General features: G+C 45.9%; 1 protein-coding gene across 1 annotated transcript; it reads left to right on the top strand.

Annotated features, from left to right (window-relative positions):
• The first annotated feature begins 518 nt into the window (after positions 1-518).
• LOC148509250 (peptidyl-prolyl cis-trans isomerase-like) lies at positions 519-15,017 on the top strand. Its single transcript, XM_088443204.1, has 5 exons — positions 519-697; positions 11,429-11,459; positions 11,846-11,934; positions 13,474-13,646; positions 14,041-15,017. The coding sequence occupies exons 1-5, from the start codon at positions 629-631 to the stop codon at positions 14,189-14,191; spliced, it is 513 nt and encodes a 170-aa protein (XP_088299330.1). The 5' UTR covers positions 519-628; the 3' UTR covers positions 14,192-15,017.
• The last annotated feature ends 45,931 nt before the right edge of the window (positions 15,018-60,948 follow it).

Genomic DNA, 60,948 nt, shown 5'->3' with positions numbered 1-60,948 from the left:
GAAGTAGACCAGTGGAGAAGTTGCCCATAGCAACCAATCAGCTCCTACATATTATTTCATAGACTATACTTGATAAATGCTACTTCAAAGCTGATTGGTTGCTATACACTCACCCATCATGTATACAGTCCTATTGTCTGTCAATATAGGGGCAAGACAAACACTTTTGGAAGTAAAAACAAAAAAGTTTTCATAGAAAATATAAACATAGGGACAATAAAATAAATAAGAGAATAAAATAGGTCCAGGTAATTTTGTTGAAATCACGGACTGTCCCTGCAGAATATGGGCACTTGTCAGTTACGTGCCTTAACATTATAAGTTCAGTTGTCAGATGTTACTGAGGTGACGGAAATAGCTTTGTGTTCATTGAACCCACTCCCCCACCCTAATCACACAGCATTTGGTGCTACCCACAATATATCCAATGGGATTAGAAAGGGAATATACTGAGCTGGTATCAAATATTCTTGGGTTCAGTGCTACGGGGGAAGGGGAGGGAGGTATTACAGTATGTGTTGTTGTGTGTGATTGACACAGCAGGCAGTGGTATGTCTACATATATAAGAGTGGACACGGGGACATCTATTCAGCATCCCTGAGACCTCACAAGGTGGCTGGATTCATCATGGAAAACAAACGGGTATTCTTTGACATAAGCGCGGATGGGATTCCCCTTGGCCGTGTAGTGATGGAGGTACAGTGTGATTGTTTCATTTGTACACTTTGTTTTATATGAGAGCTGCAGTGGTTTTTAACTGGGAAAAGTGAGTCAGGGGAAGGGTCTAGTTCTTCCTGGGCTCTAGGGTGCGGCCAGGGTGAGTCACAGATTTAGGATGACCAGAGACTTACAATTTGTTGAGATTGCCCTGGTCAATATTGCCTGTAACAGCTACACTACTGTCACTTATTCTGTATGCCAGGATGTGTGAACACTCTATAGTTATAGGAATAATTTCTGTCTATACTTTAATGCTAACCCATGAAAATGCTTTGTTGTACTGTCAATACCATCCTAGGGGGTATTTACTGAAGTGAGAGTTTTTAGAAATGGAGATGCCAATAGCAACAAATCAGATTCTACTTAACATACAACTAGCGCCTTCTAAAAGATAATAGCTAGAATCTGATTGGTTGCAATTGGCAACATCTCCATTTCTAAAAACTCTCACTTTAGTAAATACACCCCATACCACCATATTTAGTATACCCACAAATGGCTGTTTGTACGACTTTCCCCCAACAAGCTTTGTACACTCACCTTTGTGACCCGTAGAGGCCTGATGTTTCCTTGTAGGATTACACCTCCAGGTGCTTACAGAGAGTCACAAATTGTATTGTAGCTGTTAGAACATTTCTCCCTAGGGCCTCTTAGCTGATATAATAATTCAGTATACAATACAATATAATGTAACCAGTCGCTTGCAATAACGTTGAGGGCTGTTTTCATGCAAAACTAGGATCCTGTTTCTAACTGGATTTGATGAATTTGTTAAATATGGAGTAGCTGGCCCCCTAGGGTAAAGGCTACACACATATCAGTCCTGCAATTGTCTGATGTAATTGCAGCATCTTTAGGTCATCTCATGGGCGCCAGCTGTTTCATTTTCAACTTTTTAGCCCTATATAGCATAATATAAAAACTTTTGCAGTTTTTAACTAAACAGATTTTCCCTATGTATGCTGTATGAATGTATGGTAAACTCAGTGGCACTCTCCTGAGAACTGAGTGTGATCCACTACCATTCCTAATTACAACCTAGTAAGCATAATAATGTCCGCATGCAATGGCGGCCCTTGGTGCAGATATGAAAACCAGGAGACACAGTAGTCATCAACCAACGTTTCAATGCAACTTGTATAGCACCCTGATGAAAATGTACAAGTTGCATTGAAACGTTGGTGGACAACTGCTGTGCCTCATGGCTTTCATTTGTGCACCGAGTGCCGCCACTGCATATGCAGATAGATAGATAGATAGATAGATAAGTAAGTAATGTCCTGCTATTACTTGGGCCCTGTGCACATCAGTATTACAGGACCTAAGTTGACAGTGAATGTCACAGGACAACACAAGGGTCTGAAAGCTAATTGATTTGCTGCCTGGCCACAGTTTGTGACATTGCTATGGCAATAAGTGAGAACCTAGAGCTGCCTGGGATCGGATGTCCTCTGCACCTGAGCACTGTTATGTGCAGTATTATCTGGGTCTAATAACAGCTGACATGTCCTTGTTGATATCCCACAATTCAGTTAGACTGTAATAGAGCCGGCATCAATGGAGACCCATGATCATCTGTTATACCATAGCTTTCTAAACTCCTGAAAGAGTACCCTAGGCTCCTGGATCTGCCTACTTCACAGGTGAAATTGGCGATCCAGGGGTTTGAAGCTGCTTAGCGGTGAAACGCGTCATCATGGCCACACCTATAGCCTGATTCCACTCATTGTGGCATTGAGCTGCGATAACATGACTCCCCACACTCCTGCAGCTCCCACCTGCACCTGCTCTCTGGGATCTCTCATGGAGCTTTAGTAAAATGTTGATAATTATGACTACACCTGTGGTTCCCAAACTGTCTCGGTTCATGGCGCTGCTAGCTTGCCCACCCAGATTAGGGATGGCCGTCAGTAACCTCAATGCTATCAGCCCGATTGTGATGGTTTTGGCATAGGATTGAGATGGTTGCCACCAGTGGCAGCTCTAGAGGTGGGGCTGCAGCACAGTTCAAAATTGAAATAGGGGAGTCACACCAACTGCCATTGCAAACAAAGCCAAACATACTGGCTGGGACTCACTGGCAGTTGGTGTGACTCCCCTATTTCAATTTTGAACTGTGCTGCAGCCCCACCTATAGAGCCTCCACTGGTTGCCAGCATCACTTGCCTTCTACCGATGTGTGTTTTTCCTATATATGGTCAGTGGCAAATGCAGGATTTCTAGAGGGGGGTTCCCAAATGTGGCCAGTCCATGAAGAGGACATAATTAGCACTTAATCCAGATTTAATATGCGTCATACAAAGTGTATTGTGTGTCCAGCATATACAGGACCAGCGATCACAGTAAGTGATTAAATGCGGCAGTAGAGCCATCCTGCCTGAGCTGAATGTTTTTATTTAACATGTGGGCACCATTACAGAGCATGGGAGCAAGACCGGGAATCTGTCTTGCACTGCCCTGGACATATATGAACATATTGGTCTCCTTATGCACTGGATATTGTATTATTATACAGTATTAATAATTCGCAGTATTGGTGGTCTATAGGACTGGACCTCTAACAGTGCATGTATTCCATATCTCTTAGTTGGTGCACAGGTGTATTTATTACTGATTGACACATGTTAAAAGATGCACAGGTGGTGCTGATTATTTCATTTGTCATACTGAGAAGAACATGCAGCACTAGTAAGATTCTATATTACTATATCTATTGTGGTTGTGGTGTGGGCTGGGAAGGGGGGTTTCCAGGCAACCGTAAAGCCCCCCCTGCGTTGCCTATGATGGTGATGTAATCACCATATATGATACAATATGTGGTGTATTACATCACCATATATGGTAATGTAATACGCCACAGGGTGAAACACTTATTCAGAGGCAGTTCTCCTTTGCTCATACGCACGTACCATCGAATGATTTAGAAAAGATTATTACTTGCCATCATTAGGCATGTAACAATGGTGGCAAAAACTGAACCGTTTCAGGTGACCACCCCTACCCTGGTTACAAGTCCTCTGTGGGTACTGTGACTGCATTTGAAACTATGATTATATAGCTTGTAGCACATGTTTTGCAATGTTTGGTACTGTAAGTGTTTTGCATTTGTTTTCCTCCTGTTTTGTCTGCACTGTTTACGCTTACGTACTTTGTTAGGTGATGCGGAACCCTTGTGGCACCATATAAATAAAGAATAATAATAATGTGTAAGCCTCACAACTATCCTGCCAGCCAATAAAATTCCAATACAATCTGATCAGAATCAATCCACGATAGAACAAAAGGTGTGTGTTCATCTGCCAACAGCTGACATTGGCCGAAGATCTAAAACACAAAACACATATGCATGTATAGTAGCTTTACTATATAGTTTAATTTTTATTATCAATAAAACACAGACATCTCCCGCTCAGCTGTACTCTACGATGGAACAACGCAATGTAACGTTGCATCACATGCACCATACACACTACACGCTCCAGTGTACGACGGCACAATATATCGTTCCATGCTACATATAGCAGCATGGCGTCGTTCACTGCCGTTCCCAGATGGGACGATGCAATGAACGACAACCGTGCATGGGCGGATCGATCCACGTCAGAATTAAATATAATATGATATATGTTATAGTGTGTACCCAGCTTTAGAAGGGTGTACTGTACGGTACATTATAACAAACATATAGGGCTCTATTCATCATCACTTAATTTCTGCAAAAGCAGGTGAAAAGGAACGTTTTCACCTGCAATTGTAGAAATTAAGTTGTCATTCATCAAAAAGGTAAAGCAGGATATAGCGCAGATATTCCCCACTTACCTTTCTCTCCCAGAATGGCCCGAAAGGAGCAGTGAAAAGTTCCTGGGGAGACAGACGATTTTCGCTCCGGTGCTCGCGGCGAGTAGGAATATTAATTATCGTCTGGACTCCAAAACTGAACATGATGAAAAGAGGCCATAATGGTATACATATAATATTACAAATTACAGTATAGCTGTTACACAAGTAAACACAGACAAAAAGGATACAAAGCTTACAATCTAAGTGAAAAAGAGACATTGAAGTGTTTTGTTTTTTTTGCTGGGAGATATCTAACAATAGCTGCTGTGACTGGTGCAATGATCCATAGCATTAGGACTCAGTATGAAGTCAAAGCCAGAATCTGCACATGGAGAAGACGCCAGCACGCAGATTCCTTTAACGCTTGGAAAAGAATAGATTTCATCCTTTCGGCTCAGCTAACCTTCATCAGGGATGCCCCCATGGCTGGTTAAGCCTTTAAACAATGGAAGTACATTCTACTCAAGGATCAAAGGGATGACAGTGGGCTACTATGATACCTCCACCTCTTGTATCAGTTACACATTGCTAATAAATTGTAAGCTCCTGGGGGCAGGCTTCTGATCCTCTAGTGTTTCATCTAGATTTACCATCTCTGGATCTGTACCTTCCCAATATATAGCATGGCGGAGTATGTGACAGTCCATGCTGCTGTATGTGTCAGACAAATTAAATGCTGACTGTTGACAGAAGCTTAAGAAGCGGATTGTGATGTGCCGAGGTAATGTATTGGGGCTGTATATAGCTGACAATGAGACGGTGCATACTGAATACAAGTATGAGATGGTCCATTCAATGATAAAGGAGCAGATGTCCACTGATTAAAAGAGGGACGCCGGAATTACTTCTCCAATCTGACTAATCCGCAACCAGCCGCCCTGGAGCCACAGTTTAAACCCCCTCCACCCTCAGCATGCCTATCATGAACTGGTTACTATCCCTGGATTAACATGCCAGCAGATAAGGGGTTAAATGGTAGCACCTCCAACCACAGCTGCATGCATTTTATACGCGCATCCAGCTCAAAGTAGCTTAGCAGAGTCTATATACCAGCAGTAGGGAGAATGGGAGACTGCGTGACACCATGGATCTGCAGTGTCTCAGTCGCTCTCACTAGTTTTCTGCAGGAATTAGGCTGAGCACACTGCAGTGTCTGTCGCCCCAGGGTGCTGCTGCCAGTGGGCGGGTCTATGATGTTACATTGTGTCAGGGTGGAACCCAGGACTGGAAGGCATAAGACATCCTGGGAATACTGCCAGCCTTTCCTCGAACAGATGTACATGCAGAACTATAGTAATATAGGGATTCATATGTAAAAGGAACAAATATACACTTTGCCTAAAAAAAACAGCTAGGAGATGACTGCCAGCCATTAATGGGTTACTTCTTGTTAGAACATTAGCGAAGGCTACAGTTTTACCAGTAATATATAATTCACACAAAAAAGAAACACTAGTAATAAATGTGCAGTTCAAAGCTTATAAACAAAACAATATAAATAAAAAAAGAGAGAGAACCAGCTCCCACCAAATCCTCATCCAGCCCAACTTTACACATCTGTGCTGGGTTAAGCCGGGTACTACACACACTTGCACAATCATATTTTCCATACGTTCGGAAGCCCCAATCATAGTACTGATTCGTGCGTACACACCTTTACAATCTAACTTCTGATCCGGCATGCTCATCTCTCAAAGTGGCTCATTTATTATTAACGATTTTCTGTGTATTCCCCCCAAACACCAGTTTTCATCAGAAACCTGCAAATATTAATTATCCCCTAGATGTATTATGGAAAGATAGCAGCAGATAACTTCCATACCTGCTGCGATTCCTACATTTCCGCCAGCACCGCAGCCCCCATAGGTTTCTATGGGGGATATGATGCTGTCAGATTTACCAAGTTTCGCAATGGGAAGTATTCTGGAACTTGGTCCCCACAGCTTACGCCATCTGAAGATGGCGTAAGCTGCTCTATCCTATGGGCTACACATCACATAACTAGCTGGGAGAGGGTTCCCTAGGAGCCTCCCCCGGCAATGGCCGCCGCGCATGTGTAATATGTAGACCACACATGTGCAGGATCCCCAGCAGAGGAATGACACGGTCACTTCACTCCCAGCACATCGTAGGGACCGGCTCCTTTCAGTAATACATTCGGCTGATGTAATCACATCTTGCAATGCTATCATGGGCCCTAATATTGCGCCCAGATTGCATTACACATGCAATCATTAATAAATGTGCCCCAAAACCATCTGCTACCAATTTTGTGACTGCTGGAGTAGCATTGGCGGAAACTTTGTAAAGATCATTCAGAAGTGCGTACACAGGGCCAAATTCATAGATGGACCATGTCAGCATCGCTGCTGCGTCTAAAGACGCCTTCTGACAGCATTGCAGATCCACGTGCTGCATGAGTAACCCTAAGGTTACTCAGATGCCTGTTGGTGGGGCCTAGGTCCTGCAGGCAAAAACGTACGCCGCCGGTACTTCAGGCAGGGAAAGAGAGGACTGACTGCTGCTGCCTAACTCCCCAGCCCAGCACATACAGTGCTGTCATGCTGTGTGCTGGGCTAGGGAGGGAGGCAGCTGCAGCAGCAGTCAGTCCTCTCTCTCCCTGCATTATGTGCCGGGGGAGGGGAGCGATTGCGTCCCCAACCCCCTGGACACCAGCCCGTGGCCACAAACTTGTTCAGTATTTTTTTGCTAGAATGGGGTCTGGCCTGTACCTGGGCCCAGCAGAGCTGTCTGCAGCCCTGCTCGCAGCTCCATAATTAAGGCCAAAAAATTAGCGTTGGAAGGCGCAGATCTTGGCCATGGCACTAATGGAGGCAGGCGCCGCATCTACCCTGCCCTTAAATGACTGCTGCTGTTCATGGGGGGCGCTCTGTGTGATGGTGCAGTACCCATTCTGAACATGCGCAGGCTCGCCACCATCGAAAATGTTCTCAAACCATCAAGTTTGCATACGACTGGGACACCCTCCTAAATGACTAATTAGGCAAAAAAAAAGTTTTTAATTAGCTTAATTTGGCCAATACAGACATGTCATTTTTGGGGTAAAAATGTGCAAAGTGCAGGAAAATGGGTTAACTGATGTGAGAGCAGTATATGGGGGTGCTGTATGAATGGGATAGCTGTTTATAAGATTGCAGGTGGGTGTTAGAGGTGTATTTGGATTTTTTTTAAGTGTCTTAATGAGACAAACCTATACTTATAGGCATTTTTATGCACCTCCATTTTAAAAAGAATATATATTTTGCCAAAAAAAAACACATGCTTTCTAGCATTATTTGTCTGATTTAAAAAAACGTAATAAAACAGCCATTTGACACAAGTTAAGAACCCCAAATACTTTTATTAGGGATACTAATACACTTCTATATTGTTTTCCTATAGCGCTGTACCTTTTTATGAGGTACAGTCAGATTTCCCAATTTTCACCTATACTTTTCGTGGGTAAAACAGGTAAGAATTTTCGTGTTTATGCCGCATCGCTACTTTTGGAATTGTATTGCGTGAAAAATGGGAGCACGCAAAGACGCGATAAGCAAAATTCGCACTTGAAGGGTGCGAAAACTTAGCTCGCAATAAATTATCGCATTATCGCGGCTGATTAAATTCCCCCCATGGTCTTTTCTGCTATAGTGACAAGCAGCCCCAGGCTGGGCAGGCCAGGGAGGGGCTGTCGACTGGTGGATGATTTTGGGAGGGGAACATGTTGCCTTGCATTTTTACATTTTACACTGCACAAACAGGGCTGGTTATTGCTGGAGCAGGGCTCAATTGCCTCCCCTGCCCCAGGATATGTGACATCAAGCAAGGGGGCGGTGCCATCGGCAGAAGAAAGTGGAAAACTGCCCGGGCGCTCCGGGTGGTGTTACACCATACTTGCCAACTCTCCGTGATTGTCAGGGAGACTCCCTGAAATAGAAGCAACCTCCCTGACTCCCTGAAGAGTCTAGCAATCTCCCTGATTGCACCTTACCCCCATTATGTAACTGCTATATAATTAAAAAAAAACAGAGATTTAGACATTCAAATGGCATCATTATTATAATTTCCTTGCATTGGTTATAAGGCACAACAGGCCTGATTCAGCAAGGATCGCAATATTGCATACGCACGCAGTTCAAATGCGATAGCAAGCCAATCCATTGCGATCGCAGATTAGCGAAACCATTGGTACAATCGAATACCATCGCAGCCTCACACACACTTGCACAAGCCCTGAACTTACTCAGAAATTGCAAACAGCCATGCACGCTATGAGACCTCACACTACATAGGCAGTCGCAGTGGATAATTTATGTATGCCCCTGAAATGGCCCTGGGGCTGATGCTGCTATTAGACTAACTTAGGCGGTTGCCTAGGCTACCAATGGTTATGGGTCACTTTTGCAGTGTTTTAATAGTTCCCACAGTGCCCCCACATGGATATTAATTTTCAAACATGCAACAGAAATTTACAAGCAGCTTCTCAGATGTAAAGCTGCAGTATTGGTATTAGGCACTCGTGTAGCAAAATTGGACTGGCTATATTTGTTATTTTTCATAAGAGGGTGTGGCCACGCCTACCGCGATTAGGCCACGCCGCCTTCCCCCGGGCCAGCTCTCTACGGTCCTGCTGGTAAGTGCATAATGTGGGACGCCACCACAACACAGACACACAAGGACAACCAAAAACTTGACGACAACCTTCAGGCACCAAAATACCTGAAAACCTAGGGGCCCGGCCATGGAATAATATGGCCCTGCTTTAAAGGCAATTGATTTTTAAAGTAATTTTCTTAGAAAAGCAGGATTTGGGTTTATTGATGTGGGACATGTATGACCATTGGGAAAGGGTATTTGATGCAAGTGTATTTTCCCAATATTTTACTACTTGTAAATGATCATTTATAGAAAAACACAAGAGACATTCCAATGTACCCCAAAATAATCTAAATTACTTTTGTTTGCTGAAATACGCTTACTGACTATTATCATTCATTAACAAATATTATAAAGCAGGGTGACACCTTATAACAACCCCCTATATCCTATACTTTTCTTATTGCAACTCACAGCTTCCTACACTGTCCTTATACTCAGTAGTACTACTGTTTCGAGGGTTCAGAGTGATTTCCCCCCTCTATCTGTTAATGCGTGATGACTGTGACTTGGCATTTCAAATTGAATGGCACCAACTGTCCGGATTTTATTGAAAAACAACATCACATGTTATGGGCCTGATTCAGCTTCTGGTGGAATTGCAAAGCTGCATGCAAGCTATAGATAGATAGATAGATAGATAGATAGATAGATAGATATAGACAGGATGCATCACACCTTCTTCTTGCATTACTTATCTGAGCTGCTTTCTCTAATGCAGCATTGGATAATCTGTAAGTCACCCATGGGGTCACGCAGCCGGCCGACGCAGATGAGAGAAGGAGGCCAGGAAATCTCCATCAACCAGTGGAGATCCTGGCCTCTTCCCTCCCCCACAACGGCGGCGACACGCACATGCACAGTACGGGTCAGACGTCTGCGCAGATTCACAACAATCGAGAATTTGCGTTCAGCAATGCACTAGCATGCTCTGCTGAATCAGGCCCCATGAGCGGATTATTAACGTAAGATCTTGTGGGTAATCGAATCTCCCCCTTAGCTGGGCCAGACATTGAGCACTCTTTTTTGTTAACAACACAAATAATCAGCACCATAGCATAGTGATGGTCTTGTATTCTGAAGTGGTAACTTTAAACATGCTCAAAGGGGAACTGATCACAGATCACTTCCCTTCTGTTTGACTGATCACAGAGATCACTTCTTCTCTGATTAACGGGTGTGACACGTAAGTACCCGGCAGTCTCCCTCTGTTTAAATAGAGAAGGAGTATTACTGCACCAAGTGGGGTGTGAGGGAGGATGGATGATATTATGAGGATGAGATGATGCAAAGTAGAATGTTGATGGAAAAGATATGGTGAAGGATTAATGATGGGGGAATATGGGCCAATGATGATACATAGAAGCTTAGAATTTGATGGCAGATTAGTACTTTGGGCCTGATTCAGACTCGCTCGCAAGCGGACAGCGCTCGCAAGTGGGTCGATGGTCCCCCACTCCGCATGCGCAAGACCTGTCCAGCGATGACAGCTCTATCGCTACGGGTCTCGCTACAAGACGGGGCGGCTGTCGATGGTGAGTGACAGCTCGCCCCGTTTTGTAGGCTGGGAGGGGGGGTGGCTGCACAAACGCATGCATTCCCTTAGGAACGCCTGGCGTTTGTGGGCAGTCCTACTGACATCACTAATGATGTCAGTAGTGGACTTCCTGCTCTATTAGAGCAGGAAGTCCACTCGGGCTTGCGGGAGCCGAGACCCTACCACAGGGTCTCGTCGCAAGCCCGATAGTCGCGATAATCGCAACACACTCCAGGCCGCTCGCACAAGCTGTGGGTGGTCACCCACAGCTTTGCGAGCGGGCTGGGGGAAAAAAACACGCCCTGATTCAGAGCGAGTGCTAGCCAGCAGCGAGCGGCTCTGAATCAGGCCCTTAGCCCATTTAGTCTGCCCTTTTTGTTTTACCTATAGAAAAATAAAATTTGACCGCTGATAAGAACCCGATGAAGAAGTGATGTTCGGAGGGTTAATTAGTGATGGTTGATGGAAGTTTAATCATGGTTTATAAAGGAGATTGGGTAACTGTGGCTTGGTGCAACTCTATATTACCCCTGCCTGACATATTATTTTTCTTTCGTATCCAGATTGCTTAGATTAGAGGGAAGAATGGCTGCAAATGTGCACTATTCTAACCACAAACCTATACACTGTGTATAATCCATGCTTTGCTAATCTCTGATCTCGTTCTTCCTCAGCTCCGGTTTGACGTTGTGCCAAAGACTGCAGGTATGCAGCAAATTGAGGTCACTGAGATATAAATGCATCTCTCACTGTGTATGACGAACATAATCACTGCAGGCAGCAGCAGACATCACGTGCTCTGAGCCTTCTGCTTACAGCATCCCAATGACTTGTTTTATACCTTACACACAGATGATTTATGTATATGGTGCTGCCACTATACACCATAGTGATAACGTACCAGTCCCTCTTAACTGACTCATATCCAGACTGTTTATCCTATCCTGTCCACCTCTCTCATTGTAACTGTCCAATCCTCATCCCTCTCCTTTCTTCATTTTGACTTAATCAGCTTTGAAATAAGTTTCTCTCTTTCCATACTGCATTTTACTACAGTGTGCTAAATGACCTCTTATCCTTTATCCTTGCAGAAAACTTCCTTAAACTATGCACAGGGGAAGTTGGCTACGGGTACAAGGGCTGCACTTTCCACCGCATCATCCCCAGCTTCATGTGCCAGGTGAGGCAATCTGCCACAAGTCTTCTTTACTTGTAGATACCTCATTGTTTACCGTTATACAAATCCATGTAGTTTTTGCTTTTACTGTATCGTCACTTCCCAAAACACCATTTTCACTATTTACTTGTCAACTTCATTGTCTCCATTACTAGCTGTATCTCCACCTTTCACCTGGGTATATTATTATTACCCTCTTTCTTCTCTATAGATGTATCTCCCCCTCTTACCTTATTATCTCACTACCTTCTTTCTATGCTTGACAACTACCTGAGTCGCCACCTATCACTTTTTATCTCTCTATGGGGCCTATTCATCATCGGAGGCCGTATTAATATCTAGGACCCCTGATAATGAATGGCATGGTAACCTAAATATGCGGAATCTAGCATTTCCACATGGTTACTGGGCCATTTCCACCGCTTTCCTTACTATCTCCCAACCTACACTGTCTTCTCCTTGTCTACCGAGATCTCTAACGCACCTAATAATATCTCACCAACCATCCATCTGTTCTCCAAAACCGCTTGCATTTCTACCTCCTACCTTATTATCGCCATACGTTACTTTGCAGTTGATAACTGCCTGAGGGGCCTATTCATTAACCGATAAATTGCCCGATAACCATGAGGAAACGCATATTTAGGTTACCAGGCTATTCATCATCAGGGGTCTCAAATGGACCCCCTGATATTTAGCAAACTTCAAAAACTGAAAGTTTTTGGAGTTTGCTTCTGAGAACAAGTGCCATCTTCAGACGGCACTTGTTCTCGGATGCCCGCTCCTTCCTATGGAAAGGAGTTCCGGGGATACGAAGAGGTATCCGAGCTCCGGTGTCACATTTCCCCAGCTGCAAGTTGGATACTTAAGTATCACTCGCAGCGAGTTCAATACTTCATCATCGGAGGCCAAACATCCAGTGATGAATAGGCCCCATAATCTCCAACTCTCATTTTTGTTATCTCTCTGCATTCTCTCTCCTTGCTGTAACCACCATCTGGATATTCACCTACTATACTATCTCTCTAATTCATAAGCAAGTGGGTCTCTTCCCCTTTTCTTATTTTCCTACCTTCTACCTGTTCTCCATAACCATCTGTACTATAGCCCAGCCTATATTGTCTTCTCCATTTGCACCAAAATCTCCATGGGTATCTATTTACTAAGCCTTGGATGGAGATAAAGTGAACAGAGATAAAGTTCCAACCAATCTGCTAACTGCCATGTCACAGGCTGTGTTTGAAAAATGACAGGAGCTGATTGGTTGGGACTTTATCTTCGTTAACTTTATCTCCATCCAAGGCTTAGTGAATAGACTCCCATATGTTACTTTATTAGCTCCCAATGTTTTATCTGTTCTCCATAACGACCTGAATTTCTACCTCTTGTCTCCATACCATCTTGCGTTTGTCCATAACCACCTAGATCCCATCTCTTGCCTTATTATGATTTCCACGTTCCACCAACTTCTCTTCTCCACAAACACTTGGATCACCAACCTTATTACATCCATTGCTTTATCTTCCCTTCACTCACCTCTAGGGCGGTGACTTCACCAATCATAATGGCACAGGGGGTAAGTCAATTTATGGTGGTAAGTTTGAAGATGAGAACTTCATCCTAAAGCACAGTACCCCAGGCGTCCTCTCCATGGCCAACGCAGGACCCAACAGGAATGGCTCTCAGTTCTTCATCTCAACCATCAAGGCTGACTGGTAAGAAGAAAAGGGCAGTGCAGTATGAAGACATGTTTTAGAAGTCTGGAAGGGAGAAATGAGGTCTATAAAAAAGAATGCCTTAAATGAGATCACATGGGGTTGGTTACCTGAAAAGACATGGAGGGAGTATGTAATATACTGGAGCATGGCTTAGAAAATTATTAATGAAGTGAAAAGTACCATATGCTAGATTGCTCCTGGGATTGCACAGAAATAATTTATTGGTGCCAATCTCCATGTAATCTCTCAATTAATTAATTGATTGTCCTTCTACCTCATATATTTGCTCTTTTCTACCTCCTTATTCCATGACCAGTCATCCCCATCTCTAATCACAGTTCCTCATCCTCACATACAAAACTCTTCTCTTTCACTAATCTCTCACCCGCAGGCTGAATGGAAAGCACGTGGTGTTTGGCAGTGTAGTCGAAGGGATGGAGGTGATAAAGAAGATGGAAAGTTATGGCTCTAACAGCGGGAAGACCAGCAAGAAGATTGTTATCTCCGAAAGTGGGATTCTAGATGACACACCGACCGCTTGACAGCAACGCCTGTACAGCATACATGACCCAATTCATCATATGACCGTCACATATGATATTACCATGTTCAACAAGTAAAGGCTGCCCACAATGCTAATACTTTTGAACCACAATGCCAGACTTTGCCATATCCTAATCCATAAGCACAATGTGTAGCCGGCTCTCATTGATTGCTTGCCAATGCCCGCTATCTATCATGGGTGATACCCATTAACTGACGTGGCCTTCAACAAGTTCACTAATAGATGTTTTAATATATAACTATACCTACTCCTATATGCCATACAAGCTTAAGTAAAACATAGCTATCATCTGTACAAATTGGAGGCAGCTGATTGTGGCCTGAACCAGTATTCTCGAGAATGCAGACTAACAATCACTTAGCAATGCGTGCCTTATACTAGTGATAATACTAACAGAATCCTACCTCATGACTTATTGATCTAGCCTATAACTGCCCTATTTGTGGACAATGGGTGGACTCCTCTAGTAACCACCGTAACCATAACTGTATCCAGAGGGTGAGATGCGGGTTGCAACTTACAACGATGGAACGTAAAATTTCCGCACTCCAACATTTACTATGTAACCGAAGTCAGCGACTACCTCGGCTTCATATTCCTCATTTTCAGAAGTTGGTATGGTGTTATCGTAAGGCCTTTCACAGCATTTGTTAATGTGCCTTTATTAAACCCATCAATAACCACCTGTTCTCATTGAAAAAGTTTTATGTTCACCTTAAAGTGCCTCTATCATTTTGCAAACATAAATGCCATTGCTGTGGAAGTTTCTAATTGTGCCTTCAAATAAAACAAAGTTATAAATTAACAAGAAAAAAACTCTGTAAAAATCCTTAAAGGTGAACTATTAAATACAAATAAATAATATTAATAATTATAAGTTAATTACAGTACTTTTTTAATTATAGTCATAACAATATCACAAATGGAAAAAAAATTAAATCAGACTTTACCATAAACTTTTATGTTCAGACCACGCAGTTGAACTAACTTTAGAATTCTAATTGGGCAGCTGCTGGTGTTAGACTGGGTACACACTAGTCGATATATCGCTTATTCCATCGACGAGTAATATATCGATAGCGGATCTGCGGTTGTGTACACTCAATATATCTTTGAACGATGATGTTCACAGACACATCAGGTTGGCTCTGCAGCACAGCCAATGCCGATATATCTTGTAGATATATATTGGCATGTATGGCTGTGTGTGGTGCGGCCGCCCGCCCATACACTGGCTGCAGGGACTCCTGACACTGACATCTCAACTGGGCGGGCAAATTTAAATGCCCGCCCAGTTGTGATGTCAGCCCTGACATATCGAGCGGTCATTTTGTAAGTCAGTATAGCTTACTAATCACCTGCTCTGACGGCGGGTCGGTCTGCTGACCGATCTGTCGTCACAGTGTGTACCCAGCATTATAATGTATAACTGTCTCAGGCATCACTGATTAGAAGAGAACGTTCAGTAGCTGCCGCATCAGAATTCTAAAGCCAGATGTTTTATGCTTGTTGAGTGTAAGAGTTTATAGCAATGTGTGATTTATATACTGTACATTTGTGACATTAAATAATGACTGAATTAAAAAAATATATAACTTTTCAAAACAAATCTATTATTTTATATTTCATGATCAGTTATAACAGGTAAATAAATCTGAGGCGCCATCTGTTAGGCAATAATGTCGCTATACTTTATCAACATACAACCAGAGTTTCCTCTACACATTAGACAAAACACAATGTCCAACAGCAACGTCATCATTCCCTTTCCGCTAAAACACCTCCTATAAAAGACTGCCTGTGACGACTCTTATTCCTAGCAGAGATCTGGAGGACCTTGCCTTGCCATTCTCGCTCGTTACTGTATGAGGAGCAACAGTTTGCAAGTCTACTGTTTACATTTGGAAGACCCAGCTCAGGATCCTTACATTTATTTACTGTTTATTTGATGTTCAAACCTATACGTACAAATAAAAATACAGAGTCCGCATATTGAATTTGTTTAAATGCACATTGTGATGGAAGCGAGGTAAGTACACGGTGGTCACGATGACATTTGTAAAGGATGACAAACGGCTAGTCTATGGCATCGCTGATCATGTGGTTGGAATGAAGGGTTCAAACCCAAGTTTTCAGCCATGCAATGTTGTCTATATGCCCGTGTACATTATGGTATTATCAAGTCTGTTACATAGAAACCTCATTTTTTAGTAAACCACACACACGTAGATTATATAACAGGTTTGGTGAGATCACAGTTGTAGTAAATGGAGTGTATTCACAGGAGGTAAAGGTTACCAGTGGAGTACCCCAGCGGTCTGTACTTGGACCAATGTTTTTTAATATCTTTGTTGGGGACATTGCAAATGGTTATAAAGGGAAGGTATGCCTTTTTGCAGATGACACAAAGATAGGCAACAGGGTAGACACACCAGGAGGGGTAAGACAAATGATTGAGGACCTAGGTAGACAAGAACAATGGTCAAAAACATGGCAACTACAGTTTAATACTAAAAAAATGCAAAATCATGCACTTGGGTCTCAAAAACCCAAAGCTTGAATATAGTATCAAGGACACTATAACGGAAAATACAGAGGAGGAAAGAGATCTAGGAGTCACTATTTCAGAAGGTACAGGAGGGAGACATGCTTCAAAAGAGAAATACTAGAATACGAGGACATGCACTGAAACTGGAGGGAGGTAGGTTCAAAGGAAATTTGAGGAAAAATTACTTCACGGAAAGGGTAGTGGATAAATGGAATAGCCTCCCATCAGAGGTGGTGGAGTCTAAGCAGTGATATGCGGTCAGGTGATGCAGAGTCTTTCCTGTCATACTTAGGTATACTCCAAAGTTTTTACTATAAAAATTATAATAAAAATATAAAGAAAATTGTAACCCCTGCTACGTCACTACTGTATAGTATAGCTTGTCACGCAATAGTTGGGTTACTATCTCACCTTGGTGCGCCTCCACCCGTGTCAATAAACTTAGAGAGGGATTGACTCAGGAAACCCCTTCTTAGTATAAGTGATATGATAGGTCCAATTTAAACTCAAAATACACACAATATATAAAATAATACTGACATTAGATTTCAATTTTACTCATCTGGAACAATTCAGATTCCTATGTCTATCTGCAAGAAATTCCTGGGTGAAGTCTACCATATACGCTATATCAGGTGTAACAATCTCAAGTAAATTACCAGAACAAAATATATATATTATACAACATATATAATTTTAAATAATATATATGTGAATACTCCCATACCTACTATAATACACTTAACCCTATCACATACATTATAATATAAATAACAATAGTCCTTCACTGCTTGACAAAAATACAACCACTGCTTAAAACATTAACTTTGGTATAAGAGTGTACTATAGTTATTTACTCAGGCCTGGGCTGAGAAATGTCTTTAATTTGTATTCCAGTAATAAGCTTTGCCGTAGTCCTAGTGTAGAGAACAGGTGACAATGTGAAGGAGAGCGGCTCTGTATAATGTTACATTTATCAATGTTAATAGTTCACAATATTTAATAGAGTTCTGGTTGCCAAAGAGCTCAGGGCCTGATTCAGAGCTGGACGCTCCGACCAGAGCGCTCGCTCTGAATCAGTGCCCTCCTACCTAAAAATGGAGCGGCCTCCTGGCCGCTCGCATAGCTGTGGGTGACCACCCAAAGTATATGCGAGCGCCCAAAAACATCGGGCTTGCGACGAGACCCTGCGGTAGGGTCTCGGTGACCGCAAACCCTGGAGTGATTTTGGCTCTATCAGAGCCAAAATCACTCCCACTGACATCACTAGTGATGTCAGTGGGGCTGGACCCAGACGGTAGGCGTTCCCATGGGAACGCCTCCGTCTGGCAGCCACGGCCCGGCGCGCCCACCAAATGGGGGGTGCTGTCAGTCACCATCGACAGCACGCCCCCTTTGGTGCAAGACCCGGAGCGACAGCTTGGCTGTCGCTGTCCGGGTCTCGCGCATGCGCACGACGGAGCTCCCTCCGTCATGCGCATGCGAATTGGGGTAACATCGACCCACTTGCGAGCATCCTGCACTCGCGAGCGGGTCTGAATGACCCCCTCAGTACTAAGGGCCTGATTTAGACCCGCTCGCTAGGCTGCATTCGCACGTAGCCTGCTGATGTTTGCAATGTGTGCATGCATACGCATCGCAGTGTGCGTGTGCGAACCAGTCCATGCGATCAAGACGCAATCGCCCCTTGTGCATAGATGCCTCGCTAGCTTGTGTGACAGGGGTTGGTCGATGGAAACGGGGGAGTGGAGGTGGAGGGAGTGAAGGTGCGAATGCAGGCGTGTCTGAGCGTCTTAAAGCCATTTCAGAGGCGTGCATAATTAAGACGCATTGTCATAGTACACGTCACATGGCTGAATTACACACAACAGTACTCGCAGTGCTTGCGTTAGGGTATGGTCAGCCACAAGTGCTGCGTACGCTTCCGATGGTACTCGATGTTACTGATTGTTGCACGCACTTCCTGGAGATGACATGTATCACTAAGGTAAAGTGGGCGTCTTAAGACAGGCTAGTGGGCATCTAAATACACACTGCGATCGCACGCCAAGACATAGTGAGCGTGCTAATGCCTTGCCTTGCGATCGCGGGATTTGCATACTTTGGCTGCGTGCAAACGCATCTAGCGAGCGGATCTGAATCGGGCCCTAAGTTTGAAGCCAAGTTCAACTCAATTTTGACAGCTGGCTAAATTGATAGAAAGTTACTGTTGCAGTGTTACAGCCATCTTCCCAGCCTTTATACAATGTAATAGTCCTTCAGCACACAACTGGAAAAAAACAGTTTAATTAGCCCCACTGTGATGACTGTGAGTCTCATTCAGACCCGCTCGCAAGTGCCTGAGCGCTCGCAAGCAGGTCGATGTTTGGCTGTGCGCACGTGCAGCGGCTGCACTGCGCATGCGCAAGCCCCGGGGGGAGAGAGAAATTCTCTTGCTCCTGGGCTCACTACAAAAGGGGCGACTGTCGATGTTGATCGACAGCTCGCCCTGTTTTGTAGGCGTGGCGGGGGGGTGGTTTCACAAACGGAGGCGTTCCCAAGCGAACGCTTGCCGTTTGTGGGCGGCCCCACTGACATCACCAGTGATGTCAGTGGGAGAGCTTCTGGCTCTATGAGAGCCGAAAGCTCTCTGGGGCTTGTGGCAGACGAGACCCTACCACAAGGGTCTTGTCGCAAGCCCCGACCATCATCCTGGTCACTCGTTAAAGCACAGCCTAGCGAGCAGCCAGGAGGCCGGATCATTTTTAGATGCGGCCGCCCACATTCAGAGCGAGGGCTCGCATTTGGCGAGCGGCTCTGAATGAGGTCCTGTATCCTATAGAAACTCAATGTTCATTTGGTCTCTGCTGCTTACACTCACTTATTACTGTGAGGATGACTGTATCATTTATATAAATATGCTGGAAACTGTAGGCTGGCCTCCCTCTCTTATTTTAGATACTTTAATACAGGCTGCTGGGTAAGAATACGATGTGATGGTCAATTACACAGAAATGCATTTACAAATACACAACAATATCCCCTATATCTGAATTAAACTAACACCTATACCTATACAAGCAATATTAAACATGTTACAAAGTATTATAAATACCTTCTAATCATTTTTATTGTCAAAACTCTGGAGTAGAAAGTGTATGGCAGGTGAGGCACTGCCTCCCCTGTCTACCTTTTCCACACATCCCTGATCTAAACACACCAAATTTTCAGCACTACTGCTACACCTTGTTATTTGTAAATCTGTCTCTGATATTAGCCAGTGCCTCCCCAGCCATTTACCTCACTGCACGTCACTAAGGCTAAGACAGTAGAGCACTTTAAACATGCTTGGGATAGGCAAAGGAATATCCTTACAAAGGACTAAGGATCAAATAGGGTTGAGGTTACCAAAAGGTTAAAAAAAAGGGCAAACTAGATGAGCCAAGATGCTGTTATCTTCCATCAAATTCTATGCTTCTATGTATCACACATCCATATTTTTTAGTTATATTGGACATATTGGACCTCATTCATGATTTGTGCTCAGTGCCTGATTCTGAATTAGACACACGGAAGACCAAAAGCGGAAGCGTCCCGCACCCTGTGCACACACCTTTACGGGGGATATTAGTCAAGGGTTTGCTCCATGTGGACACACCATTATGGGGCATATTAGAGTAGAGGGTTTGTGCCATGTGCACACACCTTTACAGGGGATATTAGAGTAGAGGGTTTGCTCCATGTGCACACACCTTTATGGGGATATTAGAGTGGGGGGCTTGCACCCTGTGCACACACCTTTACGGGGGATATGAAAGAAGAGGGCTTGCACCATGTGCGCCTACTTCTCTCCATCCATGAAATTAGGCTTTCCGGACAGTTTCCCTGCATACGGACGGAACAGATCCATCTCGTGGGAGTGTTGGAACATGTAGGCGGGCTTACGTGCTTGTCTGAGGCAGGCGCAAGGAAATGTTTTGGAGGGATCCTTTACATCCAGTATGAGAAGACTGTAAGCACAGATACTAATGATGATGGTTGCAGACAGAAAAACAGTGGGTGGTGATACCAAATACCTAAAGATGGACGTGTACTCGTGTTAACATAATATATACCTAAATAATCCATCCTACACACATCAAGGTGCACGCTTACTCTCCGCTGTCAGGAGGGCTCTGCAAACTAAAAGTCCACCCAGGTGCACTGAGAGGAGAAAATATATGAAGACGTGTGTTGTGCAGATTATAAGGGTCCAATCTCTTACCACCTCATTTTCAGAACATTACACTTGCCGTTTTTCCTCTAAAATTCAGATTGGTTTAGCTTAATTTATGGATTAATTAAATCATGACATGGAGGGACCGCCCCAGTGTCGGAACTCCCGGAGGCAGTGGAGTCACCGGCCTCTGGGCGCCAGCTGTCAGGGGGGGCACCAGTGAGCTCCTCCTCTACTCTCTGCTGGTCCAGTGCTGAAGTGACCGAGCGCAAATACACCGGCATCAGACCATAGAGCGCCAGGTCTGATGTCTCATCGCCCGACAGAACAGCAGCAGCGTATCAACAGGAACTAGTGCGCCGGGCGCTCACACCTGCGCCTATGTCTGACCGCTGCATAGATCCGGACATACCTGCTCCTGACCTACTCACTAGATTCTGAGGTCCCGGCGCCCGCTTCAGTGCACAAGTAAGATTCTGAGCTACCGGCTCCACCATCAGTGTAGCATCCTCTCCCTCAGCCTCCGCCACCCTGTCTCTGTGGGATGTTCGGGGCCAGAGACAAGGTGGATCAGGCGGGGACGAGAGAGAGAGGTATGTGTAGCTGTGGGACAGAGTAGGAGCCAGAGGAGCATCAGGAAAGAGTCGCAGGGGCTTAAGGTGCCTACACACATGGCGATATTTTCCCCGTTCTTGCCGAGTCCGATGCATTGGAACAACAGATCGTGTAAAATATGCAGAAATCGTGAGTCCCCACTCACGATCACGATGCCGATGCGTGTTCCCGCAGGTCGCCCATCGCATCTTCAGATTTGCCGTGCTGTAGGGCAGATCTGACAATCTCAAGTCACGATGCACTGGAGTAGTTAGGAGGCACGATAGATCGTGTGTCAGATTTGCAGCTTTTTCAGACCAAATCATGCCCACGACTGCAGGTGAGCTCCCGGGGAGGGTTCAGGAGGAAATCGTACACATTGTGGAATTGTGAGCACATCGCTATATGTGTAGGCACCTGTACCTCATATAATCACCCTGGCTGTGTGCTGTCAGCACTGAGAGAGGGACGGCACCTCGTTCTGCCCCCACATCTGCACTACTACTCCCATCATGGCCTTGATCTGCACTACTACTCCCATCTAACTCCCTGCTTCCCACTACTACTACCACCATACTGTCCCCACTTTCCACTACTATTCCCATCCTGCCCCCTGCATCCCAATACTATTACTACTCCCATCCTGACACCAGTAGCAGCGGAGTGTATGGAGCTCATGTTTCAGGTGCTGGTTCCGGTGGGGGCGATTGGCTAACCAGCCCTGCCCCCAGGCCTCACAATACAGTACCCACCCTAACTACCATCCCTGCCTCTGGAACATACCCGTAACCCACCCTACCCCTGGCTTCTGGATCATATCCTGGCCCCGTAGACATACAGTACCCCCCAGCCCAGGGACATACCCTACCCACTAACCCCCCCCCCCCAGCTCTAGGGACATATATGTTTGTATTTTCCTGTGGGGGCTAATGAGTTTTATTGTTTTCTTAAGGGGCCAATGTGTATTTTTTTTCTTTTTTTATGGGGCTAATGTTTTATATTGTTTTCTTTAGTAATGGGAAGACGAAGGGTGATGGTAAATGGAGCTAGAGGGATGCAGGGGGTGGCTGGTGAGACAGTGGGGGCTTGCTGGAGACACAACTGGGGTTGGCTGGAGGCGAGCTAGAGAAACACAGGGAGGGGTGGGGGCTGGAGCAAGCCGCTGGAGGGGGGGCACCACCATCTACTTTGCCTCCAAGCACCTGCTGGCATGAACTTACGCCACTGGACCGCCCTGTCTGTCCTTATTACATATGCCAATTTTGCAGTTTGATGCTTTGTTTTACATTAGCCAAGGAGAGTCAAAGTGCAACTGGAAACTACAGAATGCTCCCTACTAACAGTATAGGAAGAGACTTTTACTGATCTGAGCTAGTGCAAAAACATCAAGTCCACTCTGTAGAATGGAAATAGCGCTGCTGTACTCCACGTAACTGCTCCCGCGGGCTGGTGCAACTTCCACTCCCCGCAAATGTCTCCATCTTTATGTGTTTATTCATATGCTGTAGGGAAGTCTAGGCGTACTTGCATAAATCAGGGCTTCTGCACTGGTAAATATGATTTGGTTGATGTTTTGCAAATGAGGCCCAGTACACAGTACTAAGATTCACTATGGATCGCTATTGCGATCGCAGCTGCGATTACGCATGCAGTTCAACTGCGATAGTATGCTAATCCATTGCGATCGCTATGCCCTTGCAGCACTACATAAGGACGCCCACTTTACTTACCACACATCCATAATGTTTAGCAAGACTGCGAAACCATCGGTACAATCGAGTACCATCGCAGCCTCACGCACCCTTACCTTACTCAGAAATTGCTAACTTCCACGAATGCTATGAGACCTCACACTGCGTAGGCCATCGCAGTGGATAATTTATGTATGCCCCTGCAACGGCGTTGAAACGTACTGGCACGCCAGCGTTCGCCTGACCACCCCCCCCAGTCACCACTCCAAATGGCACTTCCTGTAAATCACTCTGCAATGGGTCTGCGTAGCCTCTGCGATCGCCGTCCCGATAGCTAGTTCACGCAGGTGCACTACGATGCATACGCATGCGCAGAATGTAACAATCATCCGATTGCGTGCGTATTAGCAAATGCGCTCCCTGCTGAATCAGGCCCTAAGCCAGCATCTCCAGCAGACACTAGAGGGAGTTCTCAGCACATCAACCAATCAGTCAAATAGACTTCAGAACTCATCAGTGTTAGGGGCTATATAAAAATATTGCAGAAATGAAAGAAAATTTCCGCTTGTCACAGCAATAAAAATCATTGTTACCAATAAATCTTCACCAAGGCAGCTGAGCAATGCTACTGGCTGGCAGCGGTAAGAGGAGCCCGTCCAGGTGCCCTCTGACTTTGCCAGTTCACACATGCGCACTTTCCTAGAAGCCCGAAATTAGGCTTCATTTGCACAAAAAAGCCGTTTTGACGAAAGCCGGTCACCTTACTGCCGGCAGTGGCCCCTTTGATGTATAGGGCAAGGCAATAACATATATTCATAAAAAGGCCCCATAATCTTAGTATTGTCTGAAAAAGATTTAGAAATCTGATTTTACATATACTGTTGGGTTAATGTAATAGTGTAAAAGGCTTTTAAATTGTTGCTAATTTAAAATATTGGCTGGTCTCAGTGGGATCTCGCCGATGATAATTCCCATTGGGGTCTCACTGCAGAACATTCAACACGCACATAGGAGTAGATGTACTAAGCCTTGGAAAGAGATAAAGTACCAACCAATCAGCTCCTGTCACTTTACATGCTGCAGGAGGCGTGTGAAGAGAAGACGCCTCTCTTGAAGGCTTAGTACATCTACCCCACATAGACTTGGGGCCTGATTCAGAGCCGCTCGTGAGCGCATAGCGCTCACAAGCAGCTCGATGTTTGTGATCAGCGCATGCGCCGCATCCGGCGTGCGCATGCGTGAGCCCCGTCAAGAGACTGAAGTTCAGTTGCTACGGGGCTCGCTACAAGACAGGGAGGCTGTCGATGGTGAGTGACAGCTTGCCCCGTTTTGTAGGGGGGGTGGTTGGCCAAATGCAGGCGTTCCCTTAGGAACGCCTGGCGTTTGAGGGAGGACCTACTGATATCACAACTGATGTCAGTAGTGGACTTCCTGCGCTGTTAGAGCAGGAAGTCCACTCAGCCTTGCGGCAGCCGAGACCCTGCCACAGGGTCTCGTCGCAAGGCCGATGTGGGCTCCCACAGCTTTGCGAGCGGCAGGAGACAAAAATAAATTAATTAAAAAAAACGCCCACATTACCTGCGAGCGGCCGGCCCTTACGAGCGCCCTTAGTACACTCATATCCAGCAGTCTAAGAGTTAACACTATGCCCTGTAGCAACTACAAGGTTTCCATAGCAAAACACCAGCTAGCCTCTAAAAGGGTCCTTGTGCTGGAGCATCAAAGCCACAACTTATTGAAGAATCACCCAAAATAGAAAAATATAATGATAAAATTAAGTAGTTATAATTTAATAACACTGAAATGCAATGTTAGCTAATGTATACCTGTGGGTGACAGGGAGAGGTGACATGGAGAGGTGACAGGGAGAGGTGACAGGCCGTGGGTTACAGAGAGAAGCAGTGGGTGACAGGGAGAGGTGACAGGTAGTGGGTGACAGGGAGAGGGAAGAGGCAGTGGGTGACAGGGGAGAGGGTGAGAGGTGACAGGGAGAAGCAGTGAGTGACAGAGAGGGGGAGAGGGTGACAGGGCTAGTTGACGGGCAATGGGTGAAAGGGAGAGGGGATAGGCAGTGGGTGACAGGGAGAGAGTGATAGGTAGAGGTGACAGGCAGTAGTGACAGGGAAAAGCAGTGGGTGAGAGGGAGAGGGTGATGGGGAGAGGTGACAGGCAGTGGGTGACAGGGAGGGGGTGACAGGCAGTGTGTGACAGGAAGAGGCAGTGGGTGACAGGGAGATGCAGTGGGTGCCCGACACATTATACCACACTGTAGACCCCCCACATTATGCCACCTGTAGTGCCCACACATTATGCAACCTGTAGTGCCCACACATTATGCTACACTGTAGTCCCCACACATTATGCCACCTATAATACCCACACAGTTTACTCACCAGCAGAATCCACAGGCAGCCGGCAGAGCAGCAGTCACAGCCTCACAATGAGTCACACCCATGAGCCTGCGCTGCTGCTGCGTCAGAGGAGCATGTGATCAGCTCCTCCAATCAGAACTCAGCACATGCTTCTCTGACCCCACTGCAGAGACTACTGGTATTTATTACCCAGTAGTGCACTGCAGTGCTGAGTCTGACTGCACTGTGCTCCGGTCCCCTGCGTGTAGCTGCCAGCCGGGTCAGTCACAGCCTTGATGACTGCTGGCAAGCAACTGCACTGCACCTGCCATACAGGCAGTGTGGACCCCTATATTGCAGCGGGCCCCGGTGCAGTGCACTGGCTGCATCACCGGTAGTTCCGATCCTGTGCACATGCCCTGTGGGTGAAACCAGCCACCTCCACCCGTGAAATATGCTCTACCGCAATGTATAATAGTAGCAGTGCGCCCAGCTCCTTCTCTGCCGGACGCACCGCTGCTAATATACACTACAGCGGGCAGCGCTGCAGTATCTGCATGGACGGGCACAGTCAGAATCTTTTCCGTGGCTGCTGCTGGGCATAGCCACACAACATCAAAGCCTAGCTGCTCCCAGGAGGGTGGTGATGAAAAGGAATGAATAGGAGGAATGATGAGAAGGAGGAGTGATGAGAAGGAAGTATGATGAAGAGGAGGAATTATGAGAAGGAGGAATGAGGTGGTTGGACTCTACCATGGCATAATGTGTATAAGCGGCTCTACTGTGGTGTAATGTGTATAAGGGGCTCTGCTGTGGCGTACAGTGTGTAAGGGGCTCTATTGTGTGGCGTAACATGTATAAGGACCACTACTGTGTTTTGTAATGTGACTACTGTGCGGTACAATACAAATTGGTACTATTCTGTGGCCACACCCCTTCCCCTTGAAGCCACGTCCCTATATTTTTGGCACATGCCTTTGGAGCTCACTGTCCCTATTTTGAACAGGGGGAGGCACCAATTCTCTTTCCGGCACTGGGCACCAAAATGTCTGTTTACAGATCTCTGCCCCTCCACCCCCCCCCCCACGCACACCATGGCCACATACCCCTAAATACCGAGGTTCAACATTTTTCTTGGTACCCATGGTGAGGATACATGTTGGTAGGTATGTCCTGGCTCAACAGTGGTAGACATATAAATGTGTGCTTGGCCTATACTTGTATTTGTTCTGACCCTTTTAGTTTATCTGTACCTTTCACCAGACAGGCAAAATAATAATACAAATCATAACCATGATAATACTTAAAAAGTGCACTATAGATACATGGATATAAATGCAAAATAAGGCGTGTTTTGTCATTAAATATCATTGTCGTTTTAAATTGTGTGGGCAAAACTGCAAACTAATGGCAGCTTTAAAAAACCCCCAGTTAGTTAATATAAACCTCTTCATGTGCATAGTAAAAGAATAAATATTGTATAGATCATGCACAGTTGCCTGCCATATATTACATACAGTATAACATTCAGCAAATACACAATGTGTTGCCTAAACCTGATCTAAATTAATTGCAACATATTTTTCGATTGTCTCACAACTGACCTTTGGTCCCACAAGGGGGCAGCACATTACCTCTGCAGAGACGCATCACATGATTGTCCTAACAAATGTTCACACAGTAAAATATTAGATTAACCAGGGTTTAGCTGTTTAAAGATATTACCATCTGACTAATATGGGGCATAAACTGAGAAAATGAACTATCAAAATGAATCGAATTGAACTGGTCAGGAAGCTGCGCAACAAAAAAACAGGCGAATGGACACAACTTGTTACATTTTCATTTCTGAGTACTGTTACTACATTTCTTATACAGATCTATTGAGACCTCCTGACATACCCACCAGGATCGTAGAAGGGCTTAACAGCGACCTGTGCTGGCCCTGCCCCCCTTTGCACATGTAATCGCAGCAGTGACCAGAGCATCTTCAAGACGCTCCGGGCAGCTGTACACATGGCTGTTCCAGGCACCCTGCTAGCCAGAACTATGGTCCATGGGACAGCGATGGAGGTGCCCACAGAGCCCTGCGCACTGTGTGGTGGCACCAGTCACACACCCCTAGTTACGGCCCTGATCTACAATTACCTGTACAGTGGGACCTCCAGATATATACACTCCCTGTACAGTGTCCCATCCTGACATATATACTCCCTGTACAGTAGCACGTCATGACATATATACTCCCTCTATATTGTGTCAATCCGGACAAACAAAAAAACCTAATTGCGGTACAGATAGAAACTCTGTCACACACATGTGCGCCTCTATTAGTAAATTACTTATTTGTGGCATAGATCTCCAGGCTTGTGTACTGCCACCAGGCCCAGCGACAGGGGGAGACTACGGGGACACCCGTACCGGGCAGCGAGGTCCAAAGGGGCCCCGAGGAACGGACGGCCCCTGGCACAAAACGGGGCCGCGGATTGCGGTCTCTGTTCCAGCTGGCGAGCCACAGCCGCCGGGACCATAGCAGTAGCCCAGCCCCTAGTCCCCTGTAGCCTGCCTCAAGCAGCGCTGGGCTCTTCCGGTTGGCTCAGCTGCAGCCCACACCGAGCCTAACCTTTAGGTGAGCAACGCGGCGGTGCGACATCATAGGTCACGTTGCCGCATGTCAGGCAGGCAGTGCCGCTGCAGAGATAGAAGAAAAAGTGGATAGATCCCCAGCATGGTGAGCCTGAGGAATAGGTGTTGGGGATGGAAGAAGGTGAAGGGGCATAGGAACCTGATAGAGGCTGGGGGCAGCGGAAGGTGATGGGAGCTGGGGAAAGAGAAAGATGAAGGGACGAAGGAAGGTGTTGGGGCTGGGGGCAGAAGGTGACATGGGCTGGGGGCAGAGGAAGGTTAGATCGGCTGGGAGCAGAGTAAGTTGATGGGGGCTTGGGACAGAGGAAGATGAAGGGGCAGTGGAAGGTGATGGGGCAGAAGGTGGCACGGGCTGGGGGCAGAGGAAGGTGATGGGGCTGTGAATGGAAGATGAAGGGGCAGAGGAAGGTACTGGGTGTATAAGGTGACACGGGCTGGGGCAGAGGAATGTGATGGGGCTGTGAATGGAGGAAGATGAAGGGGTATAGGAAAAGTATGGGGGCAGAGAAAGGTGATAGGGGCTGGGGGCAGAGAAAGGTGATGCGGGCTAGGGACGGAAGAAGGTGAAGGGGGCAAAGGAAGGTGATGGGGCTGGGGACGGAGGAAGGTGATGGTGCTTCTGGGCTGAGGATGGTGATGAGGCTGAATTTGAGGAAGGTTATGAGTACTGTGGATGGCTGGCTGCAGACACCATCCCTCCTGAGGCTTCCACAGCACTGTTATCAAGAAGACCTTGCAAGAGACGGCAGAGAAGAAGTACAGCCTAAATCATCAGTGACAGATAGACAGTGTGGTAAGTCATAGTGTATTTTTACTTTATGTAAAGGCTGGCATATCTTTCAGTTAACCTTCTCATGCTTCACATATCACACATGCAGGGGAGGGATGTGCAGGATCGGGGGTCGTGGTGAGATTGTGGGGCCCCCAGAGACATCAGTGTTCTGAGCCCCGAGATTTCTGTTGCCGGCCCGGGCTGACACTGGTGGTGTATTGTTTTGCCATCAAAGCTTCATCCCCTTCGGTGATTGGTCAACCATCAACCGAGTACTGCCTCCAGCCACTGCACAGCCACTACACCTTTCATCATCGCCATGATCAAAGGTGTAAATCAGGACTGGCCAACCTGTGACTCTCCAGCTGCTGTGATACTACAAGTCCCAGCATGTGGGAGGGTATGCTGGGACAGGTAGTTTCACAACAGCTGGAGAGCCAGAGGTTGCCCAGGCCTGGTGTAAACAATCAATAGTATCCTGCTATTAATGTAAACCACTGGTGGCACCATCAATGAGAGACCCTTTCGCTAGCTTTACCTATTGTGCTGAGGTCCAGATGCTAACATCTTGAGCACTTCAGGGTAAGGTGAGTTAACTTCCATCTTACAGTGTGTCTCTATTACTGACTAATTTTGCTGATGTTTGCACTGTTGTCCGATGTTTTTTTATTTTATTTTACTGCACATGCGTCCAAGACACAATGCGCATGAGTCGCCAATGGTTACAGCTGGCAGTCCCAGAATTAAATTGGATGCAGAAAAAGCCAATTTTGGAGGGCATTGCTGGGAGGTAACGGGACGTGGCAAGTCAGAAACGGCATGTCGCCACCAGAGAATGCGTCTGCATTGGCACCGGGTGCAATGTTCCGAAATTTTGAGCAACGATAGGGCTGCCCTAATGTCCGATGTGCATTCGATGGTGCGACTTTTTACACACAGTGACGTATTGTATTAGAGACATAGCCAGTGGGCGTCTTAACAGAAATCTCATCAGCTGCTGCATTAGCATAAATTCGCAGTCGCGTCAGCAATCGCATCCACCTCTGAATCATTCCCTGAATTAAACAAGCACCAGCCATTTTTCTGGAGACCAACAATGCACTGACAGCTATATAAATGTTTCAGCTACTGTGGCTTCAGGATTGGAGACAAACAGATGATCACCAAGTGGTCAGTGAGGAAGAAAACTCTGCCGGATGGGATCATCTGCGGCTGGCACCCTTTACAGCCAGCCCCTTAAAATGTTGAGAAATATAACATATACATTCAGAATGGTTCACTCAGACAACAATAGAGATAGCTTTGCTCCGTTGCCATCCAAGAGATGTAAATCCCAAAACAGTGCAGGAAAGCAATGGCACTCAGGGACATAGATAAAGTGAACATCATTTCCTTTAATTCACACTCACCTAAATACACCTTGAGCATGATTCAGGTCCAGACGCTATTGCGGGGCTTAACGCAGTTTTCCGATTAACTTGCTCTCAGATGCCCCAAGCAGCAGCATGACTAACGGTACCTACACACTTGGCGATGTGGTCACGATGCGATATCGTGTCCGATTTCCCCTTGAACTCTCCCCAGCAGCTCCCCGGCAGTCGTGGGCACGATTTGGTGTTAAAAACTGTCCAATGTGACAAACGATCTATCGTGCCTCCTAACTATTCCAATGCATCATGACTGAGATTGTCAGATCTGCCCTACAGCACGGCAGATCTGAAGATGCGATCTACGACCTGCGGGGACGCGCATCAGCATCGTGATCGTGAGTGGACAAATGATTTGGGCATATTTTACACGATTTGTCGTCACGAAGCGTCGGAATTGGACAAATCGTGTAAAATATCGCTAAGTGTGTAGGCTTTTACATGCTGTGGCGTTTAGGGGGCATGCCTGACCAGAGTTCCCAGAAACATGGGCGTGTCTCCCCCGTTTTCTGGGAGTACCAAGGAGGGCGTCTGCTCTGTGGTGATCTGAGGCAAGATCTACGGATACTGCACTCTCATTGCTACTGCTGTCAGGAAGCGCCTTTGTCAGGATCCGTCTGTTTCCTATAGACTCCTTCTGCAGTATTTTAATATTTGCTGGATGGTATTGCACAGCCGCTTCTATGTGATTGGGCAGCACCGTCTGGACCTGAATAAGGCCCATGTCTACCGGCTACACCTGGATCAGCGTGCACAACAAACAGCGTCATAGGAGCACCAGATGGAGAGACTCCGCATGCAACACGGGGTGATTCCTAATTGCACGCAAAGCGTCTGTAGTTTAGAGCACCAGCAGTAGTGTCAGGACTGCGACTATTTCAGTACATAAAGAGAGACTACTTTTGCCAAAGTTCCATTGTGGTCGTTGGAGGAGCTATTCTGCTTGCTGGCATGCTTCTCATTCAGGGGATAGAGTGTTAAAGTGATCATCTGTTTTCCCAGGTGCTGTCAGGTTGTGGGATTCCTAGATTGCTCATTATTTCAAACCTGATTCCATTTGGGTCACATGTTCTGAAACTTCCTATGGATCACAGACCTCTAGTATAAAGCCTGTTACTAACTGTGTCTCAGTGTCTGTGCATTGTTACTTTCAGGTCTTTTCTTGGACTCCTGCCAGATCCCCGCTGTGCCTGTGGATTGCTGTGGACTTCGTTATATTCCAGATGAACTTCTGATATCAGTTACCCGCTGCACTACAGGGTCCAGCATTCCTATTGCCTAAGTATTGCTTATTGTTCCATCACTGCAGTTTCACCTGTTGTCTTTCCGTACCTGTGGGTATTGAACTCATCCTTGTTACAGTTGTCAACTGCACTGTTACAGTGTCATCTCTGCATCACGGGGGTCAACCCCGCTCCGAACCCTAGCTACACTACAGGGCCCAACCCTGCTACAATCTTCTCCGCATCATGGGGCTCAACCCCGCTACAATCTTCTCCGCATCACGGGGCTCAACCCCGCTACAATCTTCTCCGCATCACAGGGCTCAACCCCGCTCCAAACCCTAGCTACATTACAAGGCTCAACCCTGCTACAATAGAGACTGCTGGGCCTATAGCCTATTAACAGACCTGTGTGACAGTGTGGTGCACAGCAGTGATGCTGGATGTACTAGTCCCACAGACATTTGAACCACCCTCAAGACTGCCTCTATATAACGTCAGCCTCATACACATTGATATGATCATATTAAAAGAAGTTCCAGACAAACTTCCTGCAAGAAAACATTTTGAGCATGGGAAATCAGACTTGTGTTCTACAGTTCACTGGATACATAAGATACTCTAACCAAAGCTCCCTGATAAAGTGGTGCTAAGCGGTAACGTTGATGGCCCTCTCTGAACTAGAAATGTCCAAATTATATTTGGTCCCAAATTTAAGTGGTGCAACTGGAAGTTTCCTCTTTCCTACTTCTTCACACATTGCGTCATGCTTTCATACTTCTTAGACACTTGTTCTGAATTTCAGGACCTATAGTAGACTTCTACTCTTGCCAATCACAATTTGGTTTAGGATCATGAAGTTTCTGTGGTAAACAGCAAACAAGTCCAGCAAACTCCTCACTACACTTTCTTGGAGGTTTTCCCTTGTTGCTCCTCATTAAACTCCTGTTGTTTACATTTGTTGTCTCACTTTCTCATACGCTTTCAGCTGCAAGCATATCTAGCAACACGTCTCTGTGGCTGTAAGATACTCTGGTTGACATTAGCTGAAGTAATCTCATGAAATACAATGTCCCGTGATCAGGGCCGGTGCTAGGGTGTTCCACAAACTATATTTGTGCCCTCCAACCCATATTCTATAAAGAGACAGCATGCCCGAAATGGTGTTGTCTCACAAGTAAGGGGCTTGACAACACATAAGGACCCCCAAATAAAATTACGCCACACAGTAGCTCAATTTTATTCACAATTACACCACACGTAGTGCCCGATTCATGTTACACCACTTAGTGGTGTCCCTTATTCACGTTATGACACACAGTAGTGCCCTTATTCACATTACAATACACAGTAGTGCCCCTTATACACCTAATGCCGCAGTAGTAGAGCCCCTTATACACATATAATAACACTATCCCGCACCAGTATCCAATGAACCTATATTTTTAATTATCTGATGGTCATTCTGTATCCATATATTAATAACAAAGGTCTGCAAAATATAAGGTATTGAAGGCTTTTTTAATAATACTTTAATATTATTTTATTATACTCCTGTGTACATCAAGAAACAGTATATAAAAAAAATTACCACATTACATTTACCTATAAGGGGGTTACATAAATTTTTAAGAAAAATCAAGAAGTTTAATTGTTTTTGACATATTTATTGTGAAATACTTAGTATTGTAGATGATATCACTGTGTTTTTGTCTTAGTTACATAATAAAATAACAATAAAATCAAACAATAATAGAAATAAACCATAATTGTTGAAAAAATTGTTAATATCTTGATTTTTTTGTCTTCAAACTTTGTTTTGTCGCTTTTCACCTATAAGCTTTTTCTGTGTCGTCTTTGTGTATCATCCAGCAGTAGTTAGCCATCATGCTGACGTCCCAACGACCCTGGTATCTTCTTTCTACATCGTTAACTATCACCCTGTTCTTCACTGTAGTGTAGTGTGTCTGTGTAGTGTGTACTGTGTGTGTGTGTATGTGGTGGTAGGCAGGGGTTAAAATGAGCCGGCACAGGGCAAAACTGTGTTGCATCTGTTGTATTTGGTTCCACCTTCGCCAGCTCATCTTGTAGTTGTAGTTGTTGTGTGTGTGCAATGTTCCTTTAGATAGTATGGGTTTAGGCCCTTTGTAAATTTCAGCTCCAGGCCCATGTGGATCTTAATCTGGCACTGGGCGGGGGGAAGTTTTATGACGAGAACTGAATTGCAACGTTCTATACAACCAACTGAATTAATTTAAGACAATGTTTTATAATAAATGTAGGCAGAATACATTTATTACTTTAAAGACTATGAAAAAATTTACTTAATCCTAAATACACGTTTTGCAGAAAACCGTGATGTGATATGCAAAATCGGGAGTAATTTTCGTGTTCAGAAGCCAAAAATCTATAAATATAGTATCACTTAAATTCGTTAAAAAAGCTTTTTCAACGCAGACCTGTGTAACAGTGACCGCCAGATAATGCATAGAGCGTAACAGTGACCGCCAAATAATGCATAAAGCATACCAGTGACCACCAGATAATACATAGAGCGTAACAGTGACCGCCAGATAATGCACAGAGCGTAACAGTGACAGCCAGATAATGCATAGAGCGTAACAGTGACATCCAGATAATGCACAGAACTTAACAGTGACTGCCAGATAATGTGTCGAAGCTGGATAATTGGACAAGATCAGCTTGAAATGAGATCGAAACGACGCCATCTTGCGAATGGCCGCAAGACACCATTTTGAAAATGAGATCTGCAAGACGCCATTTTACGAATGGCCGCCCAGCGCCATTTTAGATAAACCCACACTTAAGTACATATGGCGATGCTATTATTAGCATCAGGCGATCGCATATTTTATCATACCCCATACACACATTAATACACACAGTTGCGCTGTTAACATGTCGCACATTAGCGAATGCATAATACCCCGCATGCGACCACTGTTGATTAGCTTTGTGCGTACGCATCTGCCCCAAGTTAACTAGCGTCTTTTCCCATACCCCTAATACTTACACAATGCACGCTCACATAAAAGGTTCCATAGCTTTAGAGTGTAAGATTCAAATTTTGTTCATTTATTACAAATGCTGTGAAATAAAGGCTATTTAGTATCTAAGGTTTAATACATGATAAATAAGCCGTGTTTGGTGTTATACTGATCTGCACTTTCTCAACAGCTTCCCGGTATCATCGGCGTGAAGATTGCAACATGCATTCTCAGCTTATGGACCATAGAAAGTTAAAGCACCAAAATGTACTTTGTAAGCCAACAGCCTAGATTTGCATGAGGCGGGAAAACGGAGATAACCAGCTGTCGGAGGCTGGTCTGTATCCATTTGAATCAACCTGTTAAATGTCCTGTAACAGAAGCACCGTGATGGGGAACCAATGGGATCGCAACGAAACTCTCTATTGTGTAGTTTATTTCTGTGGGGGTATAAATATGTGTGTTCTGACCCCAGTCTTCAGTCTTCATGCTGATGCTGTTGATGGAGGTTTCTTGCTGATGCCGGAATCTGGTCCCAGAGCGCGTGCGTATGTATAACTGTATCTTGGGTCTGTATAATTTCTTTGCGCTAAATTGTACTTAGATCACAGCATGTAACTAACTGTACTTTGCTTGAAATAACACTTTGTGCTTTGGAAACACATGTTCAAGGTCTAAAGTCTTTATTTTACTGTATGCTTCAATTTTAGAAGGTATAGGCAGGAGCGTATAGAGTTTTAAAGTCTGTATCCTTAAATGCATAGAGCGTAACAGTGACCGCCAGACAATGCACAGAGCGTAACAGTGACTGCCAGATAATGCATTTGAGCGTAACAGCGACCGCCAGATAAAGCATAGAGCGTAACAGAGAATACATAGAGCATAACAGTAACCGCCAGATAATGCATAGAGCGTAACAGCGACCGCCAGATAATGCATAGAGCGTAACTGTGACCACCAGATAATGCATAGAGCGGAACAGTGACAACCAGATAATGCATAGAGAATAACAGTGACCGCCAGATAATGCATAGAGCGTAACAGAGAATACATAGAGCATAACAGTAACTGCCAGATAATGCATAGAGCGTAACAGCGACCGCCAGATAATGCATAGAGCGTAACTGTGACCACCAGATAATGCATAGAGCGGAACAGTGACCACCAGATAATGCATAGAGAATAACAGTGACCGCCAGATAATGCATAGATCGTAACAGAGACCGCCGGATAATGCATAGAGCGTAACAGTGACCGCCAGATAATGCATAGAGCGTAACGGAGACCACCAGATAATGCATAGAGCATAACAGTGACCGCCATATAATGCATAGAGCATAACAGTGACCGCCAGATAATGCATAGAGCGTAAGGGAAACCACCAGTTAATGCACAGAACGTAACAGTGACCGCCAGATAATGCACAGAGCGTAACAGTGACTGCCAGATAATGCATTTGAGCGTAACAGCGACTGCCAGATAATGCATAGAGCGTAACACTGACTGCCAGATAATGCATAGAGCGTAACAGTAACCGCCAGATAATGCATAGAGCGTAACAGCGACTGCCAGATAATGCATAGAGCGTAACAGCGTCCGCCAGATAATGCAAAGAGTGGAACAGCGACAGCCAGATAATGCATAGAGCGTAACAGCGACCGCCAGATAGTGCATAGAGCGTAACGGAGACCGCAAGATAATGTATAGAGCATAACAGTGACCGCCAGATAATGCATAGAGCGTAACGGAGACCGCCAGATAAAGCACAGAACGTAATTGTGACCGCCAGATAATGCACAGAACGTAAAAGTGACTGCCAGAAAATGCATTTGAGCGTAACAGCGACTGCCAGATAATGCATAGAGCGTAACACTGACTGCCAGATAATGCATAGAGCGTAACAGTGACCGCCAGATAATGCATAGAGCGTAACAGAGACAGCCAGATAATGCATAGAGCGTAACACCGTCCGCCAGATAATGCAAAGAGCGTAACACCGTCCGCCAGATAATGCAAAGAGCGTAACAGCGACCGCCAGATAATGCATAGAGCGTAACTGTGACCGCCAGATAATGCATAGAGCGGAACAGTGACCACCAGATAATACATAGAGCGTAACAGTGACCGCCAGATAATGCATAGATCGTAACAGAGACCGCCAGATAATGCATAGAGCGTAACAGTGACCGCCAGATAATGCATAGAGCGTAACGGAGACCACCAGATAATGCATAGAGCATAACAGTGACCGCCATATAATGCATAGAGCATAACAGTGACCGCCAGATAATGCATAGAGCGTAAGGGAAACCACCAGTTAATGCACAGAACGTAACAGTGACCGCCAGATAATGCACAGAGCGTAACAGTGACTGCCAGATAATGCATTTGAGAGTAACAGCGACTGCCAGATAATGCATAGAGCGTAACACTGACTGCCAGATAATGCATAGAGCGTAACAGTAACCGCCAGATAATGCATAGAGCATAACAGCGACTGCCAGATAATGCATAGAGCGTAACAGCATCCGCCAGATAATGCAAAGAGTGGAACAGCGACAGCCAGATAATGCATAGAGCGTAACAGCGACCGCCAGATAGTGCATAGAGCGTAACGGAGACCGCAAGATAATGTATAGAGCATAACAGTGACCGCCAGATAATGCATAGAGCGTAACGGAGACCGCCAGATAAAGCACAGAACGTAATTGTGACCGCCAGATAATGCACAGAACGTAAAAGTGACTGCCAGAAAATGCATTTGAGCGTAACAGCGACTGCCAGATAATGCATAGAGCGTAACACTGACTGCCAGATAATGCATAGAGCGTAACAGTGACCGCCAGATAATGCATAGAGCGTAACAGAGACAGCCAGATAATGCATAGAGCGTAACACCGTCCGCCAGATAATGCAAAGAGCGGAACAGCGACAGCCAGATAATGCATAGAGTGTAAAAGCGACCGCCAGATAATGCATAGAGCGTAACAGTGACCGCCAGATAATACATAGAGCGTAACAGTGACCGCCAGATAATGCATAGAGCGTAACGAAGACCACCAGATAATGCATAGAGCATAACAGTGACTGCCAGATAATGCATAGAGCGTAACAGAAACCGCCAGATAATGCACAGAAGGTAACAGTGACCGCCAGATAATGCACAGACCGTAACAGTGACTGCCAGACAATGCACAGAGCGTAACAGTGACTGTCAGATAATGCATTTGAGCATAACAGCGACCGCCAGATAAAGCATAGAGCGTAACTGAGAATGCATAGAGCATAACAATAACCGCCAGATAATGCATAGAGCGTAACAGCGACCGCCAGATAATGCATAGAGCGTAACTGTGACCACCAGATAATGCATAGAGCGGAACAGTGACCACCAGATAATGCATAGAGAATAACAGTGACCGCCAGATAATGCATAGAGAGTAACAGAGACCGCCAGATAATGCATAGAGCGTAACAGTGACCGCCAGATAATGCATAGAGCGTAACGGAGACCACCAGATAATGCATAGAGCAAAATAGTGACCGCCTTATAATGCATAGAGCATAACAGTGACCGCAAGATAATGCATAGAGCGTAACGGAAACCACCAGTTAATGCACAGAACGTAACAGTGACCGCCAGATAATGCACAGAGCGTAACAGTGACTGCCAGATAATGCATTTGAGCATAACAGCGACTGCCAGATAATGCATAGAGCGTAACACTGACTGCCAGATAATGCATAGAGCGTAACAGTAACCGCCAGATAATGCATAGAGCGTAACAGCGACTGCCAGATAATGCAAAGAGCGGAACAGCGACAGCCAGATAATGCATAGAGCGTAACAGTGACCGCCAGATAATGCATAGAGCATAACAGTGACCTCCAGATAATGCAAAGAGTGGAACAGCGACAGCCAGATAATGCATAGAGCGTAACGGAGACCGCCAGATAATGCATAGAGCATAACAGTGACCTCCAGATAATGCATAGAGCGTAACGGAAACCACCAGATAATGCACAGAACGTAACAGTGACCACCAGATAATGAACAGAGCGTAACAGCGACTGCCAGATAATGCATTTGAGCGTAACAGCGACTGCCAGATAATGCATAGAGCGTAACAGTAACCGCCAGATAATGCATAGAGCGTAACAGTGACTGCCAGATAATGGATAGAGCGTAACAGCGACCGCCAGATAGTGCATACAGCGTAACGGAGACCGCCAGATAATGCATAGAGCATAACAGTGACCGCCAGATAATGCATAGAGCGTAACGGAGACCGCCAGATAAAACAGAGAACGTAATAGTGACCGCCAGATAATGCACAGAGCGTAAAAGTGACTGCCAGAAAATGCATTTGAGCGTAACAGCGACTGCCAGATAATGCATAGAGCGTAACACTGACTGCCAGATAATGCATAGAGCGTAACAGTAACCGCCAGATAATGCATAGAGCGTAACAGTGACCGCCAGATAATGCATAGAGCATAACAGAGACAGCCAGATAATGCATAGAGCGTGACACCGTCCGCCAGATAATGCAAAGAGCTGAACAGCGACAGCCAGATAATGCATAGAGTGAAACAGCGACCGCCAGATAATGCATAGAGCGTAACAGTGACCACCAGATAATGCATAGAGCGTAACGGAGACGACAGCCAGATAATGCATAGAGCGTAACAGCAACAGCCAGATAATGCATAGAGCATAACAGCGACCGCCAGATAATGCATAGAGCGTAACACTGACTGCCAGATAATGCATAGAGCGTAACAGTAACTGCCAGATAATGCATAGAGCGTAACAGCGACTGCCAGATAATGCATAGAGCGTAATGGAAACCGCCAGATAATGCACAGAACGTAACAGTGACCGCCAGATAATGCATAGAGCATAACAGTGGCCGCCAGATAATGCATAGAGCGTAAAGGAGACCGCCAGATAATGCACAGAGCAAAACAGTGACTTCCAGATAATGCATAGAGCGGAACACTGACTGCCAGAAAATGCATAGAGCGTAACTGTAACCGCCAGATAATGCATAGAGCGGAACACTGACTGCCAGATAATGCATAGAGCGCAACAGTAACCGCCAGATAATGCATAGAGTAACAGCGACCGCCAGATAATGCATAGAGGGTAACAGTGACCGCCAGATAATGCATAGAGCGTAACAGAGACAGCCAGATAATGCATAGAGCGTAACAGCGTCCACCAGATAATGCAAACAGTGGAACAGCGACAGCCAGATAATGCATAGAGCATAACAGTAACTGCCAGATAATGCATAGAGCATAACAGTGACCGCCAGATAATGCTTAGAGCGTAACAGTGACCGCCAGATAATGCATAGAGCATAACGGAGATCACCAAATAATGCATAGAGCATAACAGTGACCGCCAGATAATACACAGAGCATAACAGTGACCACCAGATAATGCATAGAGCGTAACGGAGATTGCCAGATAATGCATTTGAGCGTAACAGCGACAACCAGATAATTCATAGAGCGTCACAGCGGCCACCAGATAAAGCCACGAGCGGAACAGCGACATCCAGATAATGCATAGAGCGTAACAGTGACTGTCAGATAATGCATCTGTGCGTAACAGCGACTGCCAGATAATGCATAGAGCGTAACAGTGACCGCCAGATAATGCACAGAGCATAACAGTGACCGCCAGATAATGCACAGAGCGTAACGGAAACCGCCAGATAATGCACAGAACGTAACAGTGACCGCCAGATAATGCACAGAGCGTAACAGCGACTGCCAGATAATGCATAGAGCGTAACAGCGACCACCAGATAATGCACAGAGCGTAACAGTGACTGCCAGATAATGCACAGAGTGTAACAGTGACTGCCAGATAGTGCATAGAGCGTAACGTAAACCACCAGATAATGCATAGAGCGTAACAGTGACCGCCAGATAATGCATAAAGCATAACAGTGACTGTCAGATAATGCATAGAGCATAACGGAAACCGCCAGATAATGCACAGAACGTAACAGTGACCGCCAGATAATGCACAGAGCGTAACAGCGACTGCCAGATATTGCATAGAGCGTAACACTGACTGCCAGATAATGCATAGAGCGTAACAGTAACTGACAGATAATGCATAGAGCGTAACAGTGACCGCCAGATAATGCATAGAGCGTAACAGCGTTCGCCAGATAATGGAAAGAGCGGAACAGCGACAGCCAGATAATGCATAGAGTGTAACAGCGACCGCCAGATAGTACATAGCGCATAACAGTAACTGCCAGATAATGCATAGAGCAGAACAATGACCGCCAGATAATGCATAGAGCGGAACAGTGACCGCCAGATAATGCATAGACCGTAACAATGACCGTCAAATAATGCATAGAGCGGAACAATGACCGTCAGATAATGGATAGAGTGCAACAGCGGCCGTCAGATAATGCATAGAGCATAACAGTGACCGCCAGATAATGCATAGAGTGTAACAGTAACCACTAGATAATGCATAGAGTGTAACAGTAACCACCAGATACTGCATAGAGCCTAACAGTAACCGTCAGAAAATGCATAGAGCCTAACAGTAACTGCCAGTTAGTGCATAGAGCATAACAGTAACTGCCAGATAATGCATAGAGCATAACAGTGACCGCCAGATAATGCACAGAGCGTAACGGAAACCGCCAGATAATGCACAGAAAGTAACAGTAACCGCCAGATAATGCACAGAGCGTAACAGTGACTGCCAGATAATGCATTTAGGCATAACAGCGACTGCCAGATAATGCATAGAGCATAACAGTAGCCGCCAGATAATGCATAGAGCGTAACAGTGACCGCCAGATAATGCATAGAGCGTAACAGTGACCGCCAGATAATGCATAAAGCATAACAGTGACTGTCAGATAATGCATAGAGCATAACGGAAACCGCCAGATAATGCACAGAACGTAACAGTGACCGCCAGATAATGCACAGAGCGTAACAGCGACTGCCAGATATTGCATAGAGCGTAACACTGACTGCCAGATAATGCATAGAGCGTAACAGTAACTGACAGATAATGCATAGAGCGTAACAGTGACCGCCAGATAATGCATAGAGCGTAACAGCGTTCGCCAGATAATGGAAAGAGCGGAACAGCGACAGCCAGATAATGCATAGAGTGTAACAGCGACCGCCAGATAGTACATAGCGCATAACAGTAACTGCCAGATAATGCATAGAGCAGAACAATGACCGCCAGATAATGCATAGAGCGGAACAGTGACCGCCAGATAATGCATAGACCGTAACAATGACCGTCAAATAATGCATAGAGCGGAACAATGACCGTCAGATAATGGATAGAGTGCAACAGCGGCCGTCAGATAATGCATAGAGCATAACAGTGACCGCCAGATAATGCATAGAGTGTAACAGTAACCACTAGATAATGCATAGAGTGTAACAGTAACCACCAGATACTGCATAGAGCCTAACAGTAACCGTCAGAAAATGCATAGAGCCTAACAGTAACTGCCAGTTAGTGCATAGAGCATAACAGTAACTGCCAGATAATGCATAGAGCATAACAGTGACCGCCAGATAATGCACAGAGCGTAACGGAAACCGCCAGATAATGCACAGAAAGTAACAGTAACCGCCAGATAATGCACAGAGCGTAACAGTGACTGCCAGATAATGCATTTAGGCATAACAGCGACTGCCAGATAATGCATAGAGCATAACAGTAGCCGCCAGATAATGCATAGAGCGTAACAGTGACCGCCAGATAATGCATAGAGCGTAACAGCGACCGCCAGATAATGCATAGAGCGTAACAGAGACCGCCAGATAATGCATAGAGCGTAACAGAGACCACCAGATAAAGCATAGAGCGTAACAGCGTCCACCAGATAATGCAAAGAGTGGAACAGCGACAGCCAGATAATGCATACAGCGTAACAGCGACCGCCAGATAGTGCATAGAGCATAACAGTAACTGCCAGATCATACATAGAGCATAACAGTGACCGCCAGATAATGCATAGAGAGTAACAGTGACCGCCAGATAATGGATAGAGCGTAACAGTGACCGCCAGATAATGCATAGAGTGTAACCGAGATCACCGGATAATACATAGAGCATAACAGTGACCGCCAGATAATGCACAGAGCATAACAGTGACTGCCAGATAATGCATAGAGCGTAACAGCGACCGCCAGATAATGCATAGAGCGTTTACAGAGAACGCCAGATAATGCATAGAGCGTAACAGCGGCCACCAGATAATGCAAAGAGCGGAACAGCGACAGCCAGATAATGCATAGAGCATAACAGTGACTGCCAGATAATGCATTTGAGCATAACAGCGACTGCCAGATAATGCATAGAGCATAACAGCGTCCTCTGATAATGCAAAGAGCTGAACAGCGACAGACAGATAATGCACAGAGCATAACAGTGACCGCAAGATAATGCATAGAGCGTAACGGAGACGACAGCCAGATAATGCATAGAGCGTAACAGCGACAGCCAGATAATGCATAGAGCGTAACAGCGACCGCCAGATAATGCATAGAGCGTAACAGTGACCGCCAGATAATGCATAGAGCATAACAGCGTCCTCTGATAATGCAAAGAGCTGAACAGCGACAGACAGATAATGCACAGAGCATAACAGTGACCGCAAGATAATGCATAGAGCGTAACGGAGACGACAGCCAGATAATGCATAGAGCGTAACAGCGACAGCCAGATAATGCATAGAGCGTAACAGCGACCGCCAGATAATGCATAGAGCGTAACAGTGACCGCCAGATAATGCATAGAGCATAACAGCGACCGCCAGATAATGCATAGAGCGTAACAGCGACAGCCAGATAATGCATAGAGCGTAACAGCGACCGCCAGATAATGCATAGAGCATAACAGTGACCGCCAGATAATGCATAGAGCATAACAGTGACCGCCAGATAATGCATAGAGCGTAACGGAAACCGCCAGATAATGCACAGAACGTAACAGTGACCACCAGTTAATGCATTTGAGCGTAACAGCAACTGCCAGATAATGCATAGAGCGTAACACTGACTGCCAGATAATGCATAGAGCGTAACAGTAACTGCCAGATAATGCATAGAGCGTAACAGCGACTGCCAGATAATGCATAGAGCGTAACAGCGTCCGCCAGATAATGCAAAGAGCGGAACAGCGACAGCCAGATAATGCATAGAACATAACAGCGACCGCCAGATAGTGCATAGAGCGTAACGGAAACCGCCAGATAATGCACAGAACGTAACAGTGACCGCCAGATAATGCATAGAGCATAACAGTGGACGCCAGATAATGCATAGAGCGTAAAGGAGACCGCCAGATAATGCACAGAGCAAAACAGCGACTTCCAGATAATGCATAGAGCGGAACACTGACTGCCAGATAATGCATAGAGCGTAACAGTAACCGCCAGATAACGCATAGAGCGGAACACTGACTGCCAGATAATGCATAGAGCGCAACAGTAACCGCCAGATAATGCATAGAGTAACAGCGACCGCCAGATAATGCATAGAGCGTAACAGTGACCGCCAGATAATGCATAGAGCGTAACAGAGACAGCCAGAAAATGCATAGAGTGAAACAGCGTCCACCAGATAATGCAAACAGTGGAACAGCGACAGCCAGATAATGTATAGAGCATAACAGTAACTGCCAGATAATGCATAGAGCATAACAGTGACCGTCAGATAATGCATAGAGCGTAACAGTGACCGCCAGATAATGCATAGAGCGTAACCGAGATCACCAAATAATGCATAGAGCATAACAGTGACCGCCAGATAATACACAGAGCATAACAGTGACCGCCAGATAATGCATAGAGCGTAACGGAGATTGCCAGATAATGCATTTGAGCGTAACAGCGACTGCCAGATAATTCATAGAGCGTCACAGCGGCCACCAGATAATGCCACGAGCGGAACAGCGACAGCCAGATAATGCAGAGAGTGTAACAGTGACTGCCAGATAATGCATTTGAGCGTAACAGCGACTGCCAGATAATGCACAGAGCGTAACAGTGACCGCCAGATAATGCACAGAGCGTAACAGTGACCGCCAGATAATGCACAGAGCATAACAGTGACCGCCAGATAAAGCACAGAGCGTAACGGAAACCGCCAGATAATGCACAGAACGTAACAGTGACCGCCAGATAATGCACAGAGCGTAACAGCGACCGCCATATAATGCATAGAGCGTAACAGCGACCGCCAGATAATGCATAGAGCGTAACAGTGACCGCCAGATAATGCACAGAGCGTAACAGTGACCGCCAGATAATGCATAGAGCGTAACGGAAACCGCCAGATAATGCATAGAGCGTAACAGTGACCGCCAGATAATGCATAGAGCGTAACAGTGACCGCCAGATAATGCATAGAGCGTAACAGTGACTGCCAGATAGTGCATAGAGCGTAACGGAAACCGCCAGATAATGCATAGAGCGTAACAGTGACCGCCAGATAATGCATAAAGCATAACAGTGACTGTCAGATAATGCATAGAGCGTAACGGAAACCGCCAGATAATGCACAGAACGTAACAGTGACCGCCAGATAATGCACAGAGCGTAACAGCGACTGCCAGATAATGCATCGAGCGTAATAATGCATAGAGTGTAACAGCGACCGCCAGATAGTGCATAGAGCGCAACGGAAACCGCCAGATAATGCACAGAACATAACAGTGACCGCCAGATAATGCATAGAGCATAACAGTGGCCGCCAGATAATGCATAGAGCATAACAGTGGCCGCCAGATAATGCATAGAGCGTAAAGGAGACCGCCAGATAATGCACAGAGCAAAACAGTGACTTCCAGATAATGCATAGAGCGGAACACTGACTGCCAGATAATGCATAGAGCGTAACAGTAACCGCCAGATAATGCATAGAGCGGAACACTGACTGCCAGATAATGCATAGAGCGCAACAGTAACCGCCAGATAATGCATAGAGTAACAGCGACCGCCAGATAATGCATAGAGCGTAACAGTGACCGCCAGATAATGCATAGAGCGTAACAGAGACAGCCAGATAATGCATAGAGCGTAACAGCGTCCACCTGATAATGCAAACAGTGGAACAGCGACAGCCAGATAACGCATAGAGCATAACAGTAACTGCCAGATAATGCATAGAGCATAACAGTGACCGCCAGATAATGCTTAGAGCGTAACAGTGACCGCCAGATAATGCATAGAGCATAACCGAGATCACCAAATAATGCATAGAGCATAACAGTGACCGCCAGATAATACACAGAGCATAACAGTGGTCGCCAGATAATGCATAGAGCGTAACGGAAACCGCCAGATAATGCACAGAACGTAACAGTGACCGCCAGTTAATGCATTTGAGCGTAACAGCAACTGCCAGATAATGCATAGAGCGTAACACTGACTGCCAGATAATGCATAGAGCGTAACAGTAACTGCCAGATAATGCATAGAGCGTAACAGCGACAGCCAGATAATGCATAGAGCATAACAGCGACCGCCAGATAGTGCATAGAGCGTAACGGAATCCGCCAGATAATGCACAGAACGTTACAGTGACCGCCAGATAATGCATAGAGCATAACAGTGGCCGCCAGATAATGCATAGAGCGTAAAGGAGACCGCCAGATAATGCACAGAGCAAAACAGTGACTTCCAGATAATGCATAGAGCGGAACACTGACTGCCAGACAATGCATAGAGCGTAACAGTAACCGCCAGATAATGCATAGAGCGGAACACTGACTGCCAGATAATGCATAGAGCGCAACAGTAACCGCCAGATAATGCATAGAGTAACAGCGACCGCCAGATAATGCATAGAGCGTAACAGTGACCGCCAGATAATGCATAGAGCGTAACAGAGACAGCCAGATAATGCCTAGAGCGTAACAGCGTCCACCAGATAATGCAAACAGTGGAACAGCGACAGCCAGATAATGCATAGAGCATAACAGTAACTGCCAGATAATGCATAGAGCATAACAGTGACCGCCAGATAATGCTTAGAGCGTCACAGTGACCGCCAGATAATGCATAGAGCATAACCGAGATCACCAAATAATGCATAGAGCATAACAGCGACCGCCAGATAATGCATAGAGCGTAACAGTGACCGCCAGATAATGCATAGAGCATAACAGCGACCGCCAGATAATGCATAGAGCGTAACAGCGACAGCCAGATAATGCATAGAGCGTAACAGCGACCGCCAGATAATGCATAGAGCATAACAGTGACCGCCAGATAATGCATAGAGCATAACAGTGACCGCCAGATAATGCATAGAGCGTAACGGAAACCGCCAGATAATGCACAGAACGTAACAGTGACCACCAGTTAATGCATTTGAGCGTAACAGCAACTGCCAGATAATGCATAGAGCGTAACACTGACTGCCAGATAATGCATAGAGCGTAACAGTAACTGCCAGATAATGCATAGAGCGTAACAGCGACTGCCAGATAATGCATAGAGCGTAACAGCGTCCGCCAGATAATGCAAAGAGCGGAACAGCGACAGCCAGATAATGCATAGAGCATAACAGCGACCGCCAGATAGTGCATAGAGCGTAACGGAAACCGCCAGATAATGCACAGAACGTAACAGTGACCGCCAGATAATGCATAGAGCATAACAGTGGACGCCAGATAATGCATAGAGCGTAAAGGAGACCGCCAGATAATGCACAGATCAAAACAGTGACTTCCAGATAATGCATAGAGCGGAACACTGACTGCCAGATAATGCATAGAGCGTAACAGTAACCACCAGATAATGCATAGAGCGGAACACTGACTGCCAGATAATGCATAGAGCGCAACAGTAACCGCCAGATAATGCATAGAGTAACAGCGACCGCCAGATAATGCATAGAGCGTAACAGTGACCGCCAGATAATGCATAGAGCGTAACAGAGACAGCCAGAAAATGCATAGAGTGTAACAGCGTCCACCAGATAATGCAAACAGTGGAACAGCGACAGCCAGATAATGTATAGAGCATAACAGTAACTGCCAGATAATGCATAGAGCATAACAGTGACCGCCAGATAATGCATAGAGCGTAACAGTGACCGCCAGATAATGCATAGAGCGTAACCGAGATCACCAAATAATGCATAGAGCATAACAGTGACCGCCAGATAATACACAGAGCATAACAGTGACCGCCAGATAATGCATAGAGCGTAACGGAGATTGCCAGATAATGCATTTGAGTGTAACAGCGACTGCCAGATAATTCATAGAGCGTCACAGCGGCCACCAGATAATGCCACGAGCGGAACAGCGACAGCCAGATAATGCATAGAGTGTAACAGTGACTGCCAGATAATGCATTTGAGCGTAACAGCGACTGCCAGAAAATGCACAGAGCGTAACAGTGACCGCCAGATAATGCACAGAGCGTAACAGTGACCGCCAGATAATGCACAGAGCATAACGGAAACCGCCAGATAATGCACAGAGCGTAACAGCGACTTCCAGATAATGCATAGAGCGTAACAGCGACCGCTAGATAATGCATAGAGCGTAACAGTGACTGCCAGATAATGCACAGAGCGTAACAGTGACCGCCAGATAATGCACAGAGTGTAACAGTGACCGCCAGATAATGCATAGAGCGTAACAGTGACTGCCAGATAATGCATAGAGCGTAACAGTGACCGCCAGATAATGCATAGAGCGTAACAGTGACCGCCAGATAATGCATAGAGCGTAACAGTGACTGCCAGATAGTGCATAGAGCGTAACGGAAACTGCCAGATAATGCATAGAGCGTAACAGTGACCGCCAGATAATGCATAAAGCATAACAGTGACTGTCAGATAATGCATAGAGCGTAACGGAAACCGCCAGATAATGCACAGAACGTAACAGTGACCGCCAGATAATGCACAGAGCGTAACAGCGACTGCCAGATAATGCATTGAGCGTAATAATGCATACAGTGTAACAGCGACCGCCAGATAGTGCATAGAGCGCAACGGAAACCGCCAGATAATGCACAGAACGTAACAGTGACCGCCAGATAATGCATAGAGCATAACAGTGGCACCAGATAATGCATAGAGCGTAAAGGAGACCGCCAGATAATGCACAGAGCAAAACAGTGACTTCCAGATAATGCATAGAGCGGAACACTGACTGCCAGATAATGCATAGAGCGTAACAGTAACCGCCAGATAATGCATAGAGCGGAACACTGACTGCCAGATAATGCACAGAGCGCAACAGTAACCGCCAGATAATGCATAGAGTAACAGCGACCGCCAGATAATACATAGAGCGTAACAGTGACCGCCAGATAATGCATAGAGCGTAACAGAGACAGCCAGATAATGCATAGAGCGTAACAGCGTCCACCAGATAATGCAAACAGTGGAACAGCGACAGCCAGATAATGCATAGAGCATAACAGTAACTGCCAGATAATGCATAGAGCACAACAGTGACCGCCAGATAATGCTTAGAGCGTAACAGTGACCGCCAGATAATGCATAGAGCATAACCGAGATCACCAAATAATGCATAGAGCATAACAGTGACCGCCAGATAATACACAGAGCATAACAGTGGTCGCCAGATAATGCATAGAGCGTAAAGGAGACCGCCAGATAATGCACAGAGCAAAACAGTGACTTCCAGATAATGCATAGAGCGTAAAGGAGACCGCCAGATAATGCACAGAGCAAAACAGTGACTTCCAGAGAATGCATAGAGCGGAACACTGACTGCCAGATAATGCATAGAGCGTAACAGTAACCGCCAGATAATGCATAGAGCGGAACACTGACTGCCAGATAATGCATAGAGCGCAACAGTAACCGCCAGATAATGCATAGAGTAACAGCGACCGCCAGATAATACATAGAGCGTAACAGTGACCGCCAGATAATGCATAGAGCGTAACAGAGACAGCCAGAAAATGCATAGAGTGTAACAGCGTCCACCAGATAATGCAAACAGTGGAACAGCGTCAGCCAGATAATGTATAGAGCATAACAGTAACTGCCAGATAATGCATAGAGCATAACAGTGACCGCCAGATAATGCATAGAGCGTAACAGTGACCGCCAGATAATGCATAGAGCGTAACCGAGATCACCAAATAATGCATAGAGCATAACAGTGACCGCCAGATAATACACAGAGCATAACAGTGACCGCCAGATAATGCATAGAGCGTAACGGAGATTGCCAGATAATGCATTTGAGCGTAACAGCGACTGCCAGATAATTCATAGAGCGTCACAGCGGCCACCAGAAAATGCCACGAGCGGAACAGCGACAGCCAGATAATGCATAGAGTGTAACAGTGACTGCCAGATAATGCATTTGAGCGTAACAGCGACTGCCAGATAATGCACAGAGCGTAACAGTGACCGCCAGATAATGCACAGAGCATAACAGTGACCGCCAGATAAAGCACAGAGCGTAACGGAAACCGCCAGATAATGCACAGAACGTAACAGTGACCGCCAGATAATGCACAGAGCGTAACAGCGACTGCCAGATAATGCATAGAGCGTAACAGCGACCGCCAGATAATGCATAAAGCATAACAGTGACTGTCAGATAATGCATAGAGCGTAACGGAAACCGCCAGATAATGCACAGAACGTAACAGTGACCGCCAGATAATGCACAGAGCGTAACAGCGACTGCCAGATAATGCATTGAGCGTAATAATGCATACAGTGTAACAGCGACCGCCAGATAGTGCATAGAGCGCAACGGAAACCGCCAGATAATGCACAGAACGTAACAGTGACCGCCAGATAATGCATAGAGCATAACAGTGGCACCAGATAATGCATAGAGCGTAAAGGAGACCGCCAGATAATGCACAGAGCAAAACAGTGACTTCCAGATAATGCATAGAGCGGAACACTGACTGCCAGATAATGCATAGAGCGTAACAGTAACCGCCAGATAATGCATAGAGCGGAACACTGACTGCCAGATAATGCACAGAGCGCAACAGTAACCGCCAGATAATGCATAGAGTAACAGCGACCGCCAGATAATGCATAGAGCGTAACAGTGACCGCCAGATAATGCATAGAGCGTAACAGAGACAGCCAGATAATGCATAGAGCGTAAAAGCGTCCACCAGACAATGCAAACAGTGGAACAGCGACAGCCAGATAATGCATAGAGCATAACAGTAACTGCCAGATAATGCATAGAGCACAACAGTGAGCGCCAGATAATGCTTAGAGCGTAACAGTGACCGCCAGATAATGCATAGAGCATAACCGAGATCACCAAATAATGCATAGAGCATAACAGTGACCGCCAGATAATACACAGAGCATAACAGTGGTCGCCAGATAATGCATAGAGCGTAAAGGAGACCGCCAGATAATGCACAGAGCAAAACAGTGACTTCCAGATAATGCATAGAGCGTAAAGGAGACCGCCAGATAATGCACAGAGCAAAACAGTGACTTCCAGAGAATGCATAGAGCGGAACACTGACTGCCAGATAATGCATAGAGCGTAACAGTAACCGCCAGATAATGCATAGAGCGGAACACTGACTGCCAGATAATGCATAGAGCGCAACAGTAACCGCCAGATAATGCATAGAGTAACAGCGACCGCCAGATAATACATAGAGCGTAACAGTGACCGCCAGATAATGCATAGAGCGTAACAGAGACAGCCAGAAAATGCATAGAGTGTAACAGCGTCCACCAGATAATGCAAACAGTGGAACAGCGACAGCCAGATAATGTATAGAGCATAACAGTAACTGCCAGATAATGCATAGAGCATAACAGTGACCGCCAGATAATGCATAGAGCCTAACAGTGACCGCCAGATAATGCATAGAGCGTAACCGAGATCATCAAATAATGCATAGAGCATAACAGTGACCGCCAGATAATACACAGAGCATAACAGTGACCGCCAGATAATGCATAGAGCGTAACGGAGATTGCCAGATAATGCATTTGAGCGTATCAGCGACTGCCAGATAATTCATAGAGCGTCACAGCGGCCACCAGATAATGCATAGAGTGTAACAGTGACTGCCAGATAATGCATTTGAGCGTAACAGCGACTGCCAGATAATGCACAGAGCGTAACAGTGACCGCCAGATAATGCACAGAGCGTAACAGTGACCGCCAGATAATGCATAGAGCGTAACAGTGACTGCCAGATAGTGCATAGAGCGTAACGGAAACCGCCAGATAATGCATAGAGCGTAACAGTGACCGCCAGATAATGCATAAAGCATAACAGTGACTGTCAGATAATGCATAGAGCGTAACGGAAACCGCCAGATAATGCACAGAACGTAACAGTTACCGCCAGATAATGCACAGAGCGTAACAGCGACTGCCAGATAATGCATCGAGCGTAATAATGCATAGAGTGTAACAGCGACCGCCAGATAGTGCATAGAGCGCAACGGAAACCGCCAGATAATGCACAGAACATAACAGTGACCGCCAGAAAATGCATAGAGCATAACAGTGGCCGCCAGATAATGCATAGAGCATAACAGTGGCCGCCAGATAATGCATAGAGCGTAAAGGAGACCGCCAGATAATGCACAGAGCAAAACAGTGACTTCCAGATAATGCATAGAGCGGAACACTGTCTGCCAGATAATGCATAGAGCGTAACAGTAACCGCCAGATAATGCATAGAGCGGAACACTGACTGCCAGATAATGCATAGAGCGCAACAGTAACCGCCAGATAATGCATAGAGTAACAGCGACCGCCAGATAATGCATAGAGCGTAACAGTGACCGCCAGATAATGCATAGAGCGTAACAGAGACAGCCAGATAATGCATAGAGCGTAACAGCGTCCACCTGATAATGCAAACAGTGGAACAGCGACAGCCAGATAACGCATAGAGCATAACAGTAACTGCCAGATAATGCATAGAGCATAACAGTGACCGCCAGATAATGCTTAGAGCGTAACAGTGACCGCCAGATAATGCATAGAGCATAACCGAGATCACCAAATAATGCATAGAGCATAACAGTGACCGCCAGATAATACACAGAGCATAACAGTGGTCGCCAGATAATGCATAGAGCGTAACGGAAACCGCCAGATAATGCACAGAACGTAACAGTGACCGCCAGTTAATGCATTTGAGCGTAACAGCAACTGCCAGATAATGCATAGAGCGTAACACTGACTGCCAGATAATGCATAGAGCGTAACAGTAACTGCCAGATAATGCATAGAGCGTAACAGCGACTGCCAGATAATGCATAGAGCGTAACAGCGTCCGCCAGATAATGCAAAGAGCGGAACAGCGACAGCCAGATAATGCATAGAGCATAACAGCGACCGCCAGATAGTGCATAGAGCGTAACGGAAACCGCCAGATAATGCACAGAACGTAACAGTGACCGCCAGATAATGCATAGAGCATAACAGTGGCCGCCAGATAATGCATAGAGCATAAAGGAGACCGCCAGATAATGCACAGAGCAAAACAGTGACTTCCAGATAATGCATAGAGCGGAACACTGACTGCCAGACAATGCATAGAGCGTAACAGTAACCGCCAGATAATGCATAGAGCGGAACACTGACTGCCAGATAATGCATAGAGCGCAACAGTAACCGCCAGATAATGCACAGAGTAACAGCGACCGCCAGATAATGCATAGAGCGTAACAGTGACCGCCAGATAATGCATAGAGCGTAACACAGACAGCCAGATAATGCATAGAGCGTAACAGCGTCCACCAGATAATGCAAACAGTGGAACAGCAACAGCCAGATAATGCATAGAGCATAACAGTAACTGCCAGATAATGCATAGAGCATAACAGTGACCGCCAGATAATGCTTAGAGCGTAACAGTGACCGCCAGATAATGCATAGAGCATAACCGAGATCACCAAATAATGCATAGAGCATAACAGTGACCGCCAGATAATACACAGAGCATAACAGTGACTGCCAGATAATGCATAGAGCGAAACGGAGATTGCCAGATAATGCATTTGAGCGTAACAGCGACTGCCAGATAATTCATAGAGCGTCACAGCGGCCACCAGATAATGCCACGAGCGGAACAGCGACATACAGATAATGCATAGAGCGTAACAGTGACTGCCAGATAATGCATTTGAGCGTAAGCATAACAGTGACCGCCAGATAATGCACAGAGCGAAACGGAAACCGCCAGATAATGCACAGAACGTAACAGTGACCGCCAGATAATGCACAGAGCGTAACAGCGACTGCCAGATAATGCATAGAGCGTAACAGCGACCGCCAGATAATGCATAGAGCGTAACAGTGACTGCCAGATAATGCACAGAGTGTAACAGTGACTGCCAGATAGTGCATAGAGCGTAACGGAAACCGCCAGATAATGCATAGAGCGTAACAGTGACTGCCAGATAATGCATAGAGCGTAACAGTGACCGCCAGATAATGCATAGAGCGTAACAGTGACTGCCAGATAGTGCATAGAGCGAAACGGAAACCGCCAGATAATGCATAGAGCGTAACAGTGACCGCCAGATAATGCATAAAGCATAACAGCGACTGTCAGATAATGCATAGAGCGTAACGGAAACCGCCAGATAATGCACAGAACGTAACAGTGACCGCCAGATAATGCACAGAGCGTAACAGCGACTGCCAGATATTGCATAGAGCGTAACACTGACTGCCAGATAATGCATAGAGCGTAACAGTAACTGCCAGATAATGCATAGAGCGTAACAGTGACCGCCAGATAATGCATAGAGCGTAACAGCGTCCGCCAGATAATGGAAAGAGCGGAACAGCGACAGCCAGATAATGCATAGAGTGTAACAGCGACCGCCAGATAGTACATAGCGCATAACAGTAACTGCCAGATAATGTATAGAGCAGAACAATGACCGCCAGATAATGCATAGAGCGGAACAATGACCGCCAGATAATGCATAGAGCGGAACAATGACCGCCAGATAATGCATAGAGCGGAACAGTGACCGCCAGATAATGCATAGACCGTAACAATGACCGTCAGATAATGCATAGAGCGGAACAATGACAGTCAGATAATGCATAGAGTGCAACAGCGGCCGCCAGATAATGCATAGAGCATAACAGTGACCGCCAGATAATACATAGAGTGTAACAGTAACCACTAGATAATGCATAGAGTGTAACAGTAACCACCAGATAATGCATAGAGCCTAACAGTAACCGTCAGAAAATGCATAGAGCCTAACAGTAACTGCCAGTTAGTGCATAGAGCATAACAGTAACTGCCAGATAATGCATAGAGCATAACAGTGACCGCCAGATAATGCACAGAGCGTAACGGAAACCGCCAGATAATGCACAGAACGTAACAGTGACCGCCAGATAATGCACAGAGCGTAACAGTGACTGCCAGATAATGCATTTAGGCGTAACAGCGACTGCCAGATAATGCATAGAGCATAACAGTAACCGCCAGATAATGCATAGAGCGTAACAGCGACCGCCAGATAATGCATAGAGCATAACAGCGACCGACAGATAATGCATAGAGCGTAACAGAGACCGCCAGATAATGCATAGAGCGTAACAGAGACCGCCAGATAATGCATAGAGCGTAACAGCGTCCACCAGATAATGCAAAGAGTGGAACAGCGACAGCCAGATAATGCATACAGCGTAACAGCGACCGCCAGATAGTGCAAAGAGCATAACAGTAACTGCCAGATCATATATAGAGCATAACAGTGACCGCCAGATAATACATAGAGAGTAACAGTGACCGCCAGATAATGCATAGAGCGTAACAGTGACCGCCAGATAATGCATAGAGTGTAACCGAGATCACCGGATAATACATAGAGCATAACAGTGACCGCCAGATAATGCACAGAGCATAACAGTGACTGCCAGATAATGCATAGAGCGTAACAGCGACCGCCAGATAATGCATAGAGCGTAACAGAGAACGCCAGATAATGCATAGAGCGTAACAGCGGCCACCAGATAATGCAAAGAGCGGAACAGCGACAGCCAGATAATGCATAGAGCGTAACAGCGACTGCCAGATAATGCATTTGAGCGTAACAGCGACTGCCAGATAATGCATAGAGCATAACAGCGTCCTCTGATAATACAAAGAGCTGAACAGCGACAGACAGATAATGCACAGAGCATAACAGTGACCGCAAGAGAATGCATAGAGCGTAACGGAGACGACAGCCAGATAATGCATAGAGCGCAACAGCGACAGCCAGATAATGCATAGAGCGTAACAGCGACCGCCAGGTAATGCATAGAGCGTAACAGTGACCGCCAGATAATGCATAGAGCGTAACAGAGACAGCCGGATAATGCATAGAGCGTAACACCGTCCGCCCGATAATGCAAAGAGCGGAACAGCGACAGCCAGATAATGCATAGAGTGTAAAAGCGACCGCCAGATAATGCATAGAGCGTAACAGTGACCGCCAGATAATACATAGAGCGTAACAGTGACCGCCAGATAATGCATAGAGTGTAACGAAGACCACCAGATAATGCATAGAACATAACAGTGACTGCCAGATAATGCATAGAGCGTAACAGAAACCGCCAGATAATGCACAGAAGGTAACAGTGACCGCCAGATAATGCACAGACCGTAACAGTGACTGCCAGACAATGCACAGAGCGTAACAGTGACTGTCAGATAATGCATTTGAGCATAACAGCGACCGCCAGATAAAGCATAGAGCGTAACTGAGAATGCATAGAGCATAACAATAACCGCCAGATAATGCATAGAGCGTAACAGCGACCGCCAGATAATGCATAGAGCGTAACTGTGACCACCAGATAATGCATAGAGCGGAACAGTGACCACCAGATAATGCATAGAGAATAACAGTGACCGCCAGATAATGCATAGAGAGTAACAGAGACCGCCAGATAATGCATAGAGCGTAACAGTGACCGCCAGATAATGCATAGAGCGTAACGGAGACCACCAGATAATGCATAGAGCATAATAGTGACCGCCTTATAATGCATAGAGCATAACAGTGACCGCAAGATAATGCATAGAGCGTAACGGAAACCACCAGTTAATGCACAGAACGTAACAGTGACCGCCAGATAATGCACAGAGCGTAACAGTGACTGCCAGATAATGCATTTGAGCATAACAGCGACTGCCAGATAATGCATAGAGCGTAACACTGACTGCCAGATAATGCATTTGAGCATAACAGCGACTGCCAGATAATGCATAGAGCGTAACACTGACTGCCAGATAATGCATAGAGCGTAACAGTAACCGCCAGATAATGCATAGAGCGTAACAGTGACTGCCAGATAATGCAAAGAGCGGAACAGCGACAGCCAGATAATGCATAGAGCGTAACAGCGACCGCCAGATAATGCATAGAGCATAACAGTGACCTCCAGATAATGCAAAGAGTGGAACAGCGACAGCCAGATAATGCATAGAGCGTAACGGAGACCGCCAGATAATGCATAGAGCATAACAGTGACCTCCAGATAATGTATAGAGCGTAACGGAAACCACCAGATAATGCACAGAACGTAACAGTGACCGCCAGATAATGAACAGAGCGTTACAGCGACTGCCAGATAATGCATTTGAGCGTAACAGCGACTGCCAGATAATGCATAGTGCGTAACAGTAACCGCCAGATAATGCATAGAGCGTAACAGTGACTGCCAGATAATGGATAGAGCGTAACAGCGACCGCCAGATAGTGCATACAGCGTAACGGAGACCGCCAGATAATGCATAGAGCATAACAGTGACCGCCAGATAATGCATAGAGCGTAACGGAGACCGCCAGATAAAACAGAGAACGTAATAGTGACCGCCAGATAATGCACAGAGCGTAAAAGTGACTGCCAGAAAATGCATTTCAGCGTAACAGCGACTGCCAGATAATGCATAGAGCGTAACACTGACTGCCAGATAATGCATAGAGCGTAACAGTAACCGCCAGATAATGCATAGAGCGTAACAGTGACCGCCAGATAATGCATAGAGCGTAACAGAGACAGCCAGATAATGCATAGAGCGTGACACCGTCCGCCAGATAATGCAAAGAGCTGAACAGCGACAGCCAGATAATGCATAGAGTGAAACAGCGACCGCCAGATAATGCATAGAGCGTAACAGTGACCACCAGATAATGCATAGAGCGTAACGGAGACGACAGCCAGATAATGCATAGAGCGTAACAGCAACAGCCAGATAATGCATAGAGCATAACAGCGACCGCCAGATAATGCATAGAGTGTAACACTGACTGCCAGATAATGCATAGAGCGTAACAGTAACTGCCAGATAATGCATAGAGCGTAACAGCGACTGCCAGATAATGCATAGAGCGTAACGGAAACCGCCAGATAATGCACAGAATGTAACAGTGACCGCCAGATAATGCATAGAGCATAACAGTGGCCGCCAGATAATGCATAGAGCGTAAAGGAGACCGCCAGATAATGCACAGAGCAAAACAGTGACTTCCAGATAATGCATAGAGCGGAACACTGACTGCCAGAAAATGCATAGAGCGTAACAGTAACCGCCAGATAATGCATAGAGCGGAACACTGACTGCCAGATAATGCATAGAGCGCAACAGTAACCGCCAGATAATGCATAGAGTAACAGCGACCGCAAGATAATGCATAGAGGGTAACAGTGACCGCCAGATAATGCATAGAGCGTAACAGAGACAGCCAGATAATGCATAGAGCGTAACAGCGTCCACCAGATAATGCAAACAGTGGAACAGCGACAGCCAGATAATGCATAGAGCATAACAGTAACTGCCAGATAATGCATAGAGCATGACAGTGACCGCCAGATAATGCTTAGAGCGTAACAGTGACCGCCAGATAATGCATAGAGCATAACCGAGATCACCAAATAATGCATAGAGCATAACAGTGACCGCCAGATAATACACAGAGCATAACAGTGACCGCCAGATAATGCATAGAGCATAACGGAGATTGCCAGATAATGCATTTGAGCGTAACAGCGACTGCCAGATAATTCATAGAGCGTCACAGCGGCCACCAGATAATGCCACGAGCGGAACAGCGACATCCAGATAATGCATAGAGCGTAACAGCGACTGCCAGATAATGCATAGAGCGTAACAGTGACCGCCAGATAATGCACAGAGCATAACAGTGACCGCCAGATAATGCACAGAGCATAACCGAGATCACCAAATAATGCATAGAGCATAACAGTGACCGCCAGATAATACACAGAGCATAACAGTGACTGCCAGATAATGCATAGAGCGAAACGGAGATTGCCAGATAATGCATTTGAGCGTAACAGCGACTGCCAGATAATTCATAGAGCGTCACAGCGGCCACCAGATAATGCCACGAGCGGAACAGCGACATACAGATAATGCATAGAGCGTAACAGTGACTGCCAGATAATGCATTTGAGCGTAAGCATAACAGTGACCGCCAGATAATGCACAGAGCGAAACGGAAACCGCCAGATAATGCACAGAACGTAACAGTGACCGCCAGATAATGCACAGAGCGTAACAGCGACTGCCAGATAATGCATAGAGCGTAACAGCGACCGCCAGATAATGCATAGAGCGTAACAGTGACTGCCAGATAATGCACAGAGTGTAACAGTGACTGCCAGATAGTGCATAGAGCGTAACGGAAACCGCCAGATAATGCATAGAGCGTAACAGTAACCGCCAGATAATGCATAGAGCGGAACACTGACTGCCAGATAATGCATAGAGCGCAACAGTAACCGCCAGATAATGCATAGAGTAACAGCGACCGCCAGATAATGCATAGAGCGTAACAGTGACCGCCAGATAATGCATAGAGCGTAACAGAGACAGCCAGATAATGCATAGAGCGTAACAGCGTCCACCTGATAATGCAAACAGTGGAACAGCGACAGCCAGATAACGCATAGAGCATAACAGTAACTGCCAGATAATGCATAGAGCATAACAGTGACCGCCAGATAATGCTTAGAGCGTAACAGTGACCGCCAGATAATGCATAGAGCATAACCGAGATCACCAAATAATGCATAGAGCATAACAGTGACCGCCAGATAATACACAGAGCATAACAGTGGTCGCCAGATAATGCATAGAGCGTAACGGAAACCGCCAGATAATGCACAGAACGTAACAGTGACCGCCAGTTAATGCATTTGAGCGTAACAGCAACTGCCAGATAATGCATAGAGCGTAACACTGACTGCCAGATAATGCATAGAGCGTAACAGTAACTGCCAGATAATGCATAGAGCGTAACAGCGACTGCCAGATAATGCATAGAGCGTAACAGCGTCCGCCAGATAATGCAAAGAGCGGAACAGCGACAGCCAGATAATGCATAGAGCATAACAGCGACCGCCAGATAGTGCATAGAGCGTAACGGAAACCGCCAGATAATGCACAGAACGTAACAGTGACCGCCAGATAATGCATAGAGCATAACAGTGGCCGCCAGATAATGCATAGAGCATAAAGGAGACCGCCAGATAATGCACAGAGCAAAACAGTGACTTCCAGATAATGCATAGAGCGGAACACTGACTGCCAGACAATGCATAGAGCGTAACAGTAACCGCCAGATAATGCATAGAGCGGAACACTGACTGCCAGATAATGCATAGAGCGCAACAGTAACCGCCAGATAATGCACAGAGTAACAGCGACCGCCAGATAATGCATAGAGCGTAACAGTGACCGCCAGATAATGCATAGAGCGTAACACAGACAGCCAGATAATGCATAGAGCGTAACAGCGTCCACCAGATAATGCAAACAGTGGAACAGCAACAGCCAGATAATGCATAGAGCATAACAGTAACTGCCAGATAATGCATAGAGCATAACAGTGACCGCCAGATAATGCTTAGAGCGTAACAGTGACCGCCAGATAATGCATAGAGCATAACCGAGATCACCAAATAATGCATAGAGCATAACAGTGACCGCCAGATAATACACAGAGCATAACAGTGACTGCCAGATAATGCATAGAGCGAAACGGAGATTGCCAGATAATGCATTTGAGCGTAACAGCGACTGCCAGATAATTCATAGAGCGTCACAGCGGCCACCAGATAATGCCACGAGCGGAACAGCGACATACAGATAATGCATAGAGCGTAACAGTGACTGCCAGATAATGCATTTGAGCGTAAGCATAACAGTGACCGCCAGATAATGCACAGAGCGAAACGGAAACCGCCAGATAAT

The sequence above is a fragment of the Taudactylus pleione genome, unplaced genomic scaffold (assembly GCF_031769625.1).
Source record: "Taudactylus pleione unplaced genomic scaffold, aTauple2 ptg000329l, whole genome shotgun sequence".
NCBI classification, from domain to species: domain Eukaryota; kingdom Metazoa; phylum Chordata; class Amphibia; order Anura; family Myobatrachidae; genus Taudactylus; species Taudactylus pleione.
The sequence above is the reverse complement of the archived record's forward strand: the minus strand, read 5'-3'. Positions and strand labels throughout refer to the sequence as shown.

Coding starts and splice junctions, on each gene's coding strand:
- LOC148509250 (XM_088443204.1), top strand. CDS start 629: ATGGAAAACAAACGGGTATTCTTTGACATAAGCGCGGATGGGATTCCC. Junction 698..11,428: donor TTGGCCGTGTAGTGATGGAG/GTACAGTGTGAT, acceptor GTTCTTCCTCAG/CTCCGGTTTGACGTTGTGCC. Junction 13,647..14,040: donor TCAACCATCAAGGCTGACTG/GTAAGAAGAAAA, acceptor TCTCACCCGCAG/GCTGAATGGAAAGCACGTGG.